The sequence below is a fragment of the Diceros bicornis genome, unplaced genomic scaffold, assembly GCF_020826845.1.
Source record: "Diceros bicornis minor isolate mBicDic1 unplaced genomic scaffold, mDicBic1.mat.cur scaffold_92_ctg1, whole genome shotgun sequence".
Classification (NCBI taxonomy): domain Eukaryota; kingdom Metazoa; phylum Chordata; class Mammalia; order Perissodactyla; family Rhinocerotidae; genus Diceros; species Diceros bicornis.
In genome coordinates, this window is record NW_026691812.1 from 261,838 (window position 1) to 333,926 (window position 72,089).

Sequence of the window (72,089 nt, forward strand, 5' to 3'; positions counted from 1 at the left end):
TACATGTTTAGTGGTCTACCTATTCTTTTACTGCAACAGAGACTTCATGTGAAATAAAATTAATATCAGAAAGTTAATAAAAATATTTAAAGAAAATAAAAAAGAGATGGATATTCCTAAAGCATAATGCCTTCAGGATAAGATAGTGTCATGGACCCATCTCTAAAATAGGAACATATGTGATGAACAGACCAGTGAACTAATGTTGTGGAAGGCTGGTATATTAGGGTTCTCCAGAGAAACAGAACCAATGGGTCATATATATAAAAAATAGATTAATGATGAGAAATTGGCTCACGTGATTACAGAGGCTGACAAGTCCCAAGATCTGCAGGGTGATCAGCAAGCTGGAGACCCGGGAGAGCTGATGCTGTAGTTCCAGTCTGAGGCTGAGGCCGGCAGGCGTTAGACCCAGGAAGAGCCGATGTTTCAGTTCGAGTCTGAAGGCGGGAAAAAGTTGAAGCCCAGCTTGAAGGCAGTCAGGTAGAGGAATTGTCTCTTCCCAGGGGAGGGTCATCATTTTTGTTCTCAGGCCTTCAACAGATTGGATGAGCCTGGCCCACTCACATTGGGGAGGGCAATGTGCTTTACTCAGACCAATTTAAATGTTAATCTCACCCCAGAACACTCACAGAAACTCCCAGAATAATGTTTGACCAAATATCTGGGCACCCAGTAGCCCAGTCAATTTGACACATAAAGTTAACCATCACACCTAGGAACTCTGTTTCCTGAAAGGGCTGAACTAGAGACAAAGGAATTTTTACCTTTTGGGTCTAGTTTTTAAAAATGTCATACAGACTGCAGGTTATTTTTTTTTTGTATTTATTTTTTTGTTTCCCTGAAAGGATTTTAATAGACTATTAAAATGCTAGATAAAATGCTATTAAAATGCTAGATTCACTAACATTACAATTACAAATGTTATTTCAGTGTGTTACTTATCCAGATAACTAATACTAATTTAATAAAAGCATATTCAATTCTAGTTCAGAAGATGACATTATCTAACCTAATTCCAAGAGGCAGCCTATTCAAAGCCTACAAACACCATTGCATTAATCATAGGTTTGCAACTTATTTACTTTATCCCATGTACATCTATCTAATTGATGTTATTTAATGTGTGTCAGAAATCCACACACAGACACTTGTATACACTCATTTAAATCTTGCAGTGAATTTTAAAGTAAAATTCCCCTGTAGAATTTTCCATGTATCTGTATTACTCCTTTATGACCATTTTTTCTTTTCTCCAATTTATTTGAATGTCAATTGAAAACTAACGTCAAGTACTTGGTAAGCATGACTAAGAGTTTTGGCTCTTTTTCCCCTTTATTTTCTAATGTGAAAGACAAGCAGCTGAGAGAAAACAGAACCAAATTTGGTTGGTGCTGATACCAAATTTCAACTATTTATACTCCACAGCTACCAACTAAACTTACTTTTAAGAAAATATTAACAACCTTAGCCACAATCTAAATTTGATTGTATCAGCAAACCTCATAAACTCTGAAATCACAACTAATTATAACAAGAGTTAAATCTAGTTTAGTGGGCATGTGAACATATAAAATAACAAAAATCACAAGATAACCGTTACTTTTTCCAATTCATTTCTGGAAAATGCATTATAAACACATTGCTTTTTCCCACAGGAACCTAAAATTGCAATTGCATTCCTGCTCAGTTACTCACCATCAAATAAGTCAAGATTGTAACTAGCAACATATTATAAAAGCAAAGATAAAATGATAAGCCTACAATAAACTTATTAATCAAATTATTTTATAAGTGCAATAAAATTAGAAAAATGTCTTCTCTGTATTTTTTGAGATTCTGCTCAAAAAATTCTACTCAACTTTAAAATGTTGGTAAGTCATTTAAAATTTAAAACACACACACACACCACACTAGAGTGGTCAAAGGAAACATATATACAACCCTATTGGGTGTCATTTTGTAACTTTCCTTGCAGTTCAACCTTCGACTTGAAAAAACAAACTGATACTGAACAAAGTTAAATAACTTGTCGAACATTACACAGCAAGTCAGAGTAAGAGTTGGGACTAAAATTCAGTCCTTCTAAATTTAGCTAATGTTCCTTCTATGTCAGGAAGGGAACACTTAGAGATACACTTTAAAAAATGGGTAAGACTGTGAGAAGAGAGAGCGTTCTGGGCTGAAGGAACCCCCAGAGCAGGGCCTCACGTATCGTGCAATCAGTGAAACCAGGCGATTTCTGAAATGTGGCAGGAAAATGAACTTGAGCTTATGAATGAGCAGAACCAACCATTCATTTGCTTTCCACAGGCGGTGCCGCAGAAGAGGAGCAAGACAGGTTAAGGGCGATGAATTATGACCGCTGCTCACGACTCCTGCTGCGTGGTCTTTGTAATTCATTTATTCAAATGCATTTGTTTAATAGCTGCTATATTCTACATACTGTGGGGAATATCAATGTAAAGACATGTTTTCTGACATTCAGAAATGGAAAAAACATAAAAAGTAAAGTTAACACACATTTGATATAGATAGAATCAAGATGCTAACTACAACAGCAACAAAACAGTTTACCAGTAATGTTGATCGCCTTCTTAGAATGTAGCTGGGCTTTGGGGACTGATTGGAATGGAGCAGGCAGCTTAAAAACTGTCCCGTGAAGTTTTACTGCTGGCTTGTTTCTGATCAATTTCCTTGTAGCAAGTAGAGACATTTTAAATTATGCTGTTAACCTTACTGTATGCTTGATATTATGTTTGTCGATTTAAAATTTAGACAGTGCAGCATTTAAACACTTAAAGGCATCATTGAGCACTTCAGTCATGGTGGGTGGAAGAGAGTTCCCATCTTACTCTTCTTCTCTTTGTTCTATCATTAGGCCTCTTCTCTACACTCACTTCAACCATGATGGACAGCTTTGAAAGGGAAATATTCAAAGAGGATTTGTTCAAGGGGAGACAGGCAGCCCCCCTAAGTCATATACAAACCGTGGCACAACACAGGACTTTCTTTAGCATAGCTGAGAGGTCTTCCTGCTGCTTTTCTTTCCCTCCTGAGCCTGGAGAAGATTTGTTAGACCTACCTTCTCTGGAAACCATAGACTAGACTAATTAGGTAAAGGTTATGGGAAATGAAGTTCAGGTGTCAATTAGGCAGACTTGAATAAGCAAAGTCTTGATTGTATTGGACAAAAAAGAAAATTGTGTCTGGTACTGTTTCCCAGTTGACAATTAAAATTATTCACATTTTCCACTATATCTTCCAAACACCCTCTATTTTTAACAAGAGGAATTTTTCTTTTTCTATTTTTAACAGGCTTTTCTACTATAATAGACCCTACTTCATAATTACTGAGTTTGTGCTACTATCTATTCATGTATTGGTTTTAGATAAACATAGACATACAGTAATTATCTTTTTTTAGGTAAATGACTAATAGTTCCATTTATGTTTTCTGATATATGAGAAATGTTGATTTTCTCTGATGCAAATCCTAGGTTTGCATGTGAATTGACCACATGCCGTATCCTTTTGTACATACGTAATACTGAAGTGTCCTCATTAGATGATCTTTTCTCTGTCTGGGATTAATATAACATAGTGATTTGAATCCTGGCTCTGCCTCTTGCTAGCTGTGACCTTAGGCCAGTTACTTAACATCCACGTGCCTCAATTTCTCCAATTAAAAATGGGGATGATATGTGCAACTATGACATCCAACTATCTACTGGGGCTTTGGGGAAAAAAATGAGGAGGATTGGCAATAGATGTTAGCTGAGAGCTGGTCTTCCTCAGCAAAAAGAGGAGGATTAGCATGGATGTTAGCTCAGGGCTGATCTTCCTCACAAAAAAAAAAAAAATGGGGATGATAGTAATAACAATTTCTCATAAATTTTTATAGGAATTAAGTGAGTTAACATTATAAAACATCTAAACAGTGCCAGACACATAAGTGCCATATGCATGTTTGTTAAATAAATAAAATACTTTTCCCTATTTTACATGTATATGCAAATACCTTTCTAACTCCAAATTTCTTTTCAACTAATAGACTATTTACCTTCTTTTCCTTCTCTTCTTCTTCCCACTATTCTCATATTAGGCTTTAGAGGAGAATAAAATAAGAAATTACCTGGAAAGATTGGCCTGTGTGTGCCACCTTTTCAAACCTGAAAATACAGATCGTATCAGCATACTTTGGAAGTATGTAACAGAAAATTCAGTTCAATCCCACTAGTTTAAATTGGCTCACAAAGTAACATAGAAAGGCAGGATGGGTTTCAGGGCTGGCTTAACACCATGAGTACAACTCCTTTTCTTTGCAGTTTCCTTGGTTTTGTTCCTTCTAGAGTGATGGGATTTCCTTAGGCTGATTTGCCTCTTGGTGGTAAAATGCCTTTTAGAGGTTCTAGGCTCCATATAATGGAGAAGATGCAAGTATTCTATTTTGCTTCTAAAAGCTAAGAAGCTTCTTATCAGAAACATCCAGAAAACCCTCCTTCATGACTCATTGGTCCTTATTAGGTTACAAGCTAATTCCTGAACCAATTTTTGAGGCTAGGGGACTACCACAAACTAATTGGATTAGCTGAACCAATCTCTAGCATGGGGAATGGGATTACTTTTAGATAAGTAAGGCCCAACTCTGGTGCCGGGGTCCATCAAATTTCTTTTAAAAACATTGGTAATTGGGGCCAGCCCTGTGGCTTGGTGGTTAGGTGCGCACACTCTGCTGCTGGCGGCCTGGATTCAGATCCCTGGCGAGCACGGACACACCGCTTGTCAGGCCATGCTGTGGCGGCATCCCATATAAAGAGGAGGAAGATGGGCACAGATGTTAGCTCAGGGCTGGTCTTCCTCAGCAAAAGAGGAGGATTGGCATGGATGTTAGCTCAGGGCCGTCCTTCCTCAGACACACACAAACACAATAAATAAATAAATAAATAAATTTAAAAACATTGGTGATGGTGCGAGGAGTAGATGCCTAAGCAAGAGTGGGATTGTGTTAGAAAAGAGGAAGGAGGAATAGATACCGTGTAGACACCCATGGTGTCTACTACACAGGTTATGTTCTCTAGAGGAGGAGATTAGAAATGCATCAGTGTCAGTAACAGATGTTGAAACGAGGAAACAGTTGTGGCTAGTGCATCTTCAAATTCCATCAAGTGGTCTTTTAACTTATACACATCTTTTTTGGGATTTGGTTATTAAGAACCAGGCATAATCAAGACAACATAATTAACCTTGTCTGTCCATGGTGCTGACTTTGGCATCAGAGCTACACAAATCTAACTGTAGTTTCTGGGTTTATTTTTTCAAAAAATTTAATCACAGTTTTGAGTGTTTTTATGTTAAAATAATTTTAAACTTGTAGAAAATTTGCAAGAATAGTACAATGAACTTTTTTTCTCTGAACCATTTGAAAGCAAGTTACTGACATAATGCCCATTACGCTCCAATACTTAATGTGTAATTGCAAAAGCAAGGACATGCTCCCACCTAAATACCATATAATCATCAAAATCAGGAAATTAACATTGCTACATTACTTCTAGATGGTTGCCTACCCCCTCATGTTTTGGCAGTTGTCCCAATAATATGCTTTATAGCAAAAAGATCCAGTCAAGGACCACATGTTGCATTTAATTGTCATTTCTTTTTAATCTCCTTCAATCTTGAATCTCAGTCATCCTTGACTTTCATGACCTTTACAGGCCAATTATTTGGTAGAATACTCCTCAATTTGGGTAGGTCTGATGTTTCCTTAGATTCAGATTATGTTATGTGGCAGGAATATCACAGAAACACAGAAGCGATGGTGTGTTCTTTTTATTGCATCCTATCAGGTGGTCTATGATTTTAATTTGTTCCATCATTGGTGATATTCAGTTTGAATCTTTGATTGAGGTGGTCTCTATAAGGTTTGTCCATTCAAAAGTTACTTGATTCTCTTTATAATTAATAAGTATTTGGGGAGAGTTTCTATGCAGAGGGTAGATTAGACTTCAGGACTAGCTTAATGCCATAATTATCTTTTTCTTTTTGCAATTTCTCTGGTTCTTTTAATATGTAAATATCTTATTCTTTGTCAAACTTTCACCCATTAATTTTAGTATCCATTGATATATTTTGGCTGAATTAATGGTATTATTATGATAATGGTTGCTAAATATTTGATTTTTCTGATTTAAGCATTCCTTCTATATTTACTAGTTTCCATTATAGTATAAGATTCTCTTCTCCCTATTTATTTATTTATTTTTATTTATATGGATTCACAAACTCCTATTTTATAAAATGGGCTGTAATTTGTTATTATTTATTTTGATGCTCGCACTGTTCTTGATTTGGTCAGTGGAAGTTCCTTTATATTGGCTTCTGTGTCAGTTTGACGTGTCCTTTTCATTCACTGAGTACTTTATTACTTTCTGGCTCAAAAAGATGTTCCAGACTCATCTTGTACTTTCCCAACTCCAGCCCCAGAATCAGACATTTCTCTAATGGGTGCTGCTTCTTTTAATGGAGAATGGTTTTAGAAACCAAGATTTGATTGCTAGATGTGCTCATTGTTATTGGGGTATCACTGTTCCTGGGATCTTTCAGTAGTCAGAGTAGAGAAAATATTTAAGTACAAACCAATATTTTGTTTCTCAATTCAGCATACCCCAAATCTAATTTTAGCTTTGTTAGAAGGATAATTCTCTTAATCATGTAGAGGATATTGGAATAACACACAAAATGCTTCCATGAAATGTCCAACTATTATTTTCATTTTTTTTTTTTGTGGTGAGGAAGATTAGTCCTGAGCTAACATCTGTTGCCAATACTCTTCTTTTTGCTGAGGAAGATTGGCCCTGGGCTAACATCTGTGCCCATCTTCCTCTACTTTATATGGGATGCCACCACAACATGGCTTGATAAGCTGTGCATAGGTCCGCCCCTGGGATTCGAACCTGTGAACCCTGGGCTGTTGAAGCGGAGCGTACAAACTTAACCACTACACCACTGGGCCAGCCCCAACTACTATTATTTTCTAATGGCTGCTATAACAAATTACCAGAAACTTGGTGGTTTAAATAACGCAAATGTATTCTCTTACAGTTATGGAATCCAGAAGTACAAATCACTGGGCTAAGTCAAGATGTCGGCAGGGCTGATTCCTTCTGGAGGCTGTGGGGGGAGAATCTGTTTCCCTTTTCTAGAGGCCACCTGTATTCTTTGGCTCGTGGCCCATTCCTCCGTCTTCAAAGCTCATGCCTCTAATCTCTGCTTCCCTCTTCCAGTCTCTGCGTCTGGCTTGCTCTCTTTCTGCTCTGACTCCTCCTGCTTCACTCTTATTAGGACCCTTGTTGGCCTACCCAGATAATCGCCTCATCTCAAAATTCTTAATTTAATCACACCCACAAAGTTCCTTTTACCACGTAGGGTGGCATATTCACAAGTTCCAGGAATTAGGACATGAACGTCTTTGGAACCACTACCACACCAACACTCAGCTAATCAGTTTCAACTTTCTAACTACTTGTGTATAATAAATTTCACTTTTGAATTGCATTAATCAGGACACTTTCATTTGCAAGTGTTATTAAAAAAAACTCAATTTGGCTTAGACAAAAAAAGGGGCTTTATTGGTTCCCCTAAATGAAAGTCGCAGGGCTATGTTCCATAGACCCTGTTGTATCCAAGGGGTCAAAGATGTTGACAGGAATTTTTCTCTCCATCTTGCAGCTCTGCTTTCTTTTGTGTTTATTCTCAGCCCGGCTCTCATCTTCTGTGGGCAGGATGGCCTCTAGTAGCTCCTGGATTTATTCTTCCATTTTGGAACCCCAGGACATAGACAGATTTTTCCCCCTATAGTGTCAATAAAATCTAGTTAGTGAGTTTCATTGATCCAATTTTAATGGGACTCTGTAAATCAAAATGTTACCTGCTCTTACTGAAACTGCAACCATTTCGTATATTTTTAGTTTATTTACCACTTGATATATTATTAGCTTATTTGTTTATTTAAGGTTTGTCTCAACTTCTCCTCTTTTGCTCTATCCCCCTCCTTCTTTTTTCCTTCCCTTCTTTTTCAATATTCTCCTAATTTCAAAAAGAATCAGACAGTATACCTGTATAATTTTTGTTTTTTAAGTTTCTCTTTTAACATTTTTTACTTGTTTTTGGAGATAAAAATAATTTAGCAATAAAATATGATTGTAAGGTTTATTGCAGTTGATAATTTAATTATTTAATGACTTATTAATTAACTAATTTGTTAATTATTAAATTTAATAAATTAGTTTTTGTTAAAATTATTTTTATAAAAATGCATTTAAGTAAATTGTTTAAAAAGTCCATTTCTTATCGTGTGTTAGTGAACCCTGAGGTAAGAAAAAAATGCATGGTTGCTAAAGATATTTAGAAATAAAAATATATGAAAAATATGTTTATATTAAAGAGGTTAAAAGCATCATATGCTGTTAGCAGTTTCTGTGGTGTTGATTTCTTTGGTTTTTGTGTTGCTGTTTTCTTTTGTTTCTATAATTGAAATATTTATGATGTGTAAATAGATTTGGGCCACCTGCTGATTTGAATAAATTAGATATAGTATCTTTACTTCTAGCTCTTTTTCAGGATTTTCTAGTATCAAATATCCTATTTTTTAAAAAAATAATTTTATTTATTTATTCCCCCCCCAAAGCCCCAGTAGATAGTTGTATGTCACAGCTGCACATCCTTCTAGTTGCTGTATGTGGGACGCGGCCTCAGCATGGCCGGAGAAGCGGTGCGTCGGTGTGCGCCCAGGATCCGAACCCGGCCAGCAGCGGAGTGTGTGCACTTAACTGCTAAGCCACGGGGCTGGCCCCTCAAATATCCTATTTATTTTCAGGAATAAGCACATGTCAAATTCAAACAAACCCAAGCTTATGTGAGTAATAAAACACACATTTTTAAAACTCAACTTTTCATAAAGTAAGCTTTCTTAACCTCTTCTAATATTCTTTTTTTTTTAATTTCAAAATCTGTATTGAACTTTTAATTTAATTTAACCACACCTTTTAAGTGTTTTAATGCTTCTTTAATCAGAATCTTTACTCCTTTGAGGGAGAGGGAAAGAGAAATGGACACATAGATGGAGCTTAATCAATACCTTTAGACTGATTGATATGCATATTATAAAGCTGAAGTCTGTTACTTAACAATGCCTCTTTAATTGAAGATCCATAACAAGAACTTGCCTTTTTCCTATTGTGGATATCCAATTGTTATTTGACAGACTGTGACTGTCATACTTGATGCATTGTAGTCTACAGATGCTATTATATTTTGCCTAATAAAAATAACACTTTTCTTTTGGTTTAGTGTAGAATCATTATATTGAAATAGTGGGACACAGAGGGAGTGTGCAATCACGAGGCAGCTTAATTTTCATCTCCCATTATTCTATACTACTTTTTCTGTGGGGCCAATTCTCCTCTTGCTCCATGGATAAACTTAAAGCTGGTTTCATAACTTTTCAGGTTACTTTTTGGTCCTGCGGACAATCTCAGGTCATTCAAATATTTATTTGCATGAAATAGAATTTTTAAGTTCATTGAAGTTAAAGATTCTCCCCTTCTTTAGATTGGCCACCAGCTGTGGAAAGAGGGGCCTAGTTAGCGTCTTTATTTCTCCACAGAGTGCTTCTCCTCCTTCCCCACTCTTGAGGTTGCCTCTCACTCTTTTTCTAGAGTTGAAAGAGGTGTGGGGAAGGCAGATATATTTATGGACACTACTTGTCTGGCACTGATTTGTGTTGGTTTCCTCTGGCCATGGCAGATGTGTAAAGTCAACTTTTACTGGCAAAAGTGTTCTGTGTGCCCTTTGGAGAGCACTGCACCTTCCCTCCTCCATCATTGGAGATACTGCACCTACCTTTCCCTGATGCTGAGGAATACATTTTCTGGCTGACTGTGTATAGCTCCTCCTTTAATTCTTACGAATTTAGAGGGTTTACTCCCTGCTGGATTATCTCATGTAGGAAAGCAATCTTCTTGAGCAGGACAACACCCAGGCCAATTGTCTCTTGTGTCAGGTACACATCGACTACAATGGAACAATCTCTCTTGATTCAGTCTTCAGAGAGATAGGCCAGCCATGGTCAGCCACCAGGCCAGGCAGATTTATCAGGCGTGAGTCTGATGTCAGGCAGGTGTGATCTCCAAATTCCAGAGCAAATATCTCAAGCTTTCTGACTACGCCATCAATGCCCCTCTCCACAGGCTTCAGGGTGGTGTTAGTGCATGCATAGTGGGCCACAGCAACCTCCTTCCTCCTCCTAATCTCTTCTAATCTTTGCCTTCCCTTTTCTCTTCAATCTCATTTTTTTTTTTGGCTGGAGGTGACAGATTGGCTAAGGGGTCTGTGTGACCCCACATGATCCTGGGATGGGGGAGCAAAACAGTTTCTCAGATGCCTTATTTGCATATCCAAATCCTGCTTAGGATTTGATCCTGCTTTAACCTCCCTTTGGAATGTAGGACTGGTGCCATCTATTCTCCAAATCTGAGTTATCGAGTGCTATTTAAATCCTGTCACATTCAAAGAATCACTTACTAGTTACGAACATGATCCACTGCATTTTCCTGTTCAGGGGCCAGTTATTTGACAGCTGAAATGTGATGTGGGAAAATCTAAGTTATGATCGGGTTTTTTCTGCCTATTTGACTACTGAGTATTAAATTTTGTTTGTTTGTTTGTTTTGTTTTGTTTTGCTGAGGAAGATCAGCCCTGAGCTAACATCTGTTGCCAAGCCTCCTATTTTTGCTGAGGAAGATTGGCCCTGAGCTAACATCTGTGCCCATCTTCTTCCCTTTTATATGTGGGATGCCGCCACAGCCTGGCTTGGTAAGTGGTGAGTAGGTCCGCACTCGGGATCTGAACCCATGAACCCCGGGGCTGCTGAAGCGGAATGCGGGAACTTAACTCACCACCAGGCTGGCCCCCTGACTATTAAATTTTTGTTGCTCCAGTTCCTTCATTCATAATATTCCTACTTATCTCCTGGTGAGATTACAAGAATTATAGTAGTGTAAAGTGCCTGGAACTAATGTGGGGGAATCTAGTAGTTATCTGACATACATCCCATCATTTTTCTGCCAGGCAGCTATTATACAAGTGCTAACAAGTGATAATAATCTGTATCTTGTCAATGGAGAAATTGAGGCTAAAATGAATACTATTTTGGAATAACAGTGTATTAAACTTGGAATTTGGTTCCTAGAGCACTTACTTTCCAAAGTACCTACAAAAGATCTGTAGGAGAAGAGAAAGAATAGCTTCATCCTCGAGTAAATATTTTTTACATCAAGTAGTCTGCTCGAATTTTAAGGCATTTGCAAAATAAGTGCTTGATCAAGTTCATTCTGCTCAACAATTAGCCTTATTGGTACTGTGGTTTCATTCATCAACAGTTTGTAAATAACAACAAAAACAGCTTGTTTAAAAAATCTTAAAATGCACAATTGTTAGCAATATTTATTAATGGACTACTAGGAAGCTGCAAAGAAAAATTGTCATTTTAACCATTACTTGAGTGAAAGGGGCAAATAGAATTATCGATGTACACTTGACTCCAAGATCAAGATAATTGCTTTTAAAAAAAAATATCTAGGTTAATATGTTGTGAAATTTGTACATTATTATTTCTAGAATTTGTCATTTTGTATCAAACATTTACATCTGTATACCTTTTAAGTGAGCCATTGTAACTGTAGAAATTTTTCCTTAAAAAAATAGTCAGATAAGTATGATGTGTGTGTGTGAGTTATTGCATTATTTTTTTAGTATAAAAAACCAGAAGGCTAAATGTCCATGGCTAGAGATTGAATAATAACCAGAATTTATGATATGATAAATATATATAATACAATATTATACAACCACTAAAAAGTGATGTATATCTTTATTTATTCACACTTAAATTGCTTCTCAATATATTGTTAATTGGGGAAATGTCTACAATGGATGTGGATAATATTATTCCATTATTGTAAAAAATAATATGAATATTTTTATACATACCTAGAAAATTCTGGAAGCATATGCACTTAAATTTTTGTAGTGGTTGCTTCTGAGTGGTGGAGTTCATCTACATATATATTTCTTTAATTGGGACTGAGCATTATGCTAGGAACTGGGGATACAGTGTAGAAAAAGAGGAAATTGTTGCTCTCAGAGTTTATATTCTAGATACTAAACCGAATAAAAGTAAACTAATTAAAATTATTACAGACTGAGGCAGAGAGTATTTTATACAGGCAATAGCTGTATCTTATAAATTTTGATATGTTCTATTTTAATTATTTCACAATATTTTGTTATTTCTCTTTTGATGTATTCAGAACTGTGAGATATTGAGAACTGTGCTATTTAGTTTCCAAGTATTTGGGGATTTCCAGATATCTTTCTGTTATTGAATTCAAATTGAATTTCACTGTGGTCATAGAATATACTTTCTATAACTTGATTCACAGCTTTTTAAAATGATAAGTAGTAGATGGGAATTAATCCTATTGATTCAGCCTATTTTCTTCTTAAAACCTTCCCTAACTCTTCTGGCCTTCTTGCCAGCTTGCTTTCTTCTCTTAAATCATCAACAAATGTTTATTCTTTTCCCAGTGTTCATTCACCCAAGTAAATGGCTATATGTCCCTTTGGGGAAAGGCCTGGGAAAATCATCACCAGTATATAATGCAGGGTCTTCTTCCTAGGGGCCTGGCCATCTTTTCAGCCAATGGGTTCCAATTCTGATCCTGAAAATCAGCTCAGGTCTGGAAAATGAGCAAAAGATTGTAAATTTTTATTGGAGCAATCACCTTCAATGTGATGTGCTGTTCCTCCATTCTTGCTCCCCTCTCCCTAACATTAGAGACGTTAACAACACCTTGGTTGGCTGGCTGTCTATTTTGCTTTTTGGTTCACCATTCTCTATTTCCCCCCCACCCCAATGCCCCAGTAGATAGTTTGTATGTCATAGCTGCACATCCTTCTAGTTGCTGCATGTGGGACGTGGCCTCAGCATGGCTGGAGAAGAGGTGCGTCGGTGCGCGCTCGGATCCGAACCCGGGCCACCAGCAGCAGAGCGTGCGCACTTAACCGCTAAGCCACGGGGCTGGCCCTCAACCATTCTCTATTAACTGTCTCAACTCCTTGCAGGTCCAGTGGCCTTGGCTACCCCTCTGACCTTGCTGGTCCTCGTAGTAATTGTAGCCTTGTGGGTCCAGCAGTTGAGCATCACACCACCTGATCTCAATTACTTCAGGATCCCATCATCTCCTCAGATAAAACTAGCCCAGTTCCGTGAAGGTCTTTCCTGCCACCATACCTGGTCTGCGAGGAGAGCTGCCACTGAACTTTTCAGTGGTGCGGGCGCCCCTCTCACCAGCACATTCCTGATGGCCTTGGTGAACAGTGTGGACTCTGGGCCCTCCCATGGAACATAATCCTCTGGTAGTTCTTCTGCCCTCACATATTATTCCACTTCTCCCAGTGTCTCTATTCCTTTCTCTATTTTCTGCTAGAACAAATCAGGCATTTCCGCTTTGTTGACAGTGGCTGTCATTTTTTCCAGCCCTCTAAGAGTCATCCCAGCAGTGAATTGGCCTGGAGCCATTGCTAAGGTGCTAAATCCTGTGTCCCAAGAAAATGCCCCCATATCACTGAATTATTGCTTTTCCAGTCTTATAGTCTTCCTTCACTTGATCAAATACCTTCAAAACCCTGTGCTAGGAGTTCTCCCTTAGCTCCTGCTGGCAAATGCTGACTAATTCTTGCAACTCTTTAGGTATATCATCTCTTTCCTCTCTTATCTGATCCATTATGTATCCCATCCGGTTCTGCTGGGTTTTACCTCTGGTAGTTATCAGCCTGGTAGATCAAATAGGAAGTTCCTGAGAGGAGCACATAATGCTTTGTGAGGGAGAGGCCTCTGCAGCATGTTCTAGCAAGGCAGAAGTGATAGCTCTTATTAGGGAAGTGTGGACCACTTGTGTAAATCTGTAGGTCTCAGGGGTTGCAGAGTCAACATCCTCAGGGGCATCCATTCGGGATGTTTAAGGGCCTTAGGTTTTCCTACCAGGAAGCTGACTTTTACATAACACACCTGCCTTGGCTGAGCATTCCTACATCTCTGGGACTCTAAGACTAACAATTAAGTCTTTAGCTTACCGCTCAGCTATGTCTGTCTGCCCTTCTTCTATTTGAGATAAGGACATCCTGTGGGTTATTAGAGAGGACATAGTGCTTTCACATTTAACCCTTAACGGCTTGTTAACATCCCTTAGTCTCTCATTATCCTTCTGCAGTGTGTCAAAACAACTTGGCAATGACTAGGATCATTTTTCAAATGCCTATCATTGCACATGGCATAGCATTCTCCTCCACCGGGACATTTCCCCAGGTTTCTACAGTTGAAATTTTAACATTTGTGCTGCCACCTTGTGTCAAGGACAATCCGTGCCCACTCTACTAACCAGATGACATCCTATTCAACTGCCAGGTAGCAGGGTAACCAACCCAAATTTTGATCTTACTGCCTTTATCTTGGTTTACTCTTGGTACAGCTGAGCTTAGTTTGAGTCATCCAGGAAACAGACACCGAGATAGGGTTAAATGTAGAAGAAATTCATTAATTAGGGAAATGCCTGGCCTCCAGCATGGCCTCAATAAAACTGTGATGGTTTCAGAGCGCTGCTGGGGCCCTGAGTGAACTGACGCAGTTACACTGCCTGCAGGCAGAGATCTGAGAGGCCCATTCTCATGGCCATCGCGTATGCCAAATGCTAGAAGAAATAAGTTCTGGACATATTTTTATTTTGAAAGCTATACAAGTGATACTAATATATATGTCTAACTTAGATACAATGGTGAATAATGAAATGAAGAAGGTTCAAAGGTAGAAAAAAGTTAATCTTGGGTGACATCGATATTTTAGGGATGGTAAATTAGGAGTCACATGGAAAAAAAGAAGTGGCCAGAAAAGTCAGATCAAAACCAGAATAAAGTGGCCTCCAGCTATTTCTCTTCATCTCCATCACCCCCGGCCTATTTTCAACCATCATCGTCTTTACTTGAACTATTACAGTAGCCTCCTACGTGGCCTGTCCACACTATCCAACCTACCAATGTTTTCTCCTGACTGTAGCCAGGGTGGTCTTTAGTGAACTATTTGTATCACGTCCTTCCTCAGTTTTCATCCTTTCTGCTTAGGGTAAAATCTAAAGTCTTAAAAATGGTCTGCATTACCTAGTTTCTACCTACCTTTCCAGCTCACCTTCTGCTATGCTCACCCCTGCTATCTATATTCCAATCACAATAGCTATCCTTTAATTCTTTGATTCACTTCCCTTGTGCCCTGGAGTCTTTATATATGTTGTTGTTTTTGTCTTGAAAGCTTTCTTTTCCTTTTCCATTCCATCCTCCTCCAACACAAAAGCCAAGGAAGGAAAGAGTATCAATAAGACGACAGCAATCAATTTTTTGTCAAAACCAGCTCAAAAGTCCAGTCATTCAAAACTGAGAAATTCCCATTGGGATTATTGATAAAAATGTCACTGGTTAAGTGGGCAATAATTATTTCAATGGCATAGAAGAAGTAGAAGGCACAGGGGAGTGGGCTGAAGGATAAATAAGAGGTCAGAAAGTGGAGACAATTATTATAGACTGTCTTTGAGAAGGTTAACTGAGAAGAGATAGAATGGTGTCTATCTAAGTAGGACATAGGGTCAAGAAAAGTTTGGTTTATTCGTTTGGTATTTGAGAGACTTGGGATAGTCACATATATATATCAGAGGAAAAAATCCAGTAGAAATGGAGATATGAAGAGAAATAAGAATAGGGTATCATTGATTAAGTACAATTCCTGGGAAGTAGGATTGGATAGGATCTAAAATAAAGATGAAGGATTTGCCTTGGGAGAAAGGCACCTACCCTTTCTGTTACCAAATTTGCGAAGAATCAGCCCAGACTTGGATTTTTTTCATGTCTTCTCCCTCTTCTCCCTCTTAACAGGAATCCTGGCATCTGTCTAAGAGCAAAAGGTTTGGTTCAACATACAGGTGGCACAACTTTGGGAAAGTCACTTAATACTCTGAGGCATGATTTTCTCATTTCTCATTACTCTACACATGTTTTAGGGTAATTTTGATGACCACGTGAGTGGTCTTTTGATGTAAAAACTCTTTTGAGAGCTATATAAATAAAGGGCAATATTATGACCATTGTCACTTCAGATGAGGGGGAAACTCTTATTTGCATTTCCTAGATAATTGATTTCCTAGATAATTGATTACTTTTGCCACCTCTCTTGATGAAGGTCTTTCTTCATTCTTAATGGGAGAAACATAGTTAAGAGAGAATAGTTTATAGGTCTCTAGAAAAAAACTACAAATTTGTAATCTGTGTGTGGTACAGAGCAGTTGGGCAAAATTGGCCTTTATATATCCAATTTTCTCACTAATAACAATTGATAGTGGGAAAAGACAAGTTTACAGATTTTTTAAATAGACTGTATTTTTTGGAGCAAGAGTTCACAGTAAAAGTGATGAGAAGGTGTAGAGATTTTCCATGTATTCCTTGTCCTGACATATGCATAGCCTCTTCCATTATCAACATCCTCTACCAGAGTGGTGCATTTGTTACAATTGATGAACCTATATCAACACATCATTATCACGCAAAGTCCATAGTTTACATTAGGGTTCACTCTTGGTGTTGTACATGCTGTGGGTTTTGGCAAATGTATAATGACATGCATCCACCATTGTAGTATCACACTGAATAGTTTCACTCCTGTAAAAATCCTCTGTGCTCAGGTTTATGCATTTTATATATAACTTGCTGGCACAGTTGTATCCTTCCTAGCTTCATAAGATCTCTGCCAAAGATGTTCTTGAAAACATTCAAGATTTACACTGAACATAGCTTCTTTTGGAGGGCTGCACACCAGTTTTTGCAGGGCCAGCCCCAGCATACAACAAACCCTGAGTCTTGCAGATGGGAGAGGAAAACCCTTCACCGCCTCATCTCATTGGAATTGTCTCCTCATTTTAAATTTTTGTTTCTGAGTTCCATACTTGCCTAGCACTCCCTCTATTGACAGAATTCATGAATTTCACATTTTCCCTGGGTTTGATTTTTTTCAATGGCCTTGTCCTGTGATTCCTTCTACTTGTCCTAGGGATGTAATGTTTACCCAGCATCTTCATACCAAAAGAGAACTTATAATATGAATTAATACAGTGGTTTTCAGAGTTTTAAAAACAATGTAACTCTTTATTCAAACAAAATGTCAACACATAAAACTGACAAAATCATGAGATAGCTCTGTAAAAGAAGACGTACGGGAGAGGTAGAGACTCACCCACGCACCTCGTCTTCCAGGAAGTTTATAAGATCCTGTTCCAGAGGCTGCAGGATTCCATGGACGATGAAAATTTCTGCACTAGCTTATACTAACATGGTTATTTCATCACATGAATTAATGTATAGTGCTCCTAATTGAGAAATTAACATTTGTCTTATAAAGGGTCTCTTGGAAAGAATACAATGAAACTAATTAGAGAACATTTTAGACAGTGGTAAAAATATTTTAAGGCTGGTGGGCTATACCATTTAGCTTTTTTCAGTGTTTGTAAGATTGCTCTATCCCTTCAAAGAATTTGAGGACCTCCTTTTCTTGTTTAATTTTAAAATCAGATGGAGAAAGGAGATACTATTTCTTACTTCGATATCATAAGCCCTTCGTCTCCCAATAGTTTTTCTCTGATTGTGATTCTCTGGTTTGGTGTAGTAGACAGAGAATTAGATTTAGAGCTTGGAGACATGAGTTTAAGTCTTGGTTCTTCTATATGGTCCACAACTTCTGTCTAAGCTTCAGGGTTTTTTCTAAGTTGGGGAAGATTATGACTACATCCCCTGCTCCCCCAAAATGGGAAAGTCATATCTACAAATGCATGACTTTAGTGAGAGTGACTTAGAACAATGTACAAATAGGACAAGAAGTCTGATTTTCACTGTTAATCACAGAACAACGTTCATGCAAACATACACATACTCACACACATGCACAAATGCACGCACACATATGCATACGCCATCTTTCCAACACATTTTTACCACTGCCTATTCAGAGTGACCAGAGAGGGGTAACTTCAGATTTGATGCATCTCAAGAAGCACAATTTTTAAGGCTCTTTTATATGTGGAAAGAAAACTAGATTAGGCATATCTACTTGGCTCATATCATGTTGACCAATTGATATCCAGGGAAGTTAATACCTGGATAGGTGGGTATTAGGATGGGATTCCTTTAATTAATATACACCCACCAGTCCATTCAGTAAAACCTACTTAGTGCAGCTGGTAGACAGAAAGGCCAGCAAGTGAGGCAGTTTCTCATATTTGACTCCTGTTTGTTTTGAAGTGACAACTTGAATGGCCAGCTGATATTCTACAGGGCCACTTTCATCCTGTAGCTTGTTGTGTATCCATTTTAATCAGTAGAGTCTTCAGGAAACGTGTGGAAATCATCTCAGTGGCACCTGCACTTTGCCTCATTCTCCTTCCGCACTGAAACTTCAGCCTGTTTTTACTGGCAGTGGAATACACTTGTTAATCTCTGCAAATGAAACAATTACATGTTTCAGGTTTGTTCTTCAACATCTTTACACTTTTCTTTTTTACATCTTTTTAAACAATAGCTATTACTAAAGTTACAATTATATTTTGATACATAATGCTTTGCACATCTCACATGATTATTGAGAAGATGGGGTGAAATATGGTCTGAGGAAGTGCTGTTGACCTAAGTAATCAGAGGGTGTGGAATTGGCAGCACGAGTGGGCAAAATATAGAATGATGGGTCAGAACTGAAAAGAAAATGACAGGGGGTTCATAGATGAGAAATGAGGTCTAGAAAAATTGAGATTCAGGAAGGCAAAGCACATCATGGAAATATAATAACATGTTGAAAAGAATGTGAATCTTTATAGACAGATAGGCCTTGTTTTGACTTTCTCTTCTGCCACTTATTATCTGTATGACCTTGGGCAATTAACATCCCTTGGTCTTAGGCTCTTTGACCAATATGGTGAAATGGGGATATCTATCTCAGAGTACTACTGTAAAAAATAAATGAGATAATACTTTATAAATATGTGCTTGTAAGTGAGTAGACACTCAATAAACACTAGTGTGGTAGCCAGCCTCTGAGATGGCACCCAATGACCCCACCTCCTGGTATTCACACCCTGGTGCAGTTCCTTCCTACACTGTGCCTGTGTTGGTCTGTGTGACAATCAAATACAGCAGAAGCGTCACTTCTGAGATTAAGTGATAAAAAGATTGCAGTTTCCATTTGAGGTTCTCTGTCTCTCTTGGTATTACTTGCCATGGGGGAAGCCATGTTGTGTGCAGTCCCAGAGAGGCCTAGGTGGCGAGGAACTGAAGCTTCCTGCCGATAGCTCTCTGCTTGAGCTTGGAAGCAGATCCTCCTGACCCAGTCAAGCCTCGGATAACTGCAGCCCCACCTGACACTCCGACTGCAGCCTGATGGAGAGACGATGAGCCAGAACCACTGAGCTAAGCTGCTGCCCACCCAAACTGTGAGATAATAAATACTTCTCTTTTAAGTCACTAAGTTTGGGTTAATTTGTTAAGCAGCAATCAATAACTAATACATCTAGCTATTATTTTGTTAGGATTTTTTTTTTTTTTGGTGAGGAAGACTAGCTCTGAGCTAACATCTGTTGCCAATCCTCCTCTTTTTTTTTTTTTTTTGCTGAGGAAGATTGGCCTTGGGCCAACATCTGTGCCCATCTTCCTCTACTTTATATGTGGGACGCCTGCCACAGCATGGCTTGATAAGCGGTGCACAGGTCCACACCTGGGATCCGAATCTGTGAACCCCAGGCTGCTGAAGCAGTGCGCACGAACTTAACTACTACGCCCCTGGGCTGGCCCCATCTAGCTATTATTCTGAAGATCTGGGAAGTGAGGTTTAAAATGTAAACTAAGTTGGGGCTAGTGTGGGAGTGAGAATTTTAAGTGGATTCGGGAGTGTTATGAGAGGTTCGGGGATTCGATCGGAGACGTAAAAGACACTTTCCACTCCAAACAAATGGACCGAAGGTATATTTTATTATATAGAGGATAGTAAAGGTGACAGTCTGCAAACAGATCTAAATAGGTCAAATATTAAGAGGGAAAAAACATCAGCCCGACTGGAAAGGGAAAACACCCACATCGGCTGAAGAGAAATGACACAAATCAACCAGAAAGAGAAACACCAGGTTGACCGAAAAGAGAACACATCAAATCAATTACTTCACATCAAATCAATTACTTTACATCAAATCAGTTACTCACAACATCCACGCCCCACTGCCGGGAGAGCCCTGTCAATCGACGCGGCTGGGCAAGGATCACACGTCCTGGGCAAGGTGTCCCTTCCACAGGTGGAACTCTCACCGGGTCTCAGTTTCCAGCAGTTTTTATACCATCAGTAATTTTCAGAGTAAGCAATTACAGAGTTTGCAGAGCAAGCATTTAGTGTTTCCATGCACAAAATGGTTATCAGTGGCGTACGTGCACTGAGCCCCCTGGCTAACGTCCCAGCCCAGTAGTTGTGTACGTGCATTGTTCTCTTTGGTTATCGTCCCAGCCCGGCATAGATGGCCAGTCCATCCCGTGCTACGACGCTCCAAGAGCCTTGAAATGTTACAACCTGCAACTCCCTCCGTGAGAGAAGGGCCGGTTCCCACCACGCAGAAAGCAGCTTTGTATTTCTTTTTGTGCTGGTGGCTGTAGGTCAATGGAGCGGCCAAACATGGCTGTACTCATGTCAAGACATATTCGGCCGTGGCCGTCTCCATTAACCATAAGACACCATATGCACAGACAATGAACTTCGTACACAAGTACATAAGGCACATCCAAGAATCCAAAATCCAATGACTACAATCATTATAAAACTATCTCGCAATAAAGGACCCAAACCCCAAGGTAACCAATCAAACAACCCCTTAGAATATGAAATGTTATTAACTTGATCTTGCAAATCATGTACAGTATCAAAGATAACATTAGATAAGGTAACACTTAGGCCTAACAAACCAGCTTGTAGAAGTCCAGATCAGCCCCCATCACGGAGGGTAGCAGAAGGCAGGGTAATAGAGAAATTATCTTATATTGCGAAGTTGCTTGTTGTTTCTGAGACCAAATTTTTCGGCCATTCGTAGTCCAGGTTATAGGCCCCACTGGTGTAGAGCAGTTGGTCTAACAGTGCAGGGTCAAAGGTTGTCCTACAGAGGCAACTAATGCCTCTGTGTGTAGGTCTGCAGCAGACATGGAGGTGCAGCACAGCATAGCGAACACAGCAGGAGTATCTATTCACGCAAAGAAACAGAATTTTTAGGAACGTGATATAACTGTTCATTTCCTGGATACATAACTATGAGTGTTGCAGTGGGCCCTTGGGCCACTACTTCTGCGGCACGGGGAGCTGCATTGGATGGATGTGTCACCCACACTTTTGCTCCAGGTTTCCATTTATCTGTAGACCCAAATCCTTGCATTTTTCTTTTAGTTAATTCACTTGGAGGTTGTCCTTGTGACACATTTGGAGTCAGGAGGGGAAGCACCAATAATTGCCCCACTCGTTCCCCAGACTCTACAGTTAGTACTGTGTCACTACCATTATATAATATAAATTTTATTTCTCCCTGGTAATCTGGATCAATAACTCCTCCCAGTACATCAATACCTTTTGCTGCCAGTCCAGAGCGTCCTTTTAACAAACCAAAGGTATTTTTGGGAAATTGTACCCCTATCCCAGTAGGGACTATAGACTGCTTCTTAGGGGGCAATTGAATAGAATGAACAGTAGATAAATCCAATCCAGCCTCTTCGGCCGTGGCACGAAAAGGCGGTTTAGCAGACTGAGTCAGGGGCCAACAGGTTAAGGTCATAAGCTCATGGGTGGCGGCTGCCACTTCTGTAATCTTTGCTGGTAACAACCTTGACAGAGGAGTCTCATTAGGGCCTAGTGGCCTGTTATTTAACACATTTAGAGCAGTACTTAGATGGTTGTGCCACCCCTTTAATGAGCCATGATGGAGTTTCCCCAATTGTTGTTTAAGCAATCCGTTCATTCGTTCTATGAGGCCTGCAGCTTGGGGGTAATAAGGTATATGATAAATCCATTCTATATAATTTTCCTTGGTATAGGTTTGAATCAACTTACCTGTAAAGTGGGAACCGTTGTCACTCTGAATTTGCCTTGGTGTTTTATAATATAACTTAATTATATCCAATAATTTTATGGCACTCTGTTGGGTGGCCGCTTTAGCTGGTATAGCCAATAAATAACCAGAATATTTATCAACAGCAGTGCAGGCATAAGTATATCCACAAGAATTTGGCAATGGTCCAATAAAATCTATTTGCCATGTATGGGCGGGAAATAATCCCTTTTGGATATGACCTTGGTAGGGGTGTGGAACTCCCCGTTTTTTTAATTGTTGGCATAACTGACATTGTTTTACTGCAGTGGCAATATCATCATGGGTGACAAGGATTCCCCTTTGTTTTGCCCACCTGTATGAAGTTTATTCTCCCAAGTGTCCACTCTTTTCGTGGATTCATTGTGCTAAGCCTGGGTTGTGTGTTGCATGACTTCGCACCAGCTGATCAGCATAAGAGTTATACTTTTGTTCTGTAGAAATTACAGAACTGTGAGCATCAACATGAAATACAGTAACAATTGTATTTTGGCATCATAATCATATGTCTTTTTGTAATTTCTTTTTTAAGTTAAAAAAAACTTTAATTTTGGCAGAAGTTTATCAAAAATATCAAAAGATTTTAAAACACTTGGTCAAATAGGAAACAATGCCTAGTTATTTATTTAATCAAGTTGACAACAGAAACAGTTAAAGGCAAACAGAGAGTTAAAACAGTCAAAAAACAAAAACAAAAACCTTAAGGGAGAGACTTCAGTCCTTTTGAACATAGGAAATTATTTTAACAAAACATAGGTGTTTTGTCTTTTACATAGACTTACTCAAAAGAACACCTTTTAATCTCTATATAAAGAGCAGACTAAAAGTTTAAGAAAATTACCTTTATAAGAGAGAAAGCCAAATTTTAATTTTTTATCAGCTTACTTTAGCCAACTTGATCATGTGCAAAACTCCTCAGGGCTTTACTTTTACAAACCTTCTGTCACTTATTTTTTACATTTAGAATTTGTCCTACGCCTTTTTTCTTTTCTTAGTACTTTAGGACAAATTTATTTTTCTTAACAAAACAAACATAAATATCTCTATTCTTTATACCTTCTTTATGGACAACATACCTTTTGCTTTTTTTTTGTATACAGACTTTCCAGAAATGTGTACTTTCTCATAGAAAATTCCTCAACATGCACATAACATGTTTATCAATAAATGTAAGCATCTTTCAGTTTTTCTGAGATAAGAAACCAAAGGCAGACAAATCTATGCTTAGTAACCAATTTTTAATGTTTTATCTTATGTGGGAATGACCAGAGACTCAATAAATTTTTATCAACTTAATTTAGCAAAACTCTAAAGCTTCAAGTTACCAAAAAGATTTTGGAAGCTGTTTTTGAAATAACTTTGTCTTTTAGAAGTCTCTGTGTATTAATTAAAGATTGCATTTCATCGTGAGAGGTTTTGAATCCTCTCTTTTAAGGGTGACCCTTAAGGTGAACTCATCTGAAACAGATTCTCCAGAATAGCCATCCCAATTTCAAATTACTTCAAAAGTTTACTTATTTTCACTTGCTTAATTTCAGATCAGGAATTCAGGGGGAGTTGAAGCGGGGAAGCTCAGCAAGAGAGGGGAGGGGAGCAGCAAATTCAGCTTAGGCTGCTGGCATGTTTAATTGCTTAATTATTTTCTCTTAAAGAGGCAATGCAGTATTCCTGATTTTGTTTAAAAACCTCAAAAGATTAAAATAGGCTTCCCACTAGTGGTTTAACTTTTTAGCTGGCTTTTTCCAATTGCATAAGCAAATACATCAGTTTTGGTAAATTGAAATTGCCCCATTTTGGCCACTTTTCCTCTCTGGAGTTATGGAATATTGTGGCCATGTGGTGTTACAAGAAAAAATTATCTTCTTCTTGGACATGGGCTCCTAGCTGAATATAGCCCGTTTAGCCAAGAGGTGGCCCAGAGGGCTCTCCTTGGGGACAGATGGAACTTCCCCCCTTCAAAATTACAAACATACAGAACAGACAGTTAAATGGGATCCCAAACAGAACAGATAGATGCATCTAACAGATTCCGGGTAAAAGTCCTACAATTATTCCCACTCCAGTAGGGATAGCCCTGCCTCTTAAAGAGACAGGACTCCAGATGGAGGGGAAGGGAGTTGTTGGTGTAAGCAAAAACAAACAAATAGGCAAACAAACAAATAATTCTAGAGGCTGTTTCCCTGTCATAAGAAAAATGTGCCCAGGGTCAGCAGTGCCAGGTCAGATGGAAAGCACTGGGAGCAGTCCCTAGGGCAAATCACCTAGGCAGCTGCTGGACTGTTTCCCAGGACATCCCACCCGGCCCAGACCCACCGAGCCACGGACAAAGAGCCTCCCGGCTGGCTCGCCAAATTATTATTGGATACACATTTAGGCTCACTATTTGTCACTTAAGAGGGGCCAAATAAAACTAGAATGCCAGGCTCACGGCAAGGAAAGAGTTTCTATTTTGGGTGACATCAGCCGGGACTGTAAATTTGAAACTTCTTTTTTCAAGAGTACATTCTCCCTTGTATTTTATCCCTATCTTCCATAGCCCGACGATAAGCAGTCAATAAACATTAACCTGGCCGTGCCAGAAAAGAAACATTATCTCTTTTTTCCTGCTGTCTGCAAAGTTTTGGTCACATCCAATGATTCATATCTTGCAGACGAACATCCCAAGATTCACGTAATCCTGACCTATGAGCCCACTCCCCAGCCAGAGTGCAAAAGGGAGGGTCCTCCCATCCTGGGATCTCTTCCACCTTGGCTTCAGTTACCCTTTGTTTGAACAGGAAAGCCATCTCCTTAATCGAATCCTGCTCACAGCGCCAATTATGTTATGAGAGGTTCGGGGATTCGATCGGAGACGTAAAAGACACTTTCCACTCCAAACAAATGGACCGAAGGTATATTTTATTATATAGAGGATAGTAAAGGTGACAGTCTGCAAACAGATCTAAATAGGTCAAATATTAAGAGGGAAAAAACATCAGCCCGACTGGAAAGGGAAAACACCCACATCGGCTGAAGAGAAATGACACAAATCAACCAGAAAGAGAAACACCAGGTTGACCGAAAAGAGAACACATCAAATCAATTACTTCACATCAAATCAATTACTTTACATCAAATCAGTTACTCACAACATCCACGCCCCACTGCCGGGAGAGCCCTGTCAATCGACGCGGCTGGGCAAGGATCACACGTCCTGGGCAAGGTGTCCCTTCCACAGGTGGAACTCTCACCGGGTCTCAGTTTCCAGCAGTTTTTATACCATCAGTAATTTTCAGAGTAAGCAATTACAGAGTTTGCAGAGCAAGCATTTAGTGTTTCCATGCACAAAATGGTTATCAGTGGCGTACGTGCACTGAGCCCCCTGGCTAACGTCCCAGCCCAGTAGTTGTGTACGTGCATTGTTCTCTTTGGTTATCGTCCCAGCCCGGCATAGATGGCCAGTCCATCCCGTGCTACGACGCTCCAAGAGCCTTGAAATGTTACAACCTGCAACTCCCTCCGTGAGAGAAGGGCCGGTTCCCACCACGCAGAAAGCAGCTTTGTATTTCTTTTTGTGCTGGTGGCTGTAGGTCAATGGAGCGGCCAAACATGGCTGTACTCATGTCAAGACAGGGAGTGAGAAGGAAATTTAAGCCCTGGTGTCCTAAGCCAGTTTGCAGTTTGTCATCTAGTGGAGGACTCTGAGGCAGGCCTTCCCAACAGCTATGCTGTGATTGGGTGTGGATATTTGGAGATATTGATTCTTCTCAGTCCTTGGGTGGTTTGGTGAGGTCTGGGGATGCTGGGTTCTTGGGGCCGGTCACCTCTGGTCTTGAGAAGGTTTCTTTCTTTATGCCTGGGTGCCATGCAGTATTATCATTTTCTATATGTGCCATCACATGAAAACAGTCAGACAGCACTGTCACTTACAAAGCTAGCCTCTTTGCTTTGAGTACAGAGATACGAGACAGACAATTTTATATAAAATGTGAATTGTGAAGGTTGGTCTAAGTCAGAAATTTTAAATCTGGGGTCCTGTGGTCCCCTAAGATCTAGAAATGGGATTCAGAGATTCCATAAGCAACACAAAATTTTATGCATAATTGTGTGTGTCTGTTGCTGTGCCATCATGTGTGTTGATGCATTTTTCAGAGGACAAGTTTTATTCCTTTTAGCAGATTTTCAAAGAAGTCTGTAAACCAAAAGAGATTAAAGAGCACCAGATTACATGTTCGCCAAGGCCCTTTCCAGCTCTTAAATTTCTAGAATTCTAGATCTAATAGAATTGGGCTGTGGGAGATCTCTATCTGATTCAAGGTTATGCAGGGCACCTATAATTCTAGGATGGACCCTTTGGGACCAATTTTTGGACTTGTTATGTTTTCTCATAATGTGAGATTAAGAGCATGAGCTGTGGATCCATACTGCATGGATTTGAACCTTCACTGAGTGACCTTGGGGAAGTGGCTCAATCTCTCTGTGCCTCAGTTTCCTTAATTATACTAGCAGTTTTATCCTATGCAGGATAGCTGTGATGATTACGTGAGTTATCCCATGTCAAGTGCTTAGGACTGTGCCTGCCTAGCACATACTTGGTGCTCAATAACGTTTGTCATGATTACTATTATTGCTCCTGCCCCTGAATCCAAACTTCCTCCTAGCAGCTTGAATGCTTGGAACCAAGCTCAGATTAGGTCTTCCTGTATCCACAGCAGAACTGGGTTCTTGTGGCCCAGAGCTGCAACTCTGCTGTCCATGTCCCTTCTCTTGCTTGAGGAGATATGTCCCTAGCAGATGAGTGTCTCTGGGAGTTATCTGTTCATCTCGCCCTGACTTGGCAAGGACAGGTAGAGGCTGTTGTTCATCTCTATGGGTCTCAGATGTCTTCCTTGTAAAATGAAAGGGCTGAACTATACGACTTCTAAGGTCTCTTTCAGTCGTAATAATACATGAATTTATGAATAATAGAAAGAATGCACAAGTAAGTGACATTAGGGTGAAGTGGAGTGAAGGGTTACCAGTCCAATTGCTTTTTCAAGCTTTAAAAAATTGCTCTGAACATTTAGATAAAAACTTGTCTTCCAAGGGTGTCTAGATATATATTACGTATGAAACAAGTCTAGTTTCTGGAAAAATGAGAAATTTCTTAATAATTATGTTATTAAAATTTTATTCTAATTTGATACTAAATTCCATGTTCTGTGTCATGAGGATGTATCTATATCTATATATACACACTTCATCTAAATATATCTGTATGCAGCCACTATGTCAAATAAAAATGAAGTCATTATTCATGAACAAATTTAATTTGCTTTAAAACATTAATAATATTAAAATTAATATTTTCATCCAATAGTCTTACTTTTAATGTTTTTCTTTTTAAAAAGTAAAGCAACTGTTGTGGAAATGAAAGACTCAAATTGCTGAAAGTGCGGTAGAACCAATAATTAAAGTTTTAGGAAGGCAATTAAAGGATTCTAAGTAAAAAGGAATACTTCAGATTAAAGAGAGAGTTTCACCTTTCCTCTTGTCAGTATTATGGTTTAAAAAAAATAATGCCTTAAAACTGCCAGCAGAGGTCCTCAGTCCCATAGTTTATCAATTGTATTTACTGAACAATCTCTCTCCTCGTGGTATATAACAAACTGATTTCAAGGACTCATTTGTTTACTTCAAATAACTAATCATAATGAATGGTCTACAGGTTTAAACTATTAATGCAAAAGAATACATTTATATTAAAAATGCAATTAATATGTACAACAGTGCATAATGTGTTGGAAAACATACAGACATAAAAGAACTAGAGAATAAAAGTGCAAGTTACATGTTTTTAAATTGATGGTTTTTAGAAAAATTCAGCAGATAAAGGTGCAGAATGGTGAGGAAAAGAGTCAACTATTATGTGTGGGTATAATTTTTTTTTAATCTTTTCAGTTTTGTTCTTTTCTTGGTTTGAATTATTCTACTTCTGGGAGAAAAATAAAAGGATTCATATAGGATCTCCTCTAGGTAAAAATTCTGAATATTCTATATTTTTTTCATTAAAGATGAATTTTAAAGAGGAAATAAAACAATCAGATATAGAAATAAGTAGTGGGAGGTTATTCTATCTGAAATAATTAGATAAGGCTTTTTGAGTTGCCAGTCTTCCTCAACTCTGTTTCTTTTTTGGCTTTACACTGAGATATCCCTGTAAATTCTTTCAAAAAGAAGCAGTTAATAAGGTGACTGCCAGAGAAACTTGGGTATGCGTCTTGATAGAGCTTATTAGCTCCCTGGTGTTGCATTAGGGGTTAGTTGACAATATATGTGCAAAATATCAAAACTTTACATTTGATCATAAGAAGACAATTAAATTTCAAGGCAATGGCCAAGGCTCAGTCTCTCTGGGCCTCAGTTTCCTAATCTAATCTTCCTAATCAACTTCCTAATGCCTGGGGTGTGGTTGTGGTTATGGAGGGCCTGTTTCAGGGAGTGGAGGCAGAAGGGTGTAACTAAATGATCTGACATAGACATAAATGCTAGGCAGATTAAGTAGGTATTATCTCATGGCCAAGAAGTAATATAATGGAAGTTAGATAAAGAAAAAGGAAAGATTCTAAAGAATGAAATTATGATAATCTCAAAGTAAAAGAAAAGAGAAAGACATTTCTGAGTCTTTTCATTCTTTTTAATTCTTCTTGAGTTTGCTTACGTTTTCTTTTTTTCTGATATTCTCTGCTCCCTACCTTTTTTTGTGGCCCCTGGCTGCCTTGAGAATTAGAGTCTTTTGAAATCAAACTAGAGACAAGCTAATGGAATATGGGAGACATTCTTAGCCTTTCTCAAGAGTTGATCTAGAAGACTCTATCTATGAAAACTAAACAGCCTTTTAATATTTTTTTTTAAGGCTTCTGCAGAGAAGGGGTGGGTGGCACTTAATTAAATTCATGGTAGCTTCTAGAGCAAGTAAACATCTTTGGAGAAGGACTTGTTTATCTTCCTTCCTTCTATACCTTAACCAGCAAGAATGAACTGAGTGAGAAAGAATAACCAAAAGGAATGCTATTGTCATTTTTAATTTGTTTGTTGAGTGTGACTGTCCACTTTCTTTCTAAAAAGCAGGCTCTCAGATATTCTCAGTGCTACACAGAATGATTTGAGTAACTAATTTTCACGTGCATGATAATAAAATAGGCATAGACATGCATAGAGGTTTTCAGAGCTAGTTATCAAAGGCTTTGGTATACATAAAGATGTTTGGGGTATATGTAGTGTTTTATTAATTCAAATGTTGCATGTACATAGCACAGCATCTTTCCGGTGCATTAAAAATGCTGTTCAAGTGTATACATTTTATTAATCTCTGTCTTTTCCTTTCTCATAAAATTCTTTAAGTGCTACTCTTTGTTTGAGGCATTCCATTATACCCAATATTTCTACGAACCACCTCTGAATAGTAATAACTATCTCTAAAATATTTGTTGACCAAGTAAAATTATTATATAACATATTGCGAAGAGTTATAAAGAAACTCATAAACATATCTGTTTTATATACAAATTAGATCTTAAGAGCATATCCAACCATATTATAGAACCCTTAAAATAACATTTTGTTAGACTCAAGCTTTTATGTATTGTTTTGCAATTATACTCATATGCATTCTTAAATTCTCTCCATATAGAAAATGAATCTGTAAATTTCATGATTCACATTGGTAAATTATACTTCAATTCTTGGCTGTTATCCTAGTCTGCTTTGGTGTTTTTCTGTGACTTGATGAAGTTGAGGGGGTTGGATTTTATTTTCTCATTTCTCTATCTCTAAGCAACAGCAAATATCTTAAACTATGGATTAAAAAAATTTGATCCCCTTCTTGCTAACTAAACTCAAATAATATAAATCAGACTACCCGTTTATAGGGTAGGGCATTCATTGTTCAAGAGGCATGAATGTTCTTTCTTCTGTATTTCTTAATTAGTGGGGCTTCTAATCTAGTGTGGTGTTTACTAGTCTTTAAGGGAAAAGAAAAGGCAGGAGAGCTGACCATTGTCCCTAAGGGACTGGCATTGGAAATGCACTAAACATTGCCCAGAGCGTGATGAGAGCAACTTATGTTTCCTTCCTTACACATGTAAATGTTACAAGACACATCCGGATTGCAGTATAATGGAAATTCTGAAATTAGTTTTAAGAAGTGAGTTTGGAAGTATTATTTTCTTTTAGTGCTTGAAAATGTAATCTAGAATACCCAAGGAGTACAACCATTCATTTCCACATATTTCAGAGCCATTTTGTACTCATTTACTCCTGTTTAGTTCCTAGGTGGTGAGTTACTCACAGTCTCTTAATCTTTCTCATTTCGTTAGTTTTCAGTTTTGCTCATCAAATATCTTCAATGATGACTGCTGCTTTTCCATAGAGAAATGCTGATGTGCTCAGGCTGTTACAGAGAAGAGTGGAAGGGGGAAAGAAATGGAGAGAAAGCTAATGGACAATTTCTCCCCCAAGGCCACCTAACTGGCAAAAGGATGGATTGGTTCCTAAGTCCCCACATTGGGGTTAGACTTTGGCATTCTAAAAGAAAGTGATAGTGGTGGTGCTGGAAAAATTTGATCTTCTGGTTATATTAAAAATAGAAATAAATTTTAAAATGAAGTTTGAATTTTTAATTTTCACATTAATATTTGTTGCCAGTTCCCTTACATTAGATGGGCAAGAAGAATTATTCTGAAACCAAACCAAGCCAAACAGAAACCAAGAAAACTTATGTTTTATGATTGTGCTAAGAACCTTTACACTGAGATAGAGACAAATATCCTGGGCCAGTATCTAGCCCTGATTATTATTATTATTATTTTAAATCATATTTTTATGTCATTCTATCAGTAACTCAACACAGGTATGTGTGTGAATAAGGAGATTGTATTGTTCTTTTGATAAAGGGACAATTTGTAAATCTTCTCCTGCTCCTAAAATCATTTACTCCTTTTGGGTATTTATTATTTCTACTTTCTGAAAAAACATATGAATGCTAATCTCTTTCCAATGTTGTACTAACTTTGCCAGGATGGAAAAAGGGTTAAATCAAAGAAAGGTTAAATTTAACATTTGTTAAATAAGCATCAGATTAGATATGGTGGCACAGGGGATGAGCTGACTGGTAGGTATCCCATTGCTTCTGCTTTTATTCAGGTCTTGTTCCTAATGTATGGCCAATAGTGGCAGTAAGACTGAATCTCCTTTTCAGCATTTTCTGGTGGCGGTGGTGGGGGAATCTGGGAGGGAGTTGGTCCGTCTTATGATCAGACTGTTAAGGTTGGTCGACATTTACAGAGGAAATGAAAAGTTCAGAAAGGGAAGGTTCTGGTGGCCGGAAAAGATGGGAAGGAAGCTCATACCATATCAGTCTATATATTTGCCTCTCTCTGTAGTTTTGCTCTTCTACCTTTATCTAAAATGTATGAAGAATTACTTGGGGCAGAATATTGATAGGTCTATTTTCTAAATTGATTATTTTGTAATGCTAAGGCTTAAAAAGTAATTAAGGTTGACAAGGGGCTGGTGGAAAAGGATATATTTGTTTGTAAGCTCTTTTCTTCAAGCTTCCCTATTCTTTTCATTTTAGAAAATATCATGATAAATATTTTCCTGCACACTTAATTTTTTGTTATTTAAATGTTGTCACTATTAACATATAAAATATTTTATTTCAAATTTCATTAATTATGAATGAATATTAATTTGAAGAGGGGCTTAACTGAAATTCACCTTTATGTTTTCAATGAAAATTTTGCTAAGAAAATTAATAGTAAGTGAAATTTCAATGGCATATCTACCTAATTAGGCAAAATAATTATTTTCAGCCTAAAAGTTTAGAAACACTCTAAACTTAATATAGTATAATTGCTATTTATGAAATAAGTATATAAATTAGATTTCAGGTACTTCAATAATTTAATTAAAATTATTTTTATCTATTCATTAAAGTAGGACTGTAATGTTGAGTAGCTCAGTTAATGTAAACAACTGGATAATAAAGCCATACACTTAAAATTATACTATATTTATAATTAGATATATAATAATGGACACTTTTCATTAGATAAGATAGTTTTTTTACAATTAATAAAAACTTGATGAAGTTTTACAGTACCAGTTTTTCAAAAGACAGTAAAGGACAAGGAAGATTTGGAAACACATCAGTTTATTCTTTCGTTAACTCCTTACAGTTAAAAAGATTACATTAGAAGTTACTTCTACATGCTGAAGTATAATATTGGCAAAATATTTTAAAGTATCCTTAGAGATTACAGTATTGCTCATGTAAGTAATTGCTGGAAGTGTGGGTACTTTGATTATTTTTAATAGAAAACACTGCACAGTATAAACATAGTATCAATGCTGCAGTAGTACAAAAACAGTATAATAGTACAAAATAGTATTAATTCATCTTGCGGCATTGATTGAGTCACTAAGCATCTCTGAGTCTCAATTTTCTAATCCAAAATGTGAAGAATTTGGACTGAATGATCTGTAGGGTTACTTGTAATTCTAAAGTAATCTATATCTATAATATTACTATCACATAGCCTCAAAGAACATCAGTGTCATGTAATTTTTAAGGGTGTATTTATTTAAAACAGCAAGACTTCTGGGATATGAGTTTATTCATAAGGTTAGTTTATTAGATCAAAACATTTCATTTTGAGGAGATTGCTGAGATTGCATGATTGTTACTATTCAAGGAAAAGCTACTTTATTCCCTGGCAGAGGGAATGATATGCTATCTGGAAGTTTCATTCTGTTGCTGGCACTCACATTTTAGGGACACCTGGAGAAAGCAAAGTGGCTTTTTCATATTGGTTGTAGTTGGTACTGATGGTACCAAAGGATGTAATCAGTTATTTGGAGTGAGATGTTCAATACTTTCCTTCCTGCATGCAACATTTAAAAAACCTTGCTTGGAAGAGAAGTTTATTTTTCATACAGGAGCTGGTGATCCTTTTGAAATGGAATTATCTTCTTGTTGTCATGGCAACATAGGATTCCATGTTCCTGCTTTCTACAATGTGTATTTCTCTGAGTCTGATTGTAAGTGTTTTATTCATTGGTGGCAGTGTGTGGTACTGGCATCAAGAAAACAGATCAGTCAGATGACATCTATAGTGCCTATCAACTTTGTTTTTTGGTTTTTTATTGAAGCATAGTTGACATACATTATTATGTTAGTCTCGGATGTACAACACAGTGATTCGACATTTATATACATTATGAAATGATCACCACAGTAAGTCTAGTAACCATCTGTCACCATAGAAAATTTTACAATATTATTGACTATATTCCCTATGCTGTATATTTATATCCCCGTGACTTATTTATTTTATAGCTAGAAGTTTGCACCTCTTAATCCCCTTCACCTATTTTGCCCAATCCCCCACTTCCCTCCCCTCTGGTAACCACCAGTTCTCTGTATCTATGAGTCTGTTTCTGTTTTGTTTTGTTTGTTCATTTGTTTTGTTTTTTAGATTCCACATATGAGTGAAATCATACAGTATTTGTCTTCCTCTGTCTAACTTATTTCACCTAGCATAATACCTCTAGGTCTATCCATATTGTTGCAAATGGCACGATTTCATTCTTTTTTATGGCTGAGTGATATTCCTTGTGTGTGTGTGTGTGTATATATATATATATATATATATATATATATCCCCCCCAACTTCTTTATGGTATATAGAAGTGTCCGTCTATCGATGGACACTTAGGTTGCTTCCATATCTTGGCTATTGTAAATAATGTTTCAATTAACATAGGATACATATATCTTTTCAAATTAGTGTTTGTGTTTTCTTCAGATGAATATCCAGAAGTGCAATTGCTGGATCATATGGTACTACTATTTTTAATTTTGGGGGGAATCTCCATACTGGTTTTTTTTTTTTTTATTTTGTGAGGAAGATTAGCCCTGAGGTAACATCCCTTGCCAATCCTCCTCTTTTTGCTGGGGAAGATTGGCCCTGGGCTAACATCCATGCCCATCTTTCCTTTACTTCACACGGGATGCCTGCCACTGCATGGCTTGGTAAGTGGTGCATTGGTGTGCGCCTGGCAAGATACTGAATGACTCCAGGTGAATAGCTTCATATATATGCATATGAATTTAATATGCATACAAATCTCCTGGGAATATTGTTACAATGAAAATTTTGATTCCATAAATCTGGGACACACAGGGGAACTTTTAGATGACGGAATCATTCTGACAGTACTGTGGCGGAGAATAAATGATTCTATGCATTTGTCAAAGCCCACAAAACTGTGTAGCACAGAGTGTATGTAATACGTGCAAGTTTAAAAAAAAATCAACCCATGTGACTGAGTATCCCAGGATGGAATGCAAACTGTGACAAATGAATCTAACATTATTATAAATTTATGATATCACCATACTGAAGGGGGTTGGGGGGCAGAAGCTAACTTGAGTAACTTTGGAAAACGGGTGTTTTGACTAGAAACTGTAAGGCTAAATATAATAGGAACTGTACACTGTATGTAAACACTGTATTCTAGTTGGTAAATTTGTTTCTTCTGTGAGAATAGCCTAGAAATTCTGCAACTGCTTTACCCATATGCTGAGGGTGAAGAGTATGGATGGTAGGTAGAGGATGGTGGGAACCAGGTTTCTCTGTTGGAGATAGAAATTATAAAGGAGCAAGAAAGGAAGGTTAGGATGAATCCTGTAGTTCAGGATTATAGCTGGAGACATCAGTACAAACTCAAGTTTACCTTAATATGTATACAGATGGACAGACACAGAAAGAACTACAGATATGCCGATATATGTGGTTTACTATATATACATATGTTACTAGCTCTGTCTGCTTTGTCTGCTGAGAGGGCCTAGAAGTAGTGACACCTGAGTAGGAATGAGCATACCCCGCACCCAAATCTGCTTTCTAATACCCTTTTCTCCAATAAAAGGGACCAGAGCTCTTTGGAGAAATGAGTGACTCGAGGGCAAAAGAATGGGAATGTGTCAAAAGGACACAGAAGCCAACTCGACAGAAAGCTCACAATGGGCAAGGCTAGAACAATTTGAGCAACAAAATAAATTCATTGGATTATAGCCCAAAGTATAAAATACATATACATAAGTCCATGCTTATATAAATGAATGAGTGACTAAACGGGGGAGAAATGACTTCTCTACAGAAGAATTCCATTATAATATATGTAGACACTCCCTCCCAGCAGGAGATGAACTTAATTTCCACTCCCTCCACCCCCTTGAGAGTGAGCCAGACACAGTCACTTGCTTCCAAAGAATACAGCACGGAAAGGGAAAAACAAACAGTAACTTTACAGCGGAGAAACCTGGCAAATACTACCTTGGCCAAGTGATGGACGTTATCATCAACAGTAATGTCACGTGGATATTATGCTCCCCATACGATGTGACTGGAAGAACACTTCATCTCTGTGATATTCGTGCTAAAAACTGATAACCCTAGTTGATCCTAACAAAAATATCAGACTAATCCAAACTGGGGGACATTCTACAGGACACCTAGCCAGTACTTCTGATGACTGTTAAGGAAATCAAACAAAGGCTAAGAAACTCTCACAGAACAGAGGACACTGGAGAGAGCTGACAATTAAACATAACATGGTACCCTGGGTTGAATCCTGGAATAGAAAGAGAGCATTAATGGAAAAGTCAATGAAATCCAAGTGAAGTTTGAAATTTATTTATTTTTTGGTGAGAAAGATTAGCCCTGAGCTAACATCTGCTGCCAATCCTCCTCTTTTTGCTGAGGAAGACTGGCCCTGGGCTAACATCTGTGCCCATCTTCCTCCATTTTCTGTGGGACACTTGCCACAGCACGGCTTGATAAGTGGTGCATACGTCTGCGCCCAGGATCCGAACCTGCGAACCCTGGGCCGCGGAAGGACAGCATGTGAACTTAACCACTACACCACCAGGCTGGCCCCAATAGCTTTTTTTTTATTTTATTTTTTTTAATGGTTATAAATCTGGTTTCTCCTTCTAGAGAATGGGACTCATAGTACTGTGAACATCACAGGAGTTTTGTGAGGATGAACTGTGATACATTCACATAATGCACCATGCCTGGCTCAGTCAGAGTTAAGAGCTCAATGATTATTGGTTGCATTATTGTTTCTAGAGCAATGAAATGTACCCAGCCTCTTGATGGCAGGGCCTATGACACTGTTCTTTGGGAGTTCCCAGAAAATAAAAACGATGTATAACAACATCAGTAACAAAAAAAGCGGCAAGGTGCTGAATGAACCGCTTCATATATATGCGTATGAATTTCATATGAATACGAATTACTGGAGAATCTTGTTAAAATGAAGATTCTGATTCAGAAGGTCTGGGGTAGGGGCCAAGGTTTTACATTTTGAACAAGCTCCCAAGTGACGCCAATGCTGCTGGTCCAAGGACCGAAATTTGGGCTGCAACTTTTCTATTTCTGCATGTTTTTAAATTTTCCTTAAAAAAATACAAAAAAGTTTTCTCCATCTATTCTTTATCTCTTCATCACAAAAAATACTCTTATTTTTAAACCCAACTATATCATATGTAACCCACCAGTCGTCAAGATCTTAAATAAGCAACTATTTCAACAGTACAGTCTTCCCCGCTTATATGCAGTTTTGCCTTCCACAGTTTCAGTTACCTGCAGTCAACTGTGGTCTGAAAATATTAAACAGAAAATTCCCAACTTCGTAAGTTTTAAATTTCGTGCTGTTCTGAGTAGCATGATGAAATCTCGCTCCATCCCACCTGGGACGTGAATCATCCCTTTGTCCAGCGTATCCACGCTGCATAAGCTACCTGCCCATTAGTCACTTAGTAGCTATCTCAGTTATCAGATTGACTATCGCAGTATCACAGTGCTTGTGTTCTAACAACCATGGACATCATCTGCTTATGACATCCAACCATCAACATCATCATGGCTCAATGATCCTCCTCATGTATTGTCAGAAGGTCAATATTAACCTAGCGCTACATCACAATGCCTAGATCATTCACCTCACTTCATCTCAACATGTAGGCATTGTATCATCTCACATCCTCACAAGAGGAAGGGTGAGTACAGTACAATAAGGTATCTTGAGAGAGAGAGAGACCACATTCACAGAACTATTTTTACAGTATATGGTTATAATGGTTCTATTTTATTATTGTTGTTGTTAATCTCTTACTGTGCCTAATTTATAAATTAGACTTTATCACAGGTATGAATGCATAGGAAAGAATATAGTATATACAGGGTTCTGTATTATCCGCAGTTTCAGGCATCCACTTGGGGTCTTGTAACACATCCCCCGTGGATGAGGGGAGGCTACTGTATAAAAAAGGGGTAACTACACATTAATGTTTGCCCCCACATTATCTCATACCTATGTAGATAAAAGTAATGTCTTGCAAAGTCAAGTCATATACAATTCTCTTAGCCTTATCAGTTAAAAAAGCCTAAATACTTTACAGTAACCTAGATTAACCACAATCCTAGGAAATTATGTGAAAATTTTAATTAGGTAAATTCTGCTTGGAAACAGAGTATCCTATTATTAAGGCTCCTGCTTAACGATTTATTGAGTTTTCAAAGGATAAGAAGCGATCTTAGATGATCTTAGATTTAGTAGCATATACAGGATATTTGAGAGAAAAAACAGGAAAAGATGAAGAAAGCACATACTGAACTGAGAAATAGGGAATAACAAAAATGAGATGTAAAAGAGTCATACTTTCCTGCAATTAATGACATCACAGAAAATTTTAAAAACCAGTTTCCTTAACTCAATGATTTCTAGCCATTCTGGCTTTGTGATTTCACACTTTCCCATCCTCCTTAAAATGTTTCTTAACACAAACTTTGGAAATTTAAAAAATGACATTTTTTTTAAAACTCTGAGATAACTGCAAAATAAGCTCAGCAAACACCATTTTAACTGGTATTGACTTTAAAAACTGTTCAAATTTATTTAGTGAAAGAAACTAACTGATTTTGATGGCAAGAAATCTTTCTGGTATGTGTATACATAAATACAATGTTTCCAAACACAGTATACCATAGTAGAATTCAACAGGACACTAACAGATCCATGGTGCAAACCGTGCCCTGTGTTCAAATTAACTCTGAATCGGTTTTCCTTAAATGTCACAGGTCATTGAGGCTCTAGGGCTTCTCAAAGCCTCTAAAAAGCCTTTAAAACTCTGAATTTCTAAAAAGGAGGTTTTCATTGAGAACATTTCCAGTGATCATAGTCCCTATTCACTGCCTACCCAGAACACTTTACAAGTTGAGATCCAAAGATTCTTGAACCATAAAATGATAATTAAAATATTTTCTATAAGCCAAGGCAATTGAAGTGTTACAGTCCACAAAGCTCCATTGCCAGCTAGAGATTAATTCTAAATGGTTGAGACCATTACAGCACATCACTAACAACCTTCCTCACCCTGTAAGAATTTTTCAAGAGCATAATAGATAGAGACTAATTAAAGTCATTCAAATAAATTCTCAAATTTACATGGACAAACATATTATTAAAAATTTAATCTACAGGCAAGCAGAGAAATTCTTCTGAGTATTAAGCATGTATCAATCATCCAAAAATGAGCAAAATATGATAATATATTTCTGGTCTTTACCCATAAATCTAGTCCTGGAGTAAATCATCATTCAAGATAATTTTAAAATAAAAAATATCTACCCAGGATTTGAAAAATTTGGTTGCAAATAACAACACATCCACACAGTGAGGAACTGATGCTCTGAAATCTTCCCATAGTATCTTCAGAAAGCTTAACTTCAGTTACATAATAAACTTTGTGCTGAGTTGAAACTGACGTACAGGTGCATCCTGACCCAGATTTCTTAATAAAAAAGTTTCAAAACTGTCCGTTATAGCACAGCCCAAGACACATTTTCCTATGTATTCTTCTTCCCTTCAGTCAATGGTTATAGAGAGCTTTCTACATGGAAAGAATCAAAAAACCATTTTTTTTAGTAGAAAGCTAATTATACCAACCAAAAATGCTAAATGACTTCTTAAGTCTATTTCATTTCATAAGCTTCATTTTCATAAAGGAAAAAAGAAACGCTACAGCAAAAATACATTTAAAAATTCTAGCCAATAAAAATCAAATTTTACTTTAAAAACTATTTACAGTGTATATTAATTTTAAAAGGAGAGCATATTTCTCTTCTCATCACTCTATATTAACATTCATAGTTACTGAAACTTTTGTTGTTTGCAAGAAAATCCCTATGTCTGCAAAGTTCACCTCCTCACTCTTTTAACTAACTAGGCACAATCTCCCTTCTCTGTACTGCCCTGTTATAAAAGCTTTGGGGAGGGGGTCTCAGGGTTAGTAACAATGACAGTAGAGCAAAGGAAAAGGATAGCATAACAGCAGTAAGGAAGAAAATGAAAGCAAAATAGAAGCAGGTCTTCCTCCTCCTGATAAACAAACACCAAGGCAGTTGAAAGAATTAGATAACTCGACAATCATACTTCTCAGAAGCACATACCTTGTATGGTAGAAATGATGACTCAGAATAATTACAGAATATGCTTTGCAATTATTTTAAATGAGTATGCATTATAAAAGACTCCTGTAAGTAAATTTGCTTTCACAGGGTTTAACTTTTTTCAACTATACCATCTAATTTGACTTACTACTCACCTTTGCTTTAGATATGGCAGTAAAATATATAAAAGATTACTCGAAGAGGTAAGCGGTCAGAACATAACAGCACGCGATCTCTCCGCATACTCAACAAGAGGATTTACTCTCAAGAGGCTTACTTCCTGTTTTCCAGGTAGTTTTGTTCCTGTGTCTCCTCTAGGTATTTCTACCTATCAACCATTTCACTGTTCACTAATGAATAAGACAATGCGGGACAGTGTGACTCTCCTATTCACTTACTATAGTCAATATACCTGTAGAGATCTGAATCAAACCTGAGATTCAAAAGTCTTCTAATTTACCTCTCAACTCTGGTGATTCATAAAGTTTTAGATAACAGAGTTTGACTAGAATCACCAGAAACTCTGTTATCTAAAATTTTATTACACATTGTAAAAGTGATAGGATGAAACTTCAAAATCATTTAGTTCAACTCAATTACTTTACAGTTGAGAAATCATTCAGAGAACTAGTTAGATGGTGTCAACTCAGGTTTTGTAACTCCAGACCAACACGTGTTCTGCTAAATCATGCTGCTTTCTGTAACTACTCCTTCTTCTCTATGATGTTCTTGTTACCCAAACAGTGCACCTGTGAAAGCTGATAAACTCAAGTATTCCTAGAATGACCAGAAAATCCCAAGTCTCAGGTCAAATACATATACCACTGCTTCATTTTCTACCCCAACATTTTTTCTGAAACCCTCCTAACTGCCAAAACTTTCCTGTTTCTTGTCCATCACATTTCTCTATCACTATAATTAATGTTTTAGTTATCTAGTACCCTATGTTACATAAAACATAATGCTAATCATAATAAGCAAATATTGAGTGCTCATTATATCAGGAACTATATTAAGACCTTGAGATGTAGCATCTCACTTAATCCTCAACTTCAAATAAGATAAATAATACCGTAATCCCCATTTCAAAACTGCAAAAATCAAAGCCTCAGAGGTTAATTTTTTCTCTTTCTCTCTCTCTTTTTTTTTTTTTTGCTGAGGAAGATTGGCCCTGAGCTAAGATGTGTTGCCAATCTTCCTCTTTGGCTTGAGGAAGATTCACCCTGAGCTAACATCTGTGCCAGTCTTCCTCTATTTTGTATGTGGGTCACCGCCACAGCATGGCCACCAATGAGTGATGTAGGTCGGTGCCCAGGAACTGAACCCGGGCCACTGAAGCAGAGCACACCAAACTTAACCACTAGGCCATGGGGCTGGCCCCAGAGGTTAAATAGTTTGTCCTAATTCACAGAGCTAACCAGAAGTAGAACCGGGATAAGTAACCAGGCAGTCTCACTCCAATGTCCATATTCCTGATCTCTACATACAATAAGTATATATAACTACATGGACTTTATTATTAATATGCAGATAACTCAAAATTTGGGGGCTACAGAAGAATTTAAAGAGTCTTTGTATTTGAAGAGGCTTCTTTCACATTAAAATAGCTTAATATGGCTTATTCCCATAAACTATATCTTCCTTAAAAAGACATGGCCCAAGTAAGAACTCTTAACTCACTCATATATAATTAAAACTCAAATTAAAGAAAATAGGAGGAAAAAAGAGTTGCAACAATACTTTAACAAATATCCAGATCAGCATTGTCCAAAAGAACTTTTTGTAGTGATAGTAATGTTTTCTATCTGCACCGTCCATCATGGTAGCCACTAGCCACATGGGACTATTCAGCATTTGAAATGTGTCTAGTGTGATTGAATAACTGAATTTTGAATACTGTGTAATTTTAATTAATTTACATTTAAACAGCCACATGTGGCTAGTGGCTACTATATTGGACAGCACAGGTAGAAGATAAAATGCCAGAAAAAGATGAGGAAAGAAATTCTTATTGCCTTTATTTAGAGAGTGCACTAACAGTCAAATCAATTTAAATCTCTTTTCCTACTTGTTCTAGCTTCAGTTATTAACCCAAACAATATATACCTCCAAGGAGATTTAAGTAACCCAAACTTCTATACTTAAATTCTTCTTTGTGTATCTCAAAGGAAAAAAATAATTAAAACCTGTATTATCAACAAAGCTCTTTATATTAGAAACTTTTTACTGTTTGGATACCTAAGAGGAAGAATTTGAACCTGAAAACTGCCATCTACTAAGAAAACTAAAAAGAGTCACACAAGTTTTCCATTCTCTTCATAATAAATACTTGATAATAAAGTGCTTACCTTGATTCTCCACTACTGTTTCTAACACTTTCTTCATCACTGTGTCCATTCATTGTAAATATCAAGAAGTTTTAAAATAAAACATAAATCTTCCCAGTTTAAAAGATGAATATAAATACTGACTCCTCCTCGAATACCAAAAATTCACAGACGAATTTTCTTCAACATTCACAGGTTTCCTGGGACCCTTTTTGATTCACCTAAAGAAAACATATTAAGAAAATAAGAAAACTTCCTGTAGAGAAAAAGATAAGTCTATTTAGAACTTATACAAATCTACCTAGGCCAATCAGAAATACCTAGGCTTCCATTAACTACATTCCTGACTACTTACTAGAATTTACAGCACACCAGTGCTTATTTTTGACAGAAGAAATCAGAATATCTGCTGAGTAATAAAACTTTTAGACTAACTGCAGCTGTGTAGATACATATATACACATTATGGATAACTAGCTAACTAAAGAAAAACGGTAATATATAACATATACATACATTCCAAGAATAGAAAACGGAGTCTTATTAGATACTTTGTCAAACCAAGTAAGGGGGGAAAAGGTTACCTTTAATCAAACACTAATTCATATCACCAAGAACTTCATACACTTGAATGAGGCAAAGTTTTGAAAATACTCACATAAGAACAGAAGAATAAAAGTATCATACAATCTTCGCAAAAACTGTACAGATCAAAATAAACGTGTACTTTCACAGGTGAGCCGACAGTGGAATGATAAAATTTAAATAATATTTATCCAGGTTGCACTTGCGGAGATTCCATTAAAAAAAAAAAAAGGTAATGGAATATACACTATGATTTTTTAAGTAACGGGTTTGGGGCAGAAATCACGGACCAAGACACAGCATTCCCACCTTTCAAGATTTCAGCACAACACTGGAGAGTCACCTACAAGCCATCCACGAATAAACAAAGGAGATCTCTGGCAGGGGAGGGAGAGGAAGAAGCGGGGGAAGGAGACGTCAGATCCTTCCCCAGCCAGAAAGGACCGAGACAGCCGACTGAGAGCAGAGCTGTCCTCCGACCTCAGCAAAGAGAATTCAGTCCTACGATGATTTCCATTCCAAAAAAAAAGAGGAGGAAAACAGGCTGTTGCCAACTTCATCACAGCAAACTCTACATCTAGATCGAGATTTTAATTCTCCAGAGACTAAGGTCCAGTAGACTCTTTGCAAGAACTGGTTATCCAAAAAGTAACTCTTCCACGCAACATTTATTCCTCATGTTAAAGATTAATTCCAACCCCTCAAAGAGCTTTACTGTTCAACAAGTCTTAAAAATCTAGGGACTCTAACAAACCGCCTCTTTCCCGAAAGTCTCTCTGCGTTGAGAAAGTTCACTCCTCTGTTGTTTTCCTTTCCACCTTCCTTTCGCTCCTCAAAACGGCTTTCTCTGGACATTCTAACTTCCTTTTCCCCCTCATCTGCCTTCCCCGAGTCAGTCCTCTTTCTGAGGCCCTGCTCACAGCCCTGAGTGCTGCAGCTCCAGGCGCACGCAGCTCTCTCCAGCCTTTCCCGCGTCTCAACAATGAAGTCAAACCTCCCCAACCCTCCTCCCCTGTGCCCGGTCCTTCAACAGCTGCTCTGCTCCTGCTGAGTTTCCCAAGCGGGGCTCGAAAGGAGGCTGGAAGCCTTCCTCCTCCCGCCTCCGTCCATCGCAGCTTCGCTCCAGTCAGTCTCCCGGCCGGACGCACACTCCCACCCCCGTCCCTCCCAGGGCCTCCCTCCCGGTCCCCGAGTCTCTCTTCCCGCCTCACACTTCCCGCCGCCCCGCTCCGCGCCCTCCCGGGCTCGCCTGGGCCGCCGCCCCTCCCCCTCGCCGCCGCCCCCCACGTGCCGGGAGGCCGGGTCGCGGCGGGGGCGACGCGCCGGCCAAGCGCTCGCCGCTCGTGCCCCGCGGCTCTGCCCTCGCGGCCCCGCCGCGCCCACGCCGAGGAGGCCCGGGCTCCGCCGCCCGCCGGCGCTAGGACGCGCTCCGCGGAGCCCCCCGCGCGCCACTCACGCGCCCCCCGCGCGCCCAGCCCGGCCGCCGCCGCCGCCGCCGCCGCCCTCGCAGAGCCGCCCCGGCCTTCGTCCGGCGCCCCCGCCCCCGCCCGGCCTCCCCGCCACATCCTGACCCGCCCGCCGCCCCCTTTCTTACCGGCGGCCGTGCAGGCTTCGCGGGGGCGGAGGGAGCCCACTCAGGTCTCCGCCGCCGGGTGAGTCCTCGGGCTCCGGGCGTCTCGGGGGAAGCAGGAGTCCGGGAGGGGGAGGGGGAGGGGAAGCCCCGGCCCGCGGCTCCCACGCGCGACCCCCTGAGAGCGGATCCAACAATCCATTGCACCAACGGCGAGGGCAACAAGAGCGAGAAGGAACGAGCCGTCGAGCCCTCGTCGTCGCCGCAGCCACGTGCGCGCTCCCGCTCCCGCCGCTTATCGGCTCCCGGCAGCCGCCATAATGCCGAGAGCAAGCGCAGCCGCCGCCGCCGCCGCCGCCGCCCTCGCAGAGCCGCCCCGGCCTTCGCCCGGCTCCCCCGCCCCCGCCCGGCCTCCCCGCCACATCCTGACCCGCCCGCCGCCCCCTTTCTTACCGGCGGCCGTGCAGGCTTCGCGGGGGCGGAGGGAGCCCACTCAGGTCTCCGCCGCCGGGTGAGTCCTCGGGCTCCGGGTCTCGGGGGAAGCAGGAGTCCGTGAGGGGGAGGGGGAAGCCCCGGCCCGCGGCTCCCACGCGCGATCCCTGCGGAGCGGATCCGACAATCCATTGCACCAACGGCGAGGGCAACAAGAGCGAGAAGGAACGAGCCGTCGAGCCGTCGTCGTCGCCGCAGCCACGCGCGCGCTCCCGCTCCCGCCGCTTATGGGCTCCCGGCAGCCGCCATAACGCCCAGAGAGCAAGCGCAGCCGTCTCCGTCGTAGCCGCCGCCGCCTCCCGCGCGATGTAAGCTCCCTGCTCGCTCCCCTTCCCCACTGGGCGCGAGGAGGGATTTGTTGATGCAATTGGATTCAAGGTCAGGAGGAGGAGGGAAGCTGTGCATACAATGGAATGGGATGGAGCTGATTGATGACATCCATTTGAAAGGTAATATGTTTGGAGATGAGTAGGTGTGGAGATCATTGGTGTAGGACTTACTGAGTTTCTGATGCCTTTGAGTCATCCAAGAGGCTTTTGGATAGAAGTCTAGAGCTGAGAAGTAAGATCTAGACTGAAAACTAACTGTTAAGTATGTAGGGAGAAATTAAAGTCTTGAGTATACATGAAATAGACTTAGCAGACAACCTAGGAGTGTGCAATGAAGAATTTAAATTAATTTTTGGCTAGGTAGAGGAAGATGAGCTGGCTAAGGAGTTGCAGATATCGGATGGGTGTTGTGCAATGGAAGACAAAGGCATAAATGATTCAAGGAAGGAGTGGTGAGTAGTGTCCAATGCTGTTGAGAAGTCACGTGAACTAAGGCCTGAATAATATCCATTAGATTTAGTAACATAAGGGTCATTTACCTTAGCAAGAACTATTTTGTTGGAATAATAGGACCAGAAGCCAGATTGGAGTGGGATGTGATAAATGAAGAAATGGAATCAGTGAGTCTAAATTTCTCTCTCAGACAGTTTGACTTTGACTTGAGAGTGAATATGAATTGTTCTGTTTTTTTGGGGGGGGGGGCTTGTGGATTTTTGTTTGTTTAGGTGACAGATTTCAGGTGTTTCAAAGACAATGGGAAATATCCCTTTGAAAGAGAGGTTGAATATATTAGAGTTAGCTGTAAGAATTAACACATATACCTTTTTTTTCCCCAATCGGGAACTGAACACTAGATATCACTGTTTATAATTATGGGCTATAGACACTTAATTGGTGTAGCTTGAGAATTTCTGTGAGTCTTTTACTCCCCAGATACATGCCTCATGCTCTACTAATGTTTGAAAAGTCTTGGTAGAAATCTATTTGAAAGCATATATTCCTGGGAAGAGTAATATGTTAAGAAGGCAGTTCTCAGCTGTGCCGAAGTTTAGAATTACCTAAGGAGCTTTAAAATAAAAATGCTCAAGGGGCCGGCCTGGTGGTGTAATGGTTAAGTTCGCGCAGTCTGCCTTGGTGGCCTGGGGTTCGCAGGTTCAGGTCCTGGCTGCGGACCTATGCACTGCTCATCAAGTCATGCTGTGGTGGCAAACCATGTACAAAAATAGGGGAAGATGGGCGCAGCTGTTAGCTCAGGGCTAATCTTCCTTAGCAAAAAGAGGAAGATTGGCAGCAGATGTTAGCTCAGAGCTAATCTTCTTCACCAAAAAAAAGAAAAAGAAAAATGCTCAAGACTTACCTTAAGAGATTTCATTCCATTGTTCTAAGGTGGGGCCTTGGCATATGCGTTCTTTCAAAGCTCCCCTTTTAAAAAGATGATTCTAATGTGCCATTAGTATTGAAAAACTATGGACATCATTGTATTAACACTGCATTGACTCATGACATTTGGTTTAGATGAAGTGTGGAGAGGCCAGAATATTTATTTAGAAAATAGTGGTTATTAACAGGGCAGTGGTGGGTGGAGATTTTGCACCTCAGGGGATATTTGGCAAGAATCGGGAAACATTTGTGGTTGTCACAATGAATTGGGTGGGGGCTGCTACTGACATGTATTGGGCAGAGGCCAGGGATACTGCTAAAGATCCTACAATGCACTGGACAGCCCCCCACAACAGAGAATTATCTGGCCCAAAATGACAATAATGCCATTGTTGAGAAACCCGGCTATAAAGGATGGCAAACTAGGTAGTATCTTTTAGTGAAATCTCAGTGGGTGGGGGTTGTGGTTTGGTAAGGGTGCTAATGAATGAGGAGGATCTATTCTATGTAACAACTTAGCCTAAAACTAAGCCTTGCTTGTAACCAGCAACAAAAGAGCCTCAAATAAAGATGGAGCTTGCTGACAGAAGAAACAGCTTTCATAGCTGAAAAGTGTTTGCCTCTGGGAAACAGGGACCAGAGATGGAGAGAAGAGAGATGGAGAGAAGAGAGACAAGGCACAGGACTTTTTAACTGTTAGCCTTTCAAAACTATTTGATTTCTTAATGAACTTTAATTATTTAGACTTTTTCAAAACGAACCTAATGGAGATTAGAATTTTAAATTGAGTCCATTTTAAAAAATTATTTCTTTAATTACTGTTTTAATACAAGCAACTTAAAAATTAAAACATGTGGTGTTCTAGATGTAAAGAATGGTAATAGAGGAGTGGGATACATAGATAGATTTAAAAGGAAAGGCAGGTTCTTAAAGGACAAGACGTTTGAAGTTAAGTTTTTGTTGTTTTAAGTGACTAATGGCTAGTATCTTTAAATGTAGGTACTATGAAAGTATTCAACAACCAAAAAAGTACTGGATGCTTGTTTTTTAAGATAGGTTTCTTAAAATAAAATAGACCTTTTATACATAAGGTTATCATAGCCCATTTCCGAGTGATAAGAATATCATTTTTTTCTTTTTCTTAGATTAATATTGATAGTACGCTTTCTCTGAATAATATTATGGCCCTGTGTTCCACTTGTAAAATATTTCCCTGTTTCAATGTGAAGCAAATTTATTACTCCCGAATAGATTTTCACAGTCCTCTTATGTTCACTCTGCATAAAATTCCAGATAAATGTTTGATACTTTGCTCTTCTTACTACAAATTTCATTTGGCATCTTTTCTCATCCAGATTTCAAATGTCATCTGACATATATTTTAGTAGAGTGCTTCAGTATCTTCCACAACCACTTAATTTTTATACAGGATAAATAGTTGGAGACACATTGAGTACTTTTCTCACTATACAAAAATGCCCATGTGAGGGAAAGTGGTGGCTGAAACCCAGCTTGTGTCCACTCGCTGTGTAGTCTGCTAGGAAGAAAGGGCACATATTGTAATTCACACAAAGTTTCTATATGTATTAGTGGTGACCAAGGTTGGAGAGGAAAATAACAACAACAATAGGGGAAGGTCGTAGAATATGTGATCAATTTCAACTAAGATTTTTGGAGCACCCACTGAGTGTTAGGCACTGAGATCACAGAAATGAGGAAATCAATGGGCCTACAATGAGCACGGTGACCATAGGCCTGTTTACACAGAACTACCCCAGTTTGTATGTGTTTTCCCATTGTCCCATCTGGTTAGTGTCCCCTTTCATTCTCAAATGTGTACCAGTTTGGACAGCAAATTATGTAGTCACCCTAAAAAGAAGGAAAAATTCATTCTAGTCTGAGTGGCAAGGTCATGGGTAAGTGAAAGAGCATGATCTCCTCTGGTTCGGCATGACAGGAGGGTTGGTGGGGGAAATGGCACGAGGTAGATATATGACTGAAAAGATAGGGAGTCTGAGGTGGTGAAGGGCCTTATACACCACTTTTAAGGAGTTTTTATTTGTCTTGAAGGCAGTGGGGACTGATGGTGGTTTGGGAGCAGGGAAATGATAAGATCAGATCTGTTTAACGTTGACAAGAACAAAAGAGCAAAAGTACATTTCTCTACCATCGCCGCCCCCCCGCCCCAGTAGACACATACAAACACACAGGGCTGGGGAGAAGGAGAGGAGAATCTTGTCCTTTCTGAGTGTAAACACTTACAACTGAGCTCCATTTAATCTTAAATCCACTATAACTCCTTAGAATGAAGGACCGACCCTCCCCATTCCATCTCTAAAACACACTGCTGTCGTTGGTATGCGGAATCTCTAACAGCTTACAGCTGGCAAGCTACTCTAGCGCAACATACATTTTTGCTCCTGTGAGTTGAATTGTATATTTTAAGAGATGATGTGTTTGTTCTTAAGCCTGTTAATTCTAGTTGTACTTGTTATTGCAATTATGTAATTGAAAAAAATTATGTAAATTGATGAACTAAGAAGGTAAACAGTTTTTTCTGTGAAAATTTTGTGGAATGCTTTTGAAAAACTGAAAGATAACTAGCTAAAAATATTCAGATAAATGAGGTGTGGATGAGACAACTGTAAAAAAAAAAAAAAAAAAAAGAAAGAAAAAAACAAAGAAAGAAAGAAGGAGAGCCAGCCCTGATGGTCTAGTGGTTAAAGTTCAGTGCGCTCCCCTTCGACAGCCTGGGTTCAGTTCCCCGGGGGGGAATCAGACCACTTGTCTGTCAGTAGCCACGCTGTGGTGGTGGCTTACACAGAAAAACTAGAAGGACTTACCACTACAGTATACAACTATGTACTGGGGCTTTGGGAGAGGGGGAAAAAAAAAGAGGATTGGCGACAGATGTTAGCTCAGGATGAATCTTTCCCAGCAAAAAAAAAAAAAGAAAGAAAAGAAAGAAAGAAAATAGCATAAACATCCAGAAGGTTCTGTGCTCAGTTTGCTTTACCCCAAATTGTGAGACTGAAGCCATAGTAATATGCTCTACTAAAGAGACAGGTTGAGTCTGACACCTGCAATCAGGGCTATTACTTGGTTGGGCTTGCAGTAGTCTAGGGTCATTCTCCAGAATTCATCCAGTTTTTGCAGGGGGCAGAGAGGTGAATTAAATGGAGATATGATAGGGACCATGTATTAGGGTTCTCCAGAGAAACAGAACCAATAGGGTATATATAAAAAGAAATTTATTACAAGGAACTGGCTCCTGCAGTTATAGAGACTGAGAAGTCCAAAGATCTATGGTCAGTAAGCTGGAGACCCAGGAGAGCCTATGGTATAGTTTCAGTCCCAGTCTAAAGACTTGAGAACCAGGAGAGCTGATGGTATAAGTTCCGGTCCACGTCAGAGTCCAAAGGCAGAAGACTGACGTCCCCGCTTGAAGACAAGAGGAGAAAGCAAATTCTCCCTTACTCAGCCTTTTTGTTCTATTCAGGCCTTCAACAGAGTGGATGAGGCCCACCCACCTTGGGGAGGACAGTCTGCTCAGTCTACCAATTCAAATATTAATCTCATCCAGAAACTCTCTCACAGACACACCCAAAGTGTTTAACCAAATGTCCAGGCACCCTGTGGCCCAGTCAAGTTGACACAGAAAATTAACCATCACAGACCTCCACCCAGGCATTCTTGTGATCCTTAAGAGTGGCGCTAATCTCTGCCATGCACACCCAAAATATGATACATTGTTTTTGGTTTATTTTGTCTGAAGCAGGCTGGGTATCAATTTCCAAGACTTCTACTTGGCCTTCCCCACTGTAACAGCTCTTACTTCAGGAGCTAAAACCCAAAGTGGGGATTACTCCAACTGCCAAATATGTTACTCACAGTTGTAACCTTCAGGGACTGAGGAAATGACCACTAGGTGTTTCCATGGACCCAGTGTACCTACTCTGAGCCAGGATTTGGCCATTTATTGCCTGGCTTCTGTATGTTCCTACTCTTAATGAGGAGACCAAGATGATAATCTGGGTCTCTAAGTATCAATGTCAACTCAGATCCTGTGTCTAATTTTTCCTGAAATGTCTAGATATTCCCCCTTTCTCAGTGTGCAGTCACCTGAGAAAATGGTGTAGGTCCCTTTGAGGAAGGACTAGAAGAATTATTACAGTATATACTTGCCATAGAGTTGTGGGGTCCTTTCCTCCAGGACTTGGCCACCTTTATAGTCAGTAGGTTCTGGGTCTGAAAATTGACTCAGATCTGGAAACTGGACAAGAGATCGTGACACTTTTTATTGTAGTGACCACCCTCATCCACTCTTGCTTTCTTTGATTACGTATATTAGGTAGTACCTTTATTCCCTGCCCATTTATTTTTCCCCTAGGAGCACTGGGTTCTATAAAACATCTCCACAACTCTTTCTAGGTCAAGCTCCCTTGGCTATCACTCTGATTTTGCCAGTCATTCTGATAGTTGTGACTACTCTGACTTCTGGCATTAAGTTCTGCCTCCTGGATCTACTATGCTTCTGGGCCCCATCATTCCCATTGCTATTAATAAGCCAAGCTCTGTGATAGCATCTCCTACTGTGAGCCCTGGCCCTCAGAGGTGAACTGTCACTGAACTTCGTGCTGAGGGTGGTGTCTCTTTTACCAGGATGTCTCTCTTACTGAGGGCCTTGGTGAATGATGTATCCTCTGGCCCCTCCCATAATCTTCCCTAAGGGCTTCTGGCCTCACATAATATATGCACTCCAGCCTGCCCACTCCCCTTGAGGTTTTTAATCCCGCCCTCCACTGACTGCCATGGCAATTTAAGCATTTCAAGATCTCTCAGCACAGGCTATTACTTTCTCCAGACTTCTAGGAACCATCCTAACGGGGAGTTTGCGCCTGGGGCCTGCCATGGTGTTACATCCCATATCTCAAGAGTGCCTCCAAGTCAATAAGCTCACCATTATCCAATCTTATATGCTAGGTCTCTTGACTAGGCACCCTCAAAATCCAGTCCTAAAAACTTCCCTTTTTCCTGCCAATATATGTTGACTCATTCTGGCAGCTTCTTTGGGGTATAGATCAGGCCTAGCACATTCCCATGTAGATTATGCTGTGACTTAACCCTAGTTATTGGCGTGACTGCCATGAGAGGAGGTGGGATAAGTTTCTGAGAGGGCTCTCTGTTGCTTTATTCAGAAGCACTCGCTGCAGTGGCTTTCTGTGTGGGAGGAGTGTTAGCTTTTAGTAAGAAAGGTGGGCAACCTTTGTAGGCTCTCAGTGTTCAGAGGGGTCTCAGGAGCCAGAATCTTTGCGGGCATCCATCCAGCTGTCCCCATCCCATGCGTCGGTGTCCCAAGTTTTCCAACAAGTTACCTATCTTTGGCTTCAATTTTTTTTTTTTTTTTGTGAGGGAGATCGGCCCTGAGCTAACATCCGTGCTAATCCTCGTTTTTGCTGGGGAAGACCAGCTCTGAGCTAACATCTATTGCCAATCCTCCTCCTTTTTTTCCCTTCCTCAAAGCCCCAGTAGATAGTTGTATGTCATAGTTGCACATCCTTCTAGTTGCTGTATGTGGGACGCGGCCTCAGCATGGCCGGAGAAGCGGTGCATCGGTGCGCGCCCTGGATCCGAACCCGGGCCGCCCGTAGCGGAGCACGCACACTTAACCACTAAGCCACCAGGCCGGCCTGGCTGCAATTGTTTTTGAAGCTTCTTGATAATGAAGTTCTGAGTCTGGTAGTCAAGCTTTTTCAGTTTCCCAGGGCAGGAGTGAAGGGCGTCTATGGCAGCTGCTCAGCAAGCCGTCTGGCCTGCTTTAGTAGCTTCACAGCTAGTGAAGTAGAGAGTTTCCACTTGTTTGTTAACTGCTCTCAGGTTTAACCGTCTAACCTAATGGCCAGCCAATCATAGCTTGTATCCATTGTTCATACACGTACACACACTTTTGAACTGCCTGTATTTTGCCCCACATAGGGCATTCCTCTGCATCAGAATAATCTCCCAAGTCACAATTGGTGAAAGTTTTAGTAACCGGGCCCCCACATTCTACCAGGGACTATCCATGCCCCAAATGCCACACGTGATGAGGTTCATTGACAGTGGGACAGTTCTGATCTAGTTCTCCAAACCCTATCTCACTTCCTGCTTTCTCAGCATATTCCATTTTCCTCATTGTCTAAATTTGTCTCTGGTCAGGAACCAAGAATTATTCCAACAGTACCTGGTTTTTCTGGCAAAAGTAAGGAATGTTCACGTTATAATTTGAAAACTCTGACTTCTACTACATGAAAATCAAATTGAACAGAAACCTGGCACATAGTAGGCGTTCAATAAATAGTTGTCCCTTGTGACTATGATAAAAAACACTGAATTATATACTTTAAAAGAGTGAAGTTTATGGTAAGTGAGTTATATCTCAATTAAAAAAAAGTTGTTGAATGAATGAAATAGTTGTATTTTGAGTGTAGAAGTATGGGAATTCATGTTGCAATTTTAAAATGCTGTTTTCTGATGCTCAGAATAAAACAACAACAACAACCAAAGATATAGAATAAAAACAAAGGAAATTTAAATCAAATACCTAATAGCACCATTAGTTGTCAAGAGACATTAAAGATATTTGGGATACGTCATTGAACTTTGAGATTTGGGCAAGCATATAATAGAAATTTTCTTGCTGCTTTTTTGGAGGCAAAATAATAACTAGATTAGCTCTGCTGCTTTATGGCATTTAAAAATGTTTTTGTTCTTTTAAGCACCACACTTACGTTTAATGACATGAATTGATGATGCCTCATATGTTGCATATTATTTCCTTGGGTCAATTTCTTAATGCAGTGATAGCCATGGGCTTTCTCATAACTGTAAAAATGTGCAATGTTTGATCAAACTCACATGAATGTGTTATTTTAACATATTTCCTCCTTTCTGAGTAAATGGATATTTGTTGGACAGGGTGGTAGGAATCTTATCAGTTAGTTTAAAATAAAAACCCTTTGTATTTGGTTTATTTCTTCTCCTCACCATATAATTAACAGGAGAGGGCAGTCATAGACTACTTTCAGGAATTCTATAGCTTATATATATTTCAGAGGCAAAATCCTGTAATTCTACTTTAAAAACACTTCCTTCAGTAACATGTGCTACATGCTGTTTGAACTCATTGCTGACGAACCATTTATCCCTCTGATATGTCCCTTAGAGCATGAAGGGTCCTTAGTAATTGTCTAACCTCCTCATTTTACAGATAAGAAAATGAAAACCTGAAGAGCTTACATGATGTATCCAAGATTACCTAGCCACTTGATGGCAGAGTCTGTTTAATTTTGTCCTTAGCCCCGCCACTCCACCCCAACCAACCATTTCTTTAATATATCTGTGAAATGGACACGTTATAAACTTCGTAGTGGATTCAGAAGAGATCTGAAGAAATTTAGGCTTGAATAAGGTCAGGTTTACCCCCTCAGAATTACTTAATACAAAAACAATTCAAAAATCATTAATTTACATTTATTCACAGATAAATATGATACATTCTCCTGATTCCATTACCTAGTTTTAATTAACTATTTTTCTATTAATATGTTAATATTTATATACATCTGAATTCTTTACAAAGAGGACTTGAGACAACCCAGAAATATATAAGCATAAAACTCTTAGGTTTGCCTTGTACGATAGTATTAAGTTTGGATGACCTATAAAAATAATTACTTACGGGGCCGGCCCCGTGGCATAGCAGTTAAGTGCGTGTGCTCTGCTGCTGGCGGCCCAGGTTCGGATCCCGGGCGCGCACTGACGCACAGCTTGTCAGGCCATGCTGTGGTGGCGTCCCATATAAGGTGGAGGGAGATGGGCACGGATGTTAGCCCAAGGCCAGTCTTCCTCAGCAAAAAAAAAAGGAGGATTGGCATGGATGTTAGCTCAGGGCTGATCTTCCTCACAAAAAAAAAAATATTACTTAGAGCACATTATAGAGACATCTATATGTCTGTTAAAATTATTCTTAGCAAGAACTTTGATACGCTTTTAAAATTTCTGGCAAAAATTGTATTTGTTATTATTTAGCTCTAAATAATATGGTGTAGTTCCTGTTCTAGTGCTGCAATATGAGGAAACTGTAAAGATCAGAAGCATAGGAGACACATTTTTATTGACTGTTTCTCTCAGGGAAGAGACGAGCTCCCTCAACCTTGTTTTTCCCACCCAAGTTTATGCTCTCTGCCTCTAGGATATGAGTTGGAAAATTGTTCTTACTAGCAGCTTCAGCAACAACAGCAGGTGCAGTCAGTAAGTTTACCAATATATTTGTTCTATCACCAGAATACCTCTGTCATCAGTAATCATTTTTTTATAATAGGCTACTGAAAAACCAGAGAATCACCAAATACACACACACACACACACATACACACCCCCATATAAAGATATAAATGAGAATCTGTAGGGGATGCTGTGCAGTGACACCCAGATTCCAGCCTCTTAAGGACTGAGACATTTGTGCCCACATCTGCCTAGAGTGTGGGCTGCTGACTGCTCATAGCTACATTCTTCTCTGGAAATTATCTTGAGTTAAAGAAGCTACCACCTTCAAATTTACACCCCTTGTGTCCATGTTGGGATACAAAGGTTTGGTACCCTTGCCTTAATTCAGAGCTTCTCTGAAGGGGCTTCAGAGCTCCCATGGGTCACTGAGGCCTCTGTTCCGACTACACCACAGTTCAACTTCTCCCTCTATCCAATCCTACTTCTCTTAACTCTCACACAATTTGTTCCAAAGAGTATCCTCCTGCCCCCTAACAAACCTCCTACACGCGGATCTCAGAATCTCAGAGTGTCTGCTGGATCCCAGCTTATATGTGTATATGGAAATAGGGGAGAGAAAGGAAGAAATTTGAAAGAGCTCATTAATTTTGGCTATCACATGTGGCATAATCATGGAGAAAGGACAAGAAAACAAGGCTTAAATGTCAAATTCATCTTCTTGGAAAATACCACCAATCCTATTTTATCTGTTTTCCTCTCACTTCTTCCATTTACCCCTAAATTTTAGAGTACCTCATCATTTACTCTCTTTTCTCTATATGAGTCCATAAGCAATCTTTGCATTCAAGTTAGTCCTATGAAATTAATTAGCACTTATACACAAATGGATTCCTGAATCTTTAGCTCCATCTCTAACCTCTTTTCTGAGATCTAGATGAGAATTTCCAAACGTCTTTTTGACCTCTCAACTTGACTTTTCTGCAGAAACTTCAAATTTATTGTGTCCAAAACTAAACTCATAAAGGTAATGAGTTTATGGGGGAACAACACCACTCCCCATAGAGTCTCTATCTCTTTTTAATACAGTCACTGTATTCCCAGTTCCCCCAAATAAATGACCTTAGTCATTGTTTTTCTTCCTTCATATCATACTAACAGTTGATCACTAAGTCTTGAAAGTTCTAATCAGAAATGTGTCTAAAATCTATTTTTTCCTCTGCTTTATTCAGGCCCTCACTTTTTTCCTTTTTTCGCGCAAAAGCCCACCTACATATCCAGTTTTATTTCTCTAACCATCTTCCCATTTTCTCTTTCAACATGGCACCTCTTCATCATCTAACTCACCCTGTGTCACTTACCTGTTGGCCTATAAAAGAAACCACCCACTGGTGTTTGCAGAAACCGGTCTGGTCCCCACTTCTCTGTTTCTGTCCATTTCTTATACATACCCTGAGTCCTCATTCCATCTCTTCAGATTACTAAAAACTTGACTTTTATATGTAAGTTCTGGCTCTTAAATCTTGAATCTTGGGATTCTGACCTGGCTTTCTCTATTCTGGACCTCTGCTGGTAATGCGGTCACCGTAGCCATTCTAATGCCCAATGGTCTGCAGCCCAGGCAGCCTAACACCCAATCCCTATGTGGGGACAATGGACATTTTGCTGCAACTGTTCATTCTAGGAACATACTTTTCTTAAAGATATATGCAAAAATACAATTCAAACAGCAGTTTTTTCAACAAATATTTTTTGAGTGTACCTTATATGCTAGATGTTGTTCTGGCTACTAATGACATAGCTGTCAACAAAAATCCTTACTTTCTAATGGGATAAGTGCATCTGTTAAAGGCCAGAGATAAGGGAGGGGACTGCTGACCACAATATTTATGCTTACCTACCTGGCAGAACTCGTTTGTTAAAGAGAGAAACTGCTTGTCCTGCAGGTACCAGCATCTCCTGCCACAGCTGTTTCAGGGATCTGCAAGCCATCATTGCTTTATCTCCTCAAACATGTCTTGGGGTCAATAAGAAAAATTGCCTTTGTTGCTTAAGCAACTGCAAATCTATATGGAAGCCCAAGACTTATGATTGGCATGTTTAATAGGGTGATATTTACAATATTACACTGATACAACTTAGAGCTTCTTTGCAGCCTTCCTTGCCCTGGTCTTGAGGCTCATTACACAAGGGAGCCAGAGGCTATTACACGAAAGAAGCTACACCAAAAAGGACTTTGATGAGCTTTAGACTCCAAAGCTGACTTTCCTGACCTCTCTAGGAAGGTAATTGTCCTGCAAACATGGAGAGTGAAAAGCTTTTCCTAAACTCCTTTTACTTGCATTTAACATAGCAAAAGTGAGCCCTGATAGCTTCCCGGCTTTCAAAGCACCACTAACCACAATAGGAAACATTGTGTGGTGACCCAGTTCACATGTATGGATAATATTCAGCATATGTATTTTATACCTGAAGCAAACACAAAAAATTTACTCGTATTACTTGCAATGCATTTTGATATGCTCTATCCGCTACAATTGCATTTCTTTTTAATACTCTATTCACAACACACTAAACTGTGATCTAAGTTTTAAAAAAATTACTAGCCTAGAGTTTTCAAAAGGGGGGATTGAATGAGACAGAAAAAGGAGAGAGGTTAAGTCGGCTTCTCAAGGGGGTGGGCGGGGGTCGGGGGCAGTGCTTAGGGAGAGGATCTGAAGGATCAGTCTTCAAATTCTTGGTGTTGAGTAGAATTGATCAGAGGCAAAATATCTTTTATTGGAGAATGGGATTGTATTAATGTAGGTTATAAAAAGCAGACTGTATGAAGTCACTGAATTCAGGGGAAAGTATAAGGTCACCAAGACATTGTGAGAAATACAGATGAGGCAACTGCAGAATGTTTACATTCTTAAGCCGATAAGCATAGGATGAGCTAAAGCCACAGTGGAGTTTGACCAAAGGACAGGCTATCGCTGACATTACACTGTACAGGCCTCACGCCTGATGGCTTGAGCAATGGAATCCCTCCTTATCATAATGCTATTTTAATAAGAAAATGAAGTAACTGTTAAACAGTGGTAGAGCAACCTGTGATCTAGTTAGTGTCACCTTGAGGAAAAACTGGGGAGCAGTTAGGGAGAGGGATCTTGTGCAAGAAAGATGAGAACATAAAAATGATAAACTTGGGTTAGGCATAAAAATGTACAGACTTGCAGACTTCGAAGATACTTGGGTACCTTAGACCTGTTATAGATAACTGACAAGGTTGTGTTCACTATAGGTGATAGAGGTTTGTGTCTCCACACCGCCGTGTCAGTTTGTCCGATCCTACATCTTTGAGGTGACAAGTAGATTAGGCTGAGGTTTTCCTGGGTTGGATGAAATGTAGGTTTTTTTCTTCCTTACTTCCCAAAAGGGTAGGGGCTCACAAGGAAGATCAGATAGGTTGTAGAAAATGAAAAGACCTCATTGTCATTATATATCTGAGAAGAGTGAGTAACCCTATCCATATGATCTTTGCTCAGATGTTACCTTTCAGCAGGCCTATCCTGACCACTCTGCTTATAATTGTACCCCAACCACTCCTTATTCTCCTATTCTGCTTTCATTTTCTATATAGCTTTTCTTACAAATGAATAAGTGCGTATGTGTGTGTGTGTATGAATGGTATAATGAATCCCCATGTTCCCATCACTAAGCTTCAATAATTATCAATATTTTACCAATCTTATTTAATCTATACCCCCATTACTTTTTTTTCTGGTGTATTTTAAAGAAAGTCTCAGACATTATGACATTTCTTCCTTGCTGTGTGTTTTCCTTATTTTGTTTAATGTCTGCCTTACCCTACTAGAATGTGAGATAGATGAGGGCAGTGATTTCTATCTGCTGCACTCACAGTAACATTCCCAGCACCTAAAAAGGTTCCTGGCACGTAATAGGTGCTCAATAAATATTTTTTGAATGCATGAATATGGAATCTAAAAAAGTGACATTTTTAGTTTCTTGCTAACTATGCATAGATAAATGGTGAATTTTATTTAGATAACCTGGCAGTCCCCATTGAGGAATTATGTGGGGGTTTCTGGCCATCTTCTAGGCTATGTCTGAAGTGTCCAACCTACCCTAACAAAATAATTTAGCACTTCTGTTTTGGAGAGTGTAGATGTAGAATTTTGGTTCTTCTAGCAGCAACTGGGCTGAAACTAGCCCACATTTATGGCTTAAACCAAGAGGAGCTCAAGAGAGCACTGACTGGGAAGCTGGCCCAGACTGCGAGTCCACTAGTTGGCCATAATTGGCAATAACTGAGACAATTAGGCAGAAACAACAAGTGGAGATTATGCCTTTTAGTGTCTGGTAGTGAGCCAGGCAGAGCCCCTGTCAGGTCCTAAACTAGACAAAAATACCCTGCCCCATGATTCAAATGAGGAAATACAAACATGAGTCTTCATTGTGCCCTCATACTCATGTTGCTCTTAGAAATTTCACGTACTCCCTCTTCCAACACAATGCCCTACGCTATAGCACCACCTAGTTACTTACTTCTTTGGGATCAGAAAATCCTGGAAGACTTGCTTCATTCACCCTGACTCCCAGCCCCTCTGAGAAACTATCACCCTAGATTTCATAAGATATTTGCATCTTTCCAAAGATTATATCACAGTCTTGGTAGATGCACTCGCCAAAATGGCAGACTTCGTTCTCTTGACTGAATCTCCAATTCCCTTGGTCATTGTCATATGATTTAATAAGAAAAACTACCTAACACTGATATCCTACCATTGAGCCCTTTTTTCCTCATGCCTTCCAGCAGTCACTGCTCAGAGTTATCCATCTCCATATCCACTTGTCCATCACCCACCATCTTAGACCAATTACTGCACCAACCATGTTCTAGAAGATCATTTCCATTGTTACATAGTATAGAGATGCAAGTCATAATCCATCACAGTGGAATTTTCCAGGAGTGTATAGCTCTACCCATTGAGCTCATCACAGCATTCATTGCCATCACAGCTTCCATCCTTGCTGTCCTGTTTCCTGCCCCTCTAAGAACAAACCTCTGATTGATAGCTGGAGGAGCTGCCCAAGAAAACCTACACGATGCCCTCTGTTCTTGTACACTTGGGGTTTTAGCTTAGCCAGTACGTTCTTTTTTCTTAAGGTAAAGGCGTTAGCTTTTTTTAGGGCATTGCCCCTCTTCCATTGTCAAGCCACGTTGCTAGATTGGGACTGATCCCACCAGCTTGGATCCAGGAGTGATTATTTGATCCAGTCAGAGAACCACATTAGCCTCGCCACAGTGCTTGGGTCATGGATAACTACACAATAGAAGACAGGAATATCAAAGGCACAAAACTCATTTCTGAGCTATATGTTGGAATGATTGGGGATAGGAAATCTCTCTTTACAACAGATTTAAACTTAATAGTAAAAATCTTGAGGGCCGGCCCGTGGCTTAGTGGTTGGGTGCGCGCGCTCCGCTGCTGGCGGCTCGGGTTCGGATCCCGGGCGCGCACCAACGCACCGCTTCTCCGGCCATGCTGAGGCTGCGTCCCACAGACAGCAACTAGAAGGATGTGCAACTATGACATACAGCTATCTACTGGGGCTTTTGGGGAAAAATAAATAAATAAATAAAATTATAAAAAAAAAAAATCTTGAGCTGCTGGTAGCAGTTTTGCTACCATATGTGGAGATCCTGTCTAAGGAGATCCTGAGACTGAAGTTAATGCAGAGGAAAATAGAATCAAGATATGGCTAGATAATATTAATTGAGCTTACTATGTGTTAATTAACCACACAATTAATCATTTAGTCCTACAATAACCCTTAGAGGCAGGGTTGACATTTATCATCCCCAATCTAAAGATGAGGTAAATAAGGCTAAATGTCTTGCCCAAAGTTTCAAAGTTAATGTTAAAGCTGAGAGTTGAAACTATGCGGTCTGGATCTAGAACCTGTGTTCATTACCACTATTGTACACTGCCTCAATATGTGCTTTTGCTAATATACACAGACTTCAGAGACAGAGAGAAAGATTGAGAGAGAGAGAGAGACTGAGACCCAATGATTTGTCTTTGATTCCCTGGATCTAGTCATGCCTGAAATCATGAACTTCTTGATTTTTTTCAATTAACCAAACAAATTTCTCTCCCCTTCCTGTCTTTTTTCAGAAGCAGATTTGACTCTTAAAACAGGAAAAACTGAATAATATACTCTAATATGCGAGAAACAATATAAAGTATGTAGAAATCTATATACCAAACGTCAAGGCAGACAGACCACATGGGAAACACCGGATGGCTCGTCCTATATTATAGGCATTAGCACTTGTACCTGTTTGAGAACAGTTCATAAAGTTCTTCAAGATCAGTCATTGAATTGGTATTATTCATTCATTGAATTTGGTGCTCCTGTCTGTATTTACCGCTGCTCGTTTCCGCTGTCTTTTATTCCTTCGTGCCAAGCCTGGCTGACATACACACTGCTCTTCGTCCAGGCCCTACGTCTTCAGGTGGGGAAACAGAGTACATAGTGAAAGCAGTGCCCTGGCAATCTGGTGTGCTGCAACCCAGCCTCTCATAGCAAGCCCCTAAATGCATGCCAGCTGTTTCTTAGGTCATTCCAAAGAAACTTAGACTGAGTCCTGTTTGGCAGGGAAGACCTGAGTAAGAGGTAGTGTCCGTCTCGATTCCGTAGCCTTAAGTCATCCCAACACACCCACATACCGTGAACCTAACGGTTCATGATCTGTCTCTGCTCGCTTGTTCCCTTTCTGTGCCTGCTTTGATCCTGTCCTTAATTGATTCCCGATTGTTAGAGACACCTCTTATTTATCATCCCACATCTATAGGCTAATATTTCTTAATTAGTATTACAAAAAACACTAGTATTACACTAACTAGAAAGGAAAATATTGGCAAATATTGACATAGTGGACAATATTAAAATTAAGAACTTCTGTTCATTGCAAGATACCATTAAGACAGTGAAAAGGCAAGCAACCGACAGGAAAAGACGTTTGCAATGTGTATAACAAAGAAACCCTACAAATTAATGACAGATAACAATAGAAGAATGGATAAGAAACGAATAGGTATATCATAAAATACGATATACAAATGATAGATAAATATATTAAAAGATACTCAACATCATTAGTCAACAGAGAAATGAAAGTTAAACAACGGGGGCCGGCCTGGTGGTGCAAGTGGTTAAGTGCGCGCGCTCCGCTGCGGCAGCCTGGGGTTCGGCGGTTCAGATCTTGGGTGCGCACCGATGCACCGCTTGGCAACCCATGCTGTGGCGGCGTCCCATATAAAGTGGAGGAAGATGGGCATGGATGTTAGCTCACGGCCAGTCTTCCACAGCAAAAAGAGGAGGATTGGCAGATGTTAGCTCAGGGCCCATCTTCCTCACAAAAAAAAATAAATGAATAAAAGAAAGTTAAACTACAGTGATTAAACGTTACCCAGTGATCAGGATGGTTTAAGTTAAAAATATCAATATCAAAAGTTGATGTGTATTTGGATACTAACTGTTGATGTTGATCTGCAACTCTCATATGCATTTGGTAGGAGTATAATTGATACAACAACTTTGGAAAAATGATATTATCTACTAAATCATATACACACTCAGTGAACAGCAATTTCAGTCTCAGGTATACACCCAACAGAAATACAGACATGCACATCAAAACTGCACTGGAAATTCATAACAGTATTGTTTATTACGGCTACAAACTGGTAACAACCCAGATAGATATAGAATGGATAAATAAAAAGAAAATGGGGTATATACATATGGTGGAACACTATTCAGCCTTAATAAAGAAGGAAATCTTGCAATATGTGACAACATGGATGGAACTTGGGGACATTATGCTAAGTGAAATAAACCAGATACAGAAAGACAAGTATTACATGATTCTACTTACATGACATATCGAAAATAGTTAAATGCATCAAGTCAAAAACTGGAATGATGGTTTACCAGAGACTGGCTGGAGAGGGAAATGGGGAATTATTAATCAACAGGCATCAAGTTTCAGATAAGTAAGGTGAATAAGCTCTGGAGATCTGCTGTATAACATTGTATCTTTAGTCAATTACAGTGTATTGTACATTTAAAGTTTGTTAAGAAGATAGATTTGTGTTAAGTATTATCACCACAGTAAAATAATAATTAAAACAATAAATAAATAATGAGTGGCATATTCATGAAATAGAGTACCATTCAGCAGTGAAAGTGAACATAATCTATAGCTACATACACAGTAGGGATGAATCTCAGAAATATAATATTGACTGAAAGAAACCAGACGTCCAATAATACAGCTGCATGATTCCACTAATATAAACATCAGAAACTAAATTGTAGAAGTTAGAATAGTGGATACCTTTGAGGAAGAGAGCGGATAGCTCCATCTTGCTCCAGAACACCTCTGGTAACATACAAATTGTCATGGCTAACTGCTTGGTAATTCCACCCTCTACCACAAGTCCTGCTCCAAACCACTGGTAGGTTCTCTAATCTGTCTACCTGATCCACCAACGGAAGTGGTGGTGGAACTATGCTCTAATAGTTGACAACTCAATTTTCCCAAATGCCCCAGGTATATGAGTGTCTATCTGTTCATACTGTTCCCTCTTCCTATCATAGAATTCCCCCCTCCCTCTCAGCTGAGAAACTAATACTCTTGATTCAAAACATAGATAGCACCACCTGAGGCAAGAGACAGAGGCAGAAAGTTTTTGTAGTCAGACCCGTCTTTGACTCTTGACTTGCTACTTTGAAGCTGTATGCCCTTGGTCATAACTATTTAGCCTCAGTTTCTCATCTATGAAATGAGAATAATGATGTCTAGCTCACAGGCTGTTTGAGGGAAATATGTAAGATGATATGATAAGAATTCGTTGCACGTTATTTTTCTTGGCTTTCTTTTTCCCTTACAGTATTACTTGCTTTCTGCTATGCACTCCTCTGGCACCTCTGTGAAATAATTTTGGAGCCATTCATAAAAAAGAATTATCTAGTATAGACATACTTGGTTTTAAGAGCCAGGGTTACAAAAATGAGTTAGATATGATTGGCAGACAAAGAAATTACTACTTTGGCCAACAATGGCAAGTTATTGAATAAGAAAATGATCTAATGGAATAATTTTGGGAAAAATAATAAGGCCATTATGTACAGAAGAGACTGGAGATTTTAGAGAGAGAGATCAATTAGGAATCTATGGTAGTCATGCTGATCTAAAGGCATCAGTACCTAGCCCACGAGGATGTGTCAATGGAAAGAGGAAAAACAGAATAATACATGAGACACTAAGAAGGAAGAAGCATTAGAAAATTTTTTCTAATGGATATTCTATGTAAAAAGATAATATAATGGGAAGCTATTTTGATGCCACACAGTTAGAAATAGTATTTGTTTATTCTGAAAACAAAGACCCAATATTTTATCAGGCTAACTGTATGTGCTTCCAACTGGGTTAAAGATTTTCAAACATTCAAAAAAGAAAACAAACCCCCACACTATAATAAAATAAAATTCATCAAATGGATTTCTAGATAATAACATTAAACATGAGTTTTATGAAACATCCTGATTGTAATTTTTAAAAGATGATGAGAATTCAGTCACTGTCCTGTCAGAATAAGGAAATCTATCTTGGAAGGAAGAAAATAAAATATGCTGGAAAACATCAAATGGCAATTGTTACTACAAAGCAGGAAGGCTAAAAATGTTTCAATTATTAGGGACCTATTTTGATGCTCCACGGCTTGTGAAGGAATTACTGACTCTGTAATGGGACATAAATCTGGAAAATATACACAAGATGAAATTTGTTGCTATTGTTATGAGCTGTTTAAATGACAAAGTTTTACTTTGACATTTGAATAAAACATCTAATATACCATTTGCTTAATATATACTTTGTTGCATACTAACTACTGTATTAAACTTTTACTGTAGCAATGGAATATAAGGTATAAAGACATTTTTGCACAATGGGAGTGAACAAATGAGTCCCTGAAGGTGAAATATGAACTGCTTGGAAAAAGAAGAATAGAACATATTCGCAGAATGCCCTAAGGTGGTCTGGGAATATTTACCCCCAAATAATATTTCATCAAGCAGGTCACATAATAGTGCTGCTGATGTTAAGCACTGAACTAAGATTCCTAAATAGAGACTAAATGTTTGTGATATAGAAAATAAATTACATATTTACAATAGTAGATAAATAGCCAGTATTGAAAAAATGCTTTTGGAAGAATCTTGGCTTGCCAAAGATCAAAACTGATTCGAGAGTTTTCATCAGTGGCAGATATGTGGGAGTTTGTTTTGAAGTAACAGAGTAATCATAATGGGGAAGATGCATTCAGGAGAAAGAAAAAACAAAAAAAACTTCCAAGGTAAAATCACGGAACATCACAATAACTATGAACAAATGTCCTAAGTATTAAATTCCTGGATATAGCTCATCTGGAAGAAGAGTATTGGACCTTGTTTTTATGCTTACACAAATGTTTGGAGTATAACTTCATCCAGAACAATATTAGCACCTTGAACAGTTGTTATTTGTAACCTCATGGAGTTTGCTTCTGAGTTTCCGTGGACACTTAGGAGTAACCTAAAAACAAGCACCATTCCTGAACAGTTAAGATTATCATAGTTGGGGAAGGTACACCCAAACCCAGTCTGGGAATGGTGGAAGGATGCGGGAAACGAAGCAAGAAGTTAGTAACCCTACTTAGAAGAGAGTTCATGAAGAATTACGGACAAACTTGGGATTCCCTATATGCAGAACATAGGTTGGACTAGGTGATTTCTTATTTCACTCAAGTCTAAAATTCTATGATTTTAAGTGTCAGAGAAAAGATACGAATCTTTCCTTGTAGTGAAAACTGTGATTCTTTGTATTAGTTAAGTTGTAATGCTAGCTGCTTCAACAGATAAACACCAAATTTTAGTAGCTTAATGTATTAAGTTTATTTCTTGCTCTCACAACAGTCCCATGTAGGTGGCCCTGGTTGGGAGGCCTTCCAAGTATTTTTTCAAGGACCTAGGCTGTGCCCTATTCTAGGTCCTCCAAGACCTCTCCAATCAGGTAGCAGATTAAAGACCCTACGAGGGAAGTTTTTATGAGTCAGGCTGGAGGTGGCGCATGTCCTTTATGCCCATATTCCATTGGCTAGAATTCAGTCTTATCACACGTTCAGTTGCAACAGATGCTGGGCAATACTGTCTGTGTGCTCAGGAAGAGATATGGGTTTGTGGGCATCTAGACAGTATCTGCCAAACTTGTTGAGATAGTCAGCCATTTCAAAGAATATTGGATTATGACCACAGTCAGGTAGGAAAATTTCATTAAAAAAAGCTCTAGTGAATTTCTCTTGGTCTCCACTGTTAACTCCTCTCTTAAATAACGTTTTTTATTTCCCCTCAAAACCACTGGCTGGTAATAAGATTAGAGGATTTCTCCTAAAACAAGTTTCACACGGTCCATCTGGTGGACAATGGTGAGGAGAATCTGCATATAGAGGTCTTGAGATGTAATGAAGGGGGCCGGCCTGGTGGCGTAATGGTTAAGTTCACAGGCTCCACTTTGGTGGCCCAGGGTTCACTGGTTCAGATCCCAGGCACGGACCTACACACTGCTCAACAAGCCATGCTGTGGCGGCGTCCCACATACAACATAGAGGAAGATTGGCACAGATGTTAGCTTGGGGGCAATCTTCCTCATCAAAAAAAAAAAAAAAAGATGTAATGAAGATGTCAACAGGAAATGCCTTTTCCTTTTGCCTACTGCATTCTCAGATACTTACTTTATTTTACTTTGTCTAATCTGAGATGCAGAACTCAGTTCTTCCATACAAAAATCGACTCATACTAAAATATGAGTGAGAAATATAGACTTTATTTGAGCTATTGTAGGGGACAAGGAGGAACAGTTTGCATGCCACAGCTCATATTCTTGTAAGACACTGTTGATTTCCTAAGTTCTTTCTCAGATATTGTGCCAGAGGGGTTTTCTCTCTCTGGCCCTTCTCTCGTATATATATCCATCAACTTTGCTCACTTCCCTTTTCCCTTCTCACATATTCCCCAGAAACTCAAATTCCTCTGCTTCTATTATAGAGAGTTACTTTTCCCTTCCTCTTAAGATTTCATGCTAGCTAATACCCAGACTTTCAGGATCCCAGCTGTTATACTCAGCTTTAAGAAAAGTATTTTCCCAATAAAAATAGCTTTCTCTCAATAAAAGGAATTGTCACATGTGCTCCTAAGATAATAAAAATTTTTCCATCTTTACACTGAGTCTCTATTTTCTAAAAACTGAACTTGAACTGAGTATGTTTTGGCGTACCAAGGAGGACCAAAGAGTTATAATGTCTAGGGCTGAGCATGCCCTTGAATAAAAGATAAATTGTTGGTCAGAATTAACCTGTCCACCACCACTTAGAATTGCAGCATGGCTCTGGGATAGTTAACATAGAGGGATGCCCTTCAAAGATGTTAAGGTGTCAAAAGTGGTTTTAACAGTCTCTTGAATTTCTAAGTTTGTATTTGGGATGAACACTTGTGTTTTGGTCTGAGATGAGTGACCTGAGGGAAAGGAGAGGCAACATAACATAGATACCGGGCCTCAATTCAGTCCTTATTACAGGAATCCTCATTACATATGGTGCCATGTTGGGTGCCCTGGGTTTCTTTCAATCCTACTAGGTATAAAAGTTAACTGCTCGTTGGCCGAGAGTAACATTTATGAAGTTGGAGGATGCCCCAGGGTAGGGCTAACTCCTAGACACCTTGGTAATTAATCTTTTCAGACACAGCATCAACTTCAGAAAACAAGAAATTTGATATCCAAACATTGGAAGAACAGAGTTCATGAACGTTTATGCCTAAGCACGGACTCTGCTAAACTGTGGCTTGTTTCTTTGGGAATGATAATCCTATCCCCAGGGTATGCTGTGACCCCCAGATGAAGGTGGAAACCAGTAGACGTAATCCCTGTTTCCTTATTGCATGTACATTCTGGGAGTAGTTGAGTTTTCCCAGAGCATTGTTAAATCCAGGTCACGGTGGATTAGAAACCAGATCTGTTAGGATCTAGGATAATGAGCCCAGAGCGGACATGCCTAAGTGTCACTCCAAAGTAGAAACCACTGAGAACAGATCACTGGAAGTCTTTATTTGTGGATCGTAGCATAGCCTGTCATATGGAAAATGCTGGATAATGTTAACTAATGCAGTAGACAAAGCTAGCTTGTAGTATTATACATTCTTATCCCCTTCCTGACACATGGAATACTACTGCTCGGCTTCCTTGCTGTTGAGTAGAGCTGTGCCACTAGATTTGGTGAATGAAATGTGAGCAAAAGTGATACACATCACTTTCAGGCAGAGATAGTGAAAAGCCCATTCATAACTCTTCATCTTTCTTTACCTACTGGTCATGGAGGAGGCCTCAAGTTGAGACGAAAGAGCCAACACATCAAAGTAAACTGGATCACTGGAAAATCCGTGGAACACAGCTGCCCTAGAATCACTCCTGAACCTGCAGTGAACTTTGTGTAAAAGAACAAATTGACTTTTATCTGAGATTTTTCTTTTCTTCCTTTCTTTTCTTTTTTTCTCATAGAAGCATAACCTAGACCTTCCTGACTAATACAGCTATTATTGTTGTTGTTATTATTATCTCAACAGATGCTCTTATTTAACAAGTGGGTGCTGAATTTAATTATTTTGGAATGCTGCTTTCCAATAAGGAATTTGTAATTTGGAGTAATCATTGATTTTTCTTTTTTTTATACCTACATTCAATCTATTAATAATTCTTTTAGAATTCACCTTCAAAAGACATCACAAATCCAAAAACTTTTCACTACTTTTAAACCATCTTAATCTTTTATCTGGATTACTACAATAGCCTCTTAACTCATCTTCTGCATCCCTGCCTCCCTCCCCAGTCTATGCTCAACACAGCAGCTAGGGATCCTTTTGAAGAGTAAGTCAGATCATGCCACTTCTCTTTTCCAAACTTCCAAAGCTTCCCATTTTGCTTAACATAAAAGTCAAAGTCTTTACAAATGTCTACAAGCCCTACCCATATCTTCTCTCTCTCTTTTTTTTTTTTTTGTGAGGAAGATCAGCCCTGAGCTAACATCTGTGCTAATCCTCCTCTTTTTCTGCTGAGGAAGACTGGCTCTGAGCTAACATGTATTGCCAATCCTCCTCCTTTTTTTTTTACCCCCCAAAGCCCCAGTAGATAGTTGTATGTCTTAGTTGCACATCCTTCTAGTTGCTGTATGTGGGACGCAGCCTCAGCATGGCCGGAGAATCCGTGCGTCGGTGCGCACCCAGGATCCGAACCCGGGCCGCCAGTAGCGGAGCGCGTGTGCTTAACCGCTAAGCCACCGGGTCAGCCCGCCCTACCGATATCTTTTTAGTGAGGCCTTTCTTGACCATTCTATTTAAAATTTCAGACCGCCTTCTATCCCCCATATCCCCTCCACTCTTTATCTCCCTTCTCTGCTTTATTTTTTTCCATAGCCCTTGTTGAAAAGCTTAGTCATTAATTACTTATTAACTTTATTATTGTCTATGTCCCTCTGCTATAATACAAAGTCCATAAGAGTTGTTTGTTTACTGCTATATCTCCAGCATCTAGAATAGTGCCAGGCATATTTAGCACTCAATAAATAGTTTTTAAAAGAGGAAATAAAGATTTCTATCCGGTTAGTGCAAAATAGGTTCATTGCCATATTCGTTATAAATGAATAGGGATATGTAATTATTTAAAAAGTGTATGTCCTTTGTTGTTAAAAAAAAATGCAACTTAAAAACACGTGCCATTAAGAGTGCAGATTAAGTTTTATAATTAATTATCATTGTAGAACCTCATAATGTGTTTTACATCCTTTTGGGATCTCGAGGTAGAGAGAGGAGTTTTATTATAATTTTTTGAGGCATAATTTGTCACATGAAACTGCTCTAATGAGAAGAGTTATAGAATTTTATTTAAAGCCGATCAGTCATTCTGCTGAAATGTTAAATATACCACTGTTCCTGGCAATATAAATTCAAACAGATAAAGAATTTTCTTTGTAACGGGACACAGGTGAGTTATGACAGGAGTTTACTTGGACTTCCTTTTTTTCTGTTTATATTTCATGAAGTATAAGCAGGGGGCTGGCCCTGTGGCATAGAGGTTAAGTGCGCTCACTCCGCAGCTGGCGGCCCAGGTTCAGATCCCAGGCGCGCACCGATGCACCGCTTGTCAGGCCATGCTGTGGCGGCGTCTTATATAAAGTAGAAGAAGATGGGCATGGATGTTAGCCCAGGCCCAGTCTTCCTCAGCAAAAAGAGGAGGATTGGCGTGGATGTTAGCTCAGAGCTGATCTTATTCACAAAAAAAAAAAAAACCAAAAATATAAGTAGAATTCAAAATTTCCCTTAGGTAGAAAAGTTTTCCCTTAGTCACCTGTTATTGTGATTGAAAAGTTTTCCTGTTATGCCTGATATAATAAAATTGATCTATGAAAAAACCAAGCTTATACATATTAAATGAGTAAAAGTTATTTGATAGCATTAATGTAAAAATTCTTAATTTTGAATACTGAATTTAATATTGCTCCTTCTCATCTCTTGACTTTTAAAATGTGTTAGGGCATTAAAAAGAGGTGAATGGAGGGGCTGGCCCTGTGACCTAGTGGTTAAGTTCGGTGCACTCCACTTCGGCAGCCCAGGTTCGATTCCCAGGCACGGACCTACGCCACTCATCAGTGGTCATGCTGTGACAGTGACCCACATACAAAATAGAGGAAGACTGGCTCAGGTGTTAGCTCGCGGTGAATCTTCCTCAAGCAAAAAGAGGAAGATTGGCAGCAGATGTTAGCTGAGGGTTAATCTTCCTTAGCAAAAAAAAAAGAGATGAATGGGTTACCACTTTATTTTTTTTTGTGAGGAAGATCAGCCCTGAGCTATCATCCATGCTAATCCTCCTCTTTTTTTTTGCTGAGGAAGACTGGCTCTGAGCTAACATCTATTGCCAATCCTCCTCCTTTTTTTTCCCCAAAGCACCAGTAGATAGCTGTATGTCATAGTTGCACATCCTTCTAGTTGCTGTATGTGGGATGCGGCCTCAGCATGGCTGGAGAAGTGGTGCGTAGGTGCGCGCTCAGGATCCCAACCTGGGCTGCCAGTAGCGGAGCGCGTGCACTTAACCGCTAAGCCATGGGGCTGCCCCGGGTAACCACTTTTTTAGCTACACAGTTTTCCTAGTAAAATTAGAGTCTGTTGAAAGTTACCTGCAGATTAGCATATTCATTATGCATTTTATAAAAACTTACAGCTGAATAATATAATTTCAGATAGAAAGAAGGAAAGGAACCTGAGTGCTGCATCCCTGATGAAACCCTGAAGAACCCCAATAATAGTGTGAATTTGTGCTGGAAATCTTAAGTTTCAGTTTACATAAATAACTTTATTTTCACTAATTCCTACAGAAACTTACTAAAATTAGGGTTCGATATAAAAATTGTTGTGCAGTATTATTGAGATATTTTATTACAAGAAAATAATTATTAAATAACAAAAGTTAAATGCAAAAAAAAACCCTTCCAAATAAATTCTATTTAGCTATTTAAGGCTGTTTCAAAAGTTATGGTTTATTGGTGTTCTGAGAAGGCTATCTCATCACCTACCTATTTGTCCCCCTCTCACCACCTGTACATTATTTTGTAGGTACTAGAAAATATCCTCCAGTAATATGATGTCATTTCTTTCCCTGGAAGTAAAACAATGCGATCCCATGAAGCAATTACATAAACACATTCGGTTACAAATTTCAAAAAAACTCAATAGTAACCATCTTCCACCATGCAGTTGGGACCTAAAGATGACCCAAAATTGTTTGGTTCACACCAAAAAAGTCAGTTAAGATTTGGAAATCATAAAAAACAAATGGTACAAACATATCTTAAACATTTTATCTTTACTTAAAATATATAAATGTCCATTATTCATGAATTTTCCTTGAGTACAAGTCTCCTGATATATTCTTTCTGGCATGAAAAAATACTCAAAATGGCATGATGGAATACACAAATTGCCTCATTTCTGATTTCTAGTTTCTGTTTCTTTAAAGTGAAATAGGAGTTGATGATACTTATAAAGCAATTTGGGTGCAGCCTTTTTAGACTTTTAAGACTTTCCCCCCAATTTTTACAGTTGCCTTGAACACTAATTTGACAGCAACGTTTTAA

At 39.2% G+C, this 72,089-nt stretch overlaps 1 long non-coding RNA gene across 2 annotated transcripts; it reads right to left on the reverse strand.

The window, feature by feature from the left end:
* Nucleotides 1–3,046: 3,046 nt before the first annotated feature.
* LOC131403836 (uncharacterized) lies at nt 3,047–42,819 on the reverse strand. Of its 2 annotated transcripts, XR_009219558.1 has the most exons (5): nt 42,694–42,819; nt 42,199–42,398; nt 15,958–16,050; nt 4,136–4,172; nt 3,047–3,061 (listed from the first exon to the last, which is right to left on the reverse strand). It is a non-coding gene; the product is annotated as an uncharacterized LOC131403836 (long non-coding RNA). The 2 variants fall into 2 exon arrangements; XR_009219557.1 differs by lacking the exons at nt 3,047–3,061; nt 4,136–4,172 and having other exon boundaries at nt 15,892–16,050.
* Nucleotides 42,820–72,089: the final 29,270 nt, after the last annotated feature.